Consider the following 72,089-nt stretch of genomic DNA (forward strand, 5'->3'; position numbering starts at 1 on the left):
AAAAATTTGCATGTACTGAAATATAACTCTTCCATTTGACGTCACCTTTTTTCTTAATTATTTATCCAAATTAGAAAAGAATTATATCATCTTGACATAGAATCTTTTCTCTAGTGCATTTATTTTTTTCAAATTTTTTAAATAAATTTTAGTATTTTTCCTTTACAAGATAATCAATGTTATATTTTAATACTGATGACCTACTTTCAATAAAAATAAAATATAAAATATAAAAAATTATTAAAATATTGAAAGATATATATTTTAGAAAATTCACTTAAAGATCTATTAAAGGATATTTTTTACATTTGAAAAAAAATATTATTTATAATAGTAGGAGTTGTTGAAACATTGAGTTTTTTTGTTTTTTTTAAAGATTTTTTTTGGTAATTAGAGCCAAAATGGTATAAAATATACATTTAGTAGAAAATTCCAATTTGAAAAGTTGTGGCCCATATATAAATAGCTATAATGAATCTCTATAGGTCTCATATGTTTGAATAAAATTAAATTTTAGTTAGAATTACTGAAATTCACTTGCACTGATAAGTTGGCCTGAAACGTGACACGGATTTTTGTTTTTACCCTAAATGAGACCTATTCGGTGGTGTAGTATCTTGTGGGTTATCTTGGCATGATTTTTGGTGGTGTTTCATGCTTGTGCATTTGGTTTAGGTTTATGTTATGTCATGTGTATCATAATATTGGTTTGATGGTCGATCTTTGTATCGTGTGATGTAATTTTGTAATTGTGAGTTGAAGTTTTGGCTGACCTTGTTGTCAAGGTTGATGATCAGTATATATAGATGGTATAGTCATGTAAATTTGGTGTCAATGAAGTGTCTGCATTATCAGATAATGGAAAAGGTGCGAACAAGTGAATACATCCCTCAGCATTGTGTTTGAGAAGAGATTGGAGTGTTGTAGAGAAGACAAGTGTGCTTAACTGAAACTGTCACCAAGAATTTGCAGATGCTACTCTTTTAGTTCATCTGATTCTAGATTGTTGTCAGAATATTTTGTAATTCAGTGAGACTTCCCTATGAGGTAGTGAACCTTCCCTGAGGGTTGTAGCCTTCCAAGCTATTGTATTTTGAGCAGTGAGCTCTAGGCAGTGAACCTAAATGCATGTGAATTCCCCATTGTAATTATTTTCGCATACTACTACAGAGTATCATCTTATTGTGGGTAGGTTTCCACCGTGGTTTTTCCCTTAACCAGGTTTTCCACGTCAAAATCTTGGTGTTGTGTGTTGTGCTATCAATCTGCTTATCTTTGTTGTTGCTTCAGTTAATCAGATCTGTGTTTGAGGTTAAGTTTGTTAATCTGGTGAAAACTTATTCACCCCCCCTCTCAATTTTTTTTCATTGTTGTTGCCAATAGATTTTGGGGTAAACAGGGAAGGGTGTTTTCACCTATCCCAAAAGGGTTTAAATTTGGCCAAATAACTTAATTAATAATTCTCCCTACCATAACACATGTAGCTAAGTTCAACAATTTGGTTGTTAGATACTACATGCACACATAGGTTCCATTCCCTCAAGTTGATGCCAGTTCACTAGGAAACTCCATCATGAGGGACATGAACTTGTCGTGAGCACTAGAAAGCATAAGCTTCAATTGATTGGGCGAATAAAACACCTGGGTCATATGTTCATCTTCCAAATTTGCAGATGGAGGCAATTCCATTGGCAAGGAAGAGTCTACATCCGAAGATAGATATTCATGTATTTCATTATAAAATCTTGTGTATTAAAAGAATGTTGTATTATTAAATAATTGTAATAAGACCAAATGTGGTCTCATGATATAAGCTATGTAAGCTATGTACAAGACCTTTGAGGTCTACTGTCAAAGATGCGATAGGAAGTCGCCAAGAGCATGTAACTAACCGAAAAGTAAGGAAAACTACTAACCACTAACCTACTAACATGTGTCCCTCTTGTGCATGATTTATGGATCGTGTGCCTTCATGCTTATTTTTCCTTCATTTCATGAATGCTTGGTTAAAGTTATGCTTACTTTATGTTTTTCTAAGTTTACTTTAACCATACACCTGAACCATTTTGTATGTGTTCTCTTTTGCTTGATGTTGCTCTTGATATTGGTGCTAATTTAAGTTATCTTTAGTTTGTAATAGTCACTAAATTGACATAAGTATCCATAGTTCTTCATACACACTAATTTATGGTTATCTTTAATTAATCTTATTCATATATTCGCTAACTAATTGGTTAGAACCTTTATCCATTTTGTCATTATTTTTCATAACTTATGGATCTTACTTATATATTACTTTATGTTGAATGTAGCATTTTGCACTCATATTAATGTTGATTTGTTCAAATGAATAATAGTTAACTTAAGACTTTATTTATGTAAATATAAATTTACTTAGATTTAATTAGGAATCAATTATGTTAGTTTTTCTAAGGTTAGGACTGGCAGGTCCTTACATTAAGTTAGATAAGGAGCATGGACTTAGATGGAAATTCCTTAATAGAATTCCCTTAGTTTTTCATAAAGATATATACATAAAATATAACATATAAGTATAAGTTATATTTTTTCTTTGTAAATATAACTTATACTTTAAGTTATAGTTTATGTATATATTGTCATGATGTTTGAGAGTGGTTTTAGATCTCTAGCAGTCATAATGTATATTCTAGATTTTAGGAGATCTTATAATTTTTCAAAGTTAGTCAAATTTCAGTAATCACTAAGCCACTATTATCATTCTCTCTATATCTCTATTTCACTCTCTTCGTCTCCCTCAATCTCTAGACCTATCCCTCTTCCTATCACTCTCCCTCTTTCTCTCCTGCCCATCTTTCTATATCATTCTATCTTCTCTCCCCAATATCTAAACCTATGTCTATCACCCTTCTACTTTGTATCTCCTCTCTCTTCTCTACCTACCTCATGCACATTCTCTCCTCTCTATCTCACCTCTCTCTCTCATTCCCCACCTATCTCTCTTTTTCCCTCTATTTATCTCTCTCTCCTGTCTCCCTCTTCCTACATACCTCCCCTCACTCCCTTCATCTTATAATCTTATACTCATTCCAAACCTTGAGACCTTCTCAATATTCATAGCGATTTGAAGAGCCTCGTGCAAACTTTTAGGATCTTCATTCCTCAATCGGTAACTCATCTTTCTGGAAAATGCACCCAAATAAATGATTAAAGCCAATGCATCATTGGTTCTAGTATCCTTCAGCATTTTGTTCAATGTCTTCATAAACCTAAGGTTGAAAGTTGAAACCTGTTCACTTTCATTAATGTGAATATTCATGAAATCCATGACCACTGATGCAACACAAACCCTTTCACCAAATTTCTCAATGAAGGTTGATTGGAATTCCTTCCAAGACTTGATTTAAATTGGAAGAAAATTCAAGAACCACTCTCTTGCTACATTCTTCAAGGATTGGAAAAATAACCTCATGATTATATCCTCATAGTCCATTTCATCATCATCCATCAAATCATTGAATCTCTTCAAGTGTTTCTCAATTGATTCATGCTCCTAGCCACTAAACTTTGGTATCTCATATCTTATTCTGGCTGGTATGACATTTGGGAATCCATGGATTCCGCTAAATTTTATGGCCTTATACCTCTCAACAATAAAACTAATTCTCATACAACATGGCTAAGATTTATTACATGGTGTGACTGCATTTGGAATTACACAAGGGAGCATATGATACATCTTGGACATTTATGCTCTTAAAAAATTTATTTTATAACATGAGACCTTAAAATCAAGTAATACATGATCTAATACAGCCAAGGTCTCAGTCATAAATTGATACAATGTACATGCTTCTCTTTGTATAATGAATACAGTCAAATATATGAGAAACACAAAAAATACGACTTCTTTCCCTATTTTAGTGATATTTTTCACCTATTAGGGCACTTTGCTATTTCATAAAAAATATTAAGGAATACCTAGAAATAAATTGCAGCAACTGTTCATCTTCTTTCTTGACTAAGAATACTGAAAATATTCTTCATAGCTCATGTTTGTTTTTCATGGAGTCACCACCTCCTTGGTAGAGGAAAAATTTCAAACAACTGGAAGTCATTCGAGGCACATATTCATTATGGGTTTCTCTCAATATTAGAGTCACACATTCTCCTTCAAAATAGCTGAAAATAAAACTTTCTCCATGTTAGGAAATATAATGCTTTAAACCCACATTCAAATAATCCATTGAATCCTACATAACCCATGAGAGAAAAGCATGCATACAAGCTTACAGAATCACCATAATACAAAGATTAAAATATACAAGCCACAAGATAACACAAGATTTATCCTACGGAAACCCTCATGAGGAAAAAACCCAGCCTCCAAAAGCATCGATACTCCATTGTATTAATCAGTCATAAAGCAACATAGAGATACAATGAATACCTTTGAATCATCAAGCCATCAAATGCATTCCCATGTATCCAATCCCGAACCCACACATCCCATTTCATGCTTCACAAATACAAACCTCCAAAGGACTCAATACAATGATAGCCCAAAATCACCAGCCGACCTTAATCACTAAACATACATGCTTGCTTTTATAGACCCAAGCTCACACAAAAACAACTAGTGGTAAAGTAAGACCATATGCTTACCTACCCCTTCACCCCAAATTTAATATTGGGTACTAAGTTTTCTCTTTTTAAATATCATTCTCTAATATTAAATAAATACAATATAATAATCTCAATGTTACAATACAACTCATCAGGTGATCCTGAGAATATTCCCAAGGAATCTCTACATGTTACACATCCATGTACAACATCACAAAATAAATATTACATTACATGTCCATGGTAAACCACATAATAAATAAATATTACATTTACAACATTATTATGCAAGATGTGCAACACCTATTTTCCCAACACTCTAGGCTAAAAATTCTTGATCTCGAATAGATTTGAAATTTTAAATATTTATTGACTCTTTACCCACAAGGTTTAACATTGGTTTCCCTAATAGAGTCGTTATTTTGTTGACAATTTTCCTTTATACCTCCAACCTTAAGGACATCAAATTCTCTTGGCAAGGGAAGTACACCCACAACACTCAATTTGAACTACCAATAGGTTAGAGACAAGAAAACACAATGCAATAAGGCTTCATCAAGCCTTATTTGCTTTGAGCTCTACCTAACTCAGCAAGGTATCCCTATTTCAAACTTGTATGCCTAATATGTTTTCAAACTTGTTATAATCATATAGGTGTTGGCATTTTTGATGATTATGTTGTGATTGTCATTGATGGACACACACTTGTATTGAGATCCCCTTTATATGTATGAGCTTGTGCTCAACCGGTATTTGTTGCAACTGGTATGTTGTATACTAGTCTCTAGACTAGTGATTTTGCAGAATGTGTTTCCCGGTCTGAAGCAGCATGTCGACCCCAAGCGGTTCACAGATCACAAGCAGTACGAGCGAGAAAAGCGGCACAACTAATTCTTACCAGTCTTCATTTGTGACAAACCGGCAACTGGTATTTTGTATGAACCGGTAATACTCTGTGATGAGTTACCAACCGGCATTTTGTTATGAGTTACCAATCCACCAATTGTTTGACGGTGATTCTTGTGTCGTGTTACTAAGTATGTCTAGATTCATTGAACCTAGGAAATTGTAATGTAATCCATTTGGACTGACATGAAATCAGATTCCTTTAAAAGGACATCATGTCTAGGGTTTTAAGTTGTTGCTGAAAGGGTTAATGTTGAGCTAGGGTTTGAGGTGGAAGTTGAGTTGTTGTGAGAACGATCTTATTTGAGAAGATCGAGTTGTAACTATGAGAGAGAGAGAGAGGGAGAAGACTTAAGTAATGCTGGAATGCATTAGCTGTGAGCAATACTGGATCTAACCAAGCAGTTTGTGCTATTAGATAGATCAAACACTTGTTGATTACTCACATCTTTGACAAGTCTATAGCCCTTAACCGAGTAGGCCTCAAAGCCTTTGTAAAATCCTCTAACAAGGTGGTTCACACATGTGAATCTAAAATCCTCTAACAAGGTAGTCTTTAATCGAACTTATCTCCTAACAGAGATTGAGAATCCTAACAGGATCTGTTCTGGTGAAGAACATTGTAAGACCTTAACCGGTCTGACCTTAACCGGTCTGGTTTCTATTCTGCAGATAGTGACTTGTGAGTTCCATCTCACCGTGGTTTTTCCCAGTTGGGTTTCCACGTCAAATATCCTATGTTATGGTTGTATTTCTTTTGTGGGTGAATGCTTTCTTCACATTTTGGTTTGCATGTGTGGTAATCGGTTTGACTGTCAGACTACTTTACCGATTTATCTTTAGACTATGTAAGTGTTTTTGGGCAGTAGTTTTTGGCATACTAATTCACCCCCCCTTTTAGTATTCATCAATAGGTTCACAACTGGTAGATATTTCTCATCTTATAAGGGGATTTTTCACAATTACCCTGTAGATGTCCTTAATCCTGTAAGCTCTAAGATTGGACTGAGAAAATAATGCATGCACCTCTCAAAGGTACAATGAAGTACTGAGCATGCATGTTGAAATATTCCCATTACACTTCATAAAGAAAGAGAGTAAAGGGGAAGGAAAGATTATTTTAGAGAATGTTTCTGAAAATAACCCTAGGCAATACTCTGCAGTCCAGTGCATACCTAAGGGGACAAAGTCGCACCCACGAAATAAAAGTACAAACCCATATTGCAAAAGAACTCAAACTAGGGAATCTTCAGAATATTAATGCCTAACATTAATATGACTCCGCTTGTTAATTGCATCAACTATTCTTATTAATCTATTATGCAATTCCAGAATTCATTGTAACATGTAAACAAAATTTAATTCCTTCCTTGAAGGAAATCCATAAACATATTCACACACTGATACTTAAAATACCAAGATGAATCAAAATACCCTTGAAATATTAATTCATGAGTTCATAAAAATACTAATGGAGACAATATCTACAACATTAAAACATGTTTTTAATTACTAATTGAGATTTACAATACAGAAGGATGATCCTTCTTTTTGAAACTACTAGAAACCCTACATTGGCAATGCCCTTCTTCTACCCACCTAGAATAGAGAATTTCATAATCCTTTTCTATATCCTTTGAATTTCTTTTATAATATTAAGGAATGCGACAAGCATCAGGGTGTTTACAAATGACTCTTTTTCATTTGGACACATTTCAAGATATATGAAGAAAAGAAACCCTATTTCAAGCACAGAATAAAGATAAAACTAGATTATGTGTACCAAAAACTGTCTGGATGGAGAATAGAACACCATTGAAGTCCAACTTTTATGAGTTGTGCCACCATCATGTTGCAGATGTCTTAGAGGAGGCAAATTTCACACCTTACTAGCTGGAAGAAGAGTCCCACAAACTAGAAGAGGAGCTACACAACAAAAGAAGTGGAGCATCCACAATACTAGAGGAGGAGCTCACCGAACTAGAAGGAAAGTTGGTAAAGTGGAAAGAGGAGCTCAAAGAGAAATGTTGTAATCAAAGGGGGGTCGCAATCCAACATTCATCTTGAATTAAACAAGTTCTACACCTAAACCATCCACCCCCTGTCATTATTGTTCTCCTCTATTCTCCCCTAACCTCTTAGTCATTTGATAGTGAAAGGGAAATTATGGGTAGCTCTTGAAAGGTTCCTTGCAACTAAAAGGGTCTTTCAATGCCCCTTTGACTACCCATTAGATTTTTAATACCCCTTTGACTATAAAAGTAGTCTATTGAAAACTCTTCCACCCAGTATCACAAACTTTACTTCTTAAGAGCACACAGTCCTATTCTGCATACAACTACTTCATCTTTGAGGTTGTTCTCAAACAAAATAGAGGGTTAGTCTCAGTATTGTGCTTGATCAATGCATCAATTATTAATTTAACAACTCTCAAGCTCTAAAAATAGCCCGACTTTATAATATAATGTATACAAGCTATCTTTTTTTCTATATGCCTTTTAGGAAAACTAAAGCTTTTTGTTATTCTTTCAACTGCCAATTCAATCACTCTCTTGAAAAGCTCCATCACTCATACCCTTGCAATCTCTTTCACTGCCTCTCTAAATCCCTTGATGCTACTGCATATAAGGATTTATGATTGACTATCTAGAGTTGATCCTGTACAAGCGATATGTCGAGATCTTCTTGTCATTTGATCACAAAACTCACACTTTCTAATTCGAAGTACTCTAATTTCCCTCGTGTCAATATTTTTAATTTTATCCGTCGATTTAAGCAAAATCTATGGCTTCCTATAGAAGCCTGATTTAATATTTGATCTAAACACATGTCATTCCTATTGGGATTTCTTAGAATCCCCATATACCTTAATGCTTCTTTCCTTTACTCAAAACTTGGTGAATTCATCCCTAGTGCCTCGTCGCGTGCTGAGCTAACATGTCAAACCACCTTTTCATTTGCTAACATAGCACTCATTTTCTTTTTCTCGAGACTCATTGTGATGAAGATGATACCCCCAATGAGTTTCGAGTGCTTTTAACATATCCTCAACCACTCTCCTTAAACACTTGTTGAGCTGGAGGTAGAGAATTCACCAATATCTGAGCTCGTAATCTTTCGTGGCATTACTCAAGACTTGGTGGAATAAGAAAAGCACCTTCACCGAGCACCGAGTTCCTTTTGGAAACATCACTTGACCACTACATTGGACAATAACTCAATGTGCTAAAAAGGGCCCTTAAAACCCAGGGCCCACTCTTAACAACTCAAAACACGTGCTTTGAGTTAAGTCCCTAGGACATCATGCAAATAAGGGGGGAGATTCATGGCAGATTAGAACCTAATGCTACTAGCTAAAGAAAAAGACAATGAATTAGAGGTCGATTAATAGAAAATAGAAAACCCTTGAGGGATGGACTTAAGTTATAGCTGACCGAAACAGAAGGTCAATTTTTAAAAAGAGCATGCCCACCCAAAGGCATTTGAATTCTGATTGGAATTTTGATTTCCTCATTGGGTTATCGGAATTTCTAAAAATGAAAAATTGAAGGTACTAACAACCTTCTTTTTCATAAATGATGTACCATTGTGAGAAAAAAGGGTAGAAGGAAATCCAAAATGAAAAATTATGTTGTTTAGAAGAAAGCTACAAATTGATTCCATTGTAGTGGATCTTAGCAGAATAGCCTCAACCCACTTCCATTACAAGATTGACCTTCAGAAGAAGAGGGGATATTTTTCCTATAATATCAAGTCCCCAAGTCTAAAATGAACATGGAGAAGCTTGAGTACAAATTTATTATGTAGGAGCTCAAACGAGATTGCTATGCTGTTGGCATTGTGAACATTTCTTAACAAAGGAAAATAAATCTTGTTCCATCATTTGCCAATAATATCCCATATGAATCAACTTATGTACTAATGATTTACCATCAAAGTGTCCACCTAAATGAGCTTCTTGAAGGGCAACTAGTATTTCAACCTTAGTAAGACATCGAAGAAGAAGACTATTGTAAGTTCTGCAAAAAATAATGTTAGATAGAATGATATATCAATCTGAAATATTTCAAATCTAGACACGATTATTCTTACTAGCATCATCAAAAAAACTTCCAAACATCATATAGTTGTAGATATGAGAAAACCATTCCCCTAAGTCTGTGTGTGAACACATGAGACCATCACGTTCAAGTTTGTTAGAAACAATAGGAGAGTAGAGAACTTACACCACAATATGATACACATCTACAATATAGTCAAGGCATACAAGGAAAGTTGCACTTTCCATTGCATCCACATGACGATTCTCTCTCTTGGAAATAATATCTATCATACAAGAAGAAAAAAGATTAAGAAAAGTCAAATACAAACCTCGATACTAAGATAACTTAAACTTATTAGCTTGATATGTTCCCATGATCTAATTTATAACCAGCTCAGAATTATTGTGAATATGAATATGTGAAAACTCAAAAGCAATCACAACATGCAAGCCTATCAATAAGGGCTTCATAGTCAATGATGTTTGTTAAAACAATGAAATTCAAATTGGATGAAAAGAGGGATTGGATTTCCTTCAAGTGGGATTAAGACTACACCTATTCTAGAATACATCAGACATCTTGATCCATCAAAATACATTTCCCACATAGGTTCATAGTCGACTGTAAAAAAAAATGCATCTGAGAACAAATCCAAGGAAGCAAATAATTTAGGTAAGGGATATTTCATTAACTAATCAACAATAACTTGACCGTTGAATGATTTTTATGTTATGAACTTAAAGTCAAACTTAGAGAGCAATATTACCCATTTTGCTAGCCTTCTAGAAAGATCGGCCCTAGAAAAGATATGCTTAAGGAGATCATTCTTAACAATTACTCAAGTCTTTGCATGAAGAAGATACTTCCTTAACTTCTACATTGTGAAGACGAGAGTAAGGCACTCTTTTTCTATCGCAAAGTATTAGATTTTATAGTCAACTAGAATACATGGCTAATATAATATACCACTCTTTCTCTACCATCATCATCATCATACTAAACCAATAAGGCTTTCAAATCATTTAAAGGTGATGCTGAAATATAAAGGAAAAATTTTCTATCTTGCATAACCCAAATCAAAATAGGATTATTAGCCAAATAGCTTTTGGTAGAATTGAAAGCCTCTTGATGTGCTCATCATCCCATTTAAAATTCACATCTTTCTTCAACAAACATACGAATGGAAGGGTTTGATCAATCAATTGGCATACAAATCTATGAATTTACTGAATATTCCCATGTAAACTATGAAGTTGTGATATTTTCTTAGGTAGAGTCGTATTAACAACTGCATCAATCATATTCCTATCAACTTAAATTCCATGCTAAGAGAATAAACCATAGAATTTTTCCAACATCCATGCCAAAGACAAACTCAAGAGGATTTAGTCTCATCTTATAGATTCGAAGCCTTTCAAAGATAGATGAAGATTCGTAATGTGATCTTGATGAATTACAGACTTAGCCAAGATGTCATCGACATACTCTTCTAGTATCTTATGAATGAAGTCATAAAAGATGATAGTCATCACATGGTTATAGTTTTCTCCAACCTTCTTCAACCCAAATGGCAAAGAAAGTAGTTGAAGGAGTTGTAAAGGTTGTCTTATATTGATCTTTTAGGTTAATAATAATTTGATTGTAACCCAAGACTTCATCCATGATGTAAAGTAAGGCATGGCCTATAGTCGAATCAACAATCATATCAATATTAGGAAGTGGAAAATCATCCTTAAGTGAAGCCTTCTTAAGATTGTAGAAATTAATGCAAGCTATCAAATGTGATGATTAGGTTTACTAACAGTTACAATATTAAGATTTTAGAAGCTTTTCTATCTCATCCTTGATTAACAAGGCAACCATACAATTCATCTTTTAGAACTTATGCTTAACATGCTTGGCATCAGGACATAGGATGATGTTATGAACCGCCATGAACTCGTTAAAACCAAGCATATCCTCATATGACCAAGAAAAAATATTAGAATTCAGATGCAAGAGATGATAATTTGATTTAGAATCTTCTAGAGAAAGGAATTTTCCATTCTTAATAACTTTCTCAAAATATTTAGCATACTTGATAACATCAGTAGTATCCCCTTTAAGGAGAGTACTATGGTCTTTAGGATGTGGTGAAAACAGACTTTCATCATCACAATTTAAAGAATCCCACGTATTAGAATTCATAACACATTCTCTAAAGTATGCTTGACTATTCAAACAACAAAGGAATTGATTCTTATGATGATAAGAAGGAAGATCATAATACACACCTAATAATTATTCTAAAACCTCCTCTAAAGAGAAAATATCTATAGAAACTTCATTGGAGTTCATACTACTTTCAATATACTCAAGATGAATAAGCTTAAGAGAGAGAGATTTAGCAGAAATTGCATTAACATTCAACCTTGATTTAGCCTTAGAGGATGTGGTGTAGTATCCATTTCCAATATTAGAGTGATGAGGTTCAGCCTCTAGAGGGATTTGAATGCTTCCTCATCATGTCCACAACCCCTAGCTCCATAGCCATATTTAGAGACAAGATCATACCACAACCCATAAATAAAGTGTAACTCATGAGAGGTCAAGGGATTTGTATAGAAGAGATGATCAACATGGTAATTATCTCCTAGCTTCATAGTTTCATAATCATCCTTTTTAGTCGAGGCGAATGAGATCTTAGGAATGTTTAGATGGACGAAATCTACCTTGTATTTACCAAGATAAGACAATAAAATCCAAAGCTCCCAAGTCATCATCTAAACATACATTCACTTTAGAAGGAGATTATTTAGTAGGAGTGTCTACTTGGAAATTTCAGCTTTTGGAGGAGCTACCATACGAGGGTCCTCTTTGGGAGGATCACGTTTCTTAGGAGACGACTCTTCATGAAAAAATTATTTTGGGCTTTCCTTTTAGGGGATACCATAGAATTAGATGTCGGCATGTCTGAAGACAATGGCAGAATGTAGTTCTGAAAGGTAGGTGTAATGAAGCTTGACCAACTACTACCATTTGACATAAATGCATAGCATTAGGGTGGGTCTTGATCATAACTACATGATTCTTAGTAACACACTTAATAGAATCATGAAGAGTAGATGAAACTTCCCCTAAAGAATGTAGCCAAGGTCTACCCAAAATAAAGTTATACAGTAAAAGTCCTAACATGCCATACACCAAGTGCTAGATTGATCAACATTTTGCTTTTTTTTTTCTCCTTTCTTGATTCTTATTTTTCTTATTCTAATTATTCGCAGCCAACAATCAATAAACCTTAATTTAATTTATTCGCTCATAAAGAAATTTAAAAAATAAAAATTGACAAAGTCTTTTAAAATTTCATTTAAAAATGTTTTCATTAAGAAATATTACAGTCCTAGACTAGTAACATGTGTTTTTCCAAAAACCTAATAAGAGTAATTGAGTATCCTAATTCTATAATAAAATTTTCTAAATAAGTGGAAACCATCTAAAAGATGGGCTCAAAGTGAATGTCTTTCTTTCAATGTGAAGAATGATTTGTATTCAACCATTCACATTAGTAAGACTGCATCCTTCAAATAAGATATATTATCCTTTTACATTACTCAAAGTTGGATTCAATCTAGGAGGACCCAATCTTATTGCATTAATGTAATTTACTGGACTATGTGCTGAAATCCCTGGAACCAAAATTCCAAATATTCTGGAGATAATAGAAAGTTTGGTCTCCTTGAAGCTCTCTCCCTTAATGTAATGTAATACTAAGGATTGTAACAATTCCCATATGGCAGTTATTCTTATGGGTATGAAGTACACCAACGTGAGATCTCTATTGGGGGCTTCCACAAGATTCTGCAATAATAATTTTAACAAAATAATATATTAATTCCATAGAGACAATCTTACTAAAATTTAGTGGATATCACTAATCTTAAAAAATAATAATGAGTATTACAAAATTAAAAAGTAATTTGAATACCTTTTGACAATAACAGCAGTTGTAGTAAAGACATACTCCAAAGTGCTTATACATGAATAGGCCATCATCAAAAGGTAATCTTGGAATAAGGTCATTGGAATATACAACTCTAAAATATTTGGGTTCGGATTGTTTTAGTTTACTATTCATGAAATCTCCAAATTCTTTATCACCAACTCTAGGTTGTCCAAATGTATAAATAGCCAATAGTTTTTCTAACAACTTATCCTCCTTGTTCACAAATAGCATTGCTAAAAATAATAAAGCTAAAGCTCCTCCTAAACTATGACTTGTCACAATGAATTTTGCATTTTTGTGGATTTGTAAAAGGTTCTTTAACTTTTGGCATAGAACAAAATAGGCTAGAGGTTTGTTGATGTCTTGTGTTTCGAGATGATGTGAGGATTTCTTATCAATTGAACGGTTTGCTAGACCCAAAGCCTCTAGAAATCCTAAATGGACTTTTCCTATTTGGGGAAAGTCATACCATGAGAAATCTAAATCTGTTATGTAATCATCTGCCTCAAATAATTGTGTTCCTCTAAAGGCTACCACTATTAATTTGGCATCAATTTCCTTGTCACATACTACAAATGCTTGTGTAGATTTCTTCTGCAAGTGATCTGTAAGATACCCATATCAACATATTAGTATTCATGAATATGCAACTAATATAAAGATATTACCTACTTTTAGAAATATGCATACAAAGAATTGTGCAATTAATAGTGATATTATAATAAAGACAAGAAAGGTTGGCACTAATTCTCTTCCATATTAATTTCAAAAAATAACAATGAATAGATTGTCAACACACACTAAGCCAAAAGAATCTTCAAAACACGTTTGAGAAAAGAGTACAAATGTATTAAATTATAATTATTAAGTCAAATTCTAAACATGAATGGAACTAGTAATTTTTCAATGTTAGAATATTGTCCTCCACTTTTTCATTTTTATTAATTAAATAACCTTAATAAAAGTAGGTAGATCAAATAATGTGTATGTGAACAAGTTTTATTTTTGATAAGATTTAGTTTTAAAAGGATGGTTGATTTTGTCTTTATTCAAACATCATTTCATTGAATGTTCAATTAATCAATTAATCAATTTTCTTTCATTTATATCAAAAATTAATTAATTATTTTATTGATTTAAAATTTATTTTTAAATGATAAAAATATTATTGGATGAAATTTTATAATTTATTTGATATGCTAAATTATCTTAAATTTATATAATATTGATTTATATCAATTGAACTGATCAATCAATCTATATTGAAAACGTGTAATTTACGATTTCATTACACTTGGTTTTTCCAGAAAGATTCCATACCGTCCCAAAAGTCGAAGAACTCCACAAAATGCATCTACAAGATTAGACATTTTTGTTCAGTCAAAGAAAAATTTGAACAAATTTCTGTGGGCTGTTAAAACAAGTGAAATAAAGTACCTTCCAGTGCTGGTTGACTCTTTTCCTGATAACCAGCTTGTTTTCATAAGCTAAGGTTGAAGCCATGGCTGAGATATCTGCAAACACTCGATCCCCACCATCCATGACGGAGAGATCATCTTCAGAGATGCTCTTATACAGATCTCTGCGCCGCTCTAAATGGCCAATCACACTTAAAAATTCTTCTGATCCTCTCTTGGGTATGATGATGCTTCCTGTATAGAACAATCCACACAACCAGTAGTCAAGATTTTACTTAATTCTCTATGATGCTAATTTAGAGTGGGAAGAAGTATTGACAGGGTATGATTTATTTTAATGAGAAGTCCATTCCTTCTAGCATTACTCATATGTCATTAACCCACATCCTAGATATCCAACTAAGAGCATCTCCAAAAACTACAGTTTAGGTTACATTTAGGGAATCGCCCTCAATATTAATACTAAGGAGACACATTCTTAAGCCATCAAGAAGGGTTGCATATTCGACATTATTATTGGAGTCATCAAGAAGCTTAGGTAGGGGTCACATGGGAGGGGCTTAAGCTCTATTTTTAAGGAAGAGGCGGTCCCATGAAGATTTTTTTTGGGGCTACAGGATTATTTGGAATCTGCTCCTAAGAAATAGAAGCTCCTACTTTTAGGATTTCATTTTTAAGCAGGTGAAAATGGGGCGGGGCTAGAAATTGCCCCACCAACTTAGGAATTGTATTTTCCACTTGGCAATCAGAAAATAGTTGAGATGAGTTTCACCAAACATTTTAAAGGGAAAATAGAAAAAACAAATTATTTCATTTTTCATTGCTGCTCATGGGACCACTAGCTTCCTTCAATTAGGGGCTTACATTTTTAAGCAGAACTATGCTACACATTTCATGAGACCACTCGCTTTAAAAAAAATCCTAAAAATTCTCTACAGCACCCGCTCTATTTTTTAGGAAGCCCCCCTCCATGGGACCCCAACCTTAATCAATCCTCCCCATAAGAAATCACTAGTATCACTTCTCACAATGAAACCTAGTCCAAATGGGATACGGTTCCCCTAGAAGCACCATCGAAGTTCAATTTCAGATGGCCCTTTCGTGGGAGTATCCATTTTTCTATGTTCCAATCTTTATCATTGCCATCGACCTCCACCTTTGGGGGTATTAAATGGGGCTAGGACTTAGACATATGATCATCTCAACCTATGAATCATCCCACCTTCCTATTTAACACCTTCATGTTGATATGTTTGCATATTCTAATCTCAATTCTATTGATTAGAGAAAGAAGGGGGAACACTTTATTGTTGAACACCCTATCATTTCTCTCGTGCTAGATATGCCATATCACCATGGCTAGAACTGCATATCAAAACCCACTCCACACCAAACCTCTATTTAAAATTAGTCATCCCTTGAAGAGATCCTTCAAAGAGTATGGTAAAGGATCTAGCAATGAGGCATTGTACAAAAATATGATCAACATCCTCCTCATTCTTTTCACATAATGGGCACCTGAAATCTCCCATAAATCCTATCTTCATCAGTCAATTCCTTGTGAGAATTTTTTTCTAAATAGCAAGCCATGTGAAAGCACCCGCTTTGGGAAGAATATGTGTATTCTAGTATAGATCTTACCATTCACATGATTCAACCTCTTGTACACCCAATTCATAACTCAACTTAGGGGACTAATTACCTGATTTAGTAGCACACCAGATAATCTTATCATCTATTCTCCCCAAAATAATGTCTCTTGTTTAGCTCTGATACTAAAGCTTATCTACAAGCATTGGAAATCATAGCAAAGTCTTTCCACACCACCCGACCATCAACATATGATGCAACGTAGTCAGCAACTAAGACTCTATAATCCCTTACGGTAGCTTCCATGGTCTTTGTCATATCTGGTAGCTCCATTAGTGGTTTACAACTATTTCATGAGTCAAACCAAACCCTACAACCTTCTTCCCATTACCAATTTTCCAAGAGATGTGATCTGTAATTAGATCTTGGTATTTCAGCATGAAGTTCCAAACTGTTGATTCGTTTGGTGGGTTGGCAATAGAGATAATTCTTTCTCTCAAATAATTATTCAAATATTTCTTAGTTAGCACCTAGCTCCAAAGCACCCCTGATTCTAAGTACATCCTTCAAATCAATTTAGCCCCTAGCACCCTGTTTTGAATCAAAATATCCCTCACTCTAGCCTTGCCAGATTCTTTCGGCTACTTCACAACATCCCAAGCAACAAGTGGGATACGATGTTTATTTTTTGCTCCATCCCACATAAATTCCTCTATAGACATGCCATCTCTTGTGAATATTGTTTAGTTATCTCTATTGTTGAGAGAAGATAAATTGGGATTGAAAACAAAATAGATTTTATCATGGTTATTTGTCCCATAAGTGTAACCCACCATCCCTTCCAATTTTTTGTTTTCTTCCCAAGTTTTTCTATGGTGTCCTTCCATAGTTTGTTCCTCACCATACCATTGAAAAAGGGGACCCCCAAATATGTTGAGGTAATTTTACTAGTAGAAAACCTCAGGATATGGCCAATTCTCCTCTATACTCTCTGTCCAGTGTTGAAGAAAAGAATGTTGCATTTATCTTTATTAATTTTCTATCCTATGGTGAAATAATACCCTTCCAAAAGGTCCTTTATTTTTTATGGCTTCCCTAATTGTTTCCTGGCCATACATTAATGTATCATCTACAAACAATTGGTGTGAAAAAGGCCTCATATTTTGGTATATCCTTTATACCAATCCATAGTCCATGTTGCACCATAACTTTGATCCTACGACTTGAAGGATTTTACAATTAAAATGAAAAGGAAGGGGGACAAGGGATCCCCCTTCCTTATCCCTCTGGTCCCACAAAATAATCTACATGTAATTTTGTTGATCACAATTGAGTATCAAGGGGAAGAAATACATCCCCAAACCCAATTTATCCATTTATTAGAAAAACCATACTTTTTCAAAACAAGTAACAAAGATATCCACTATACACAATTGTATTCTTTTTTAACATCAATTTTCAAAATAATACCCTTGTTATTATCCTTTTTTATCGAGTGCAGAATTTCGTGAGAAATCACCACTCCATCAATAATGTTCCTGTCAGGGAGAAATTCGCTTTGCTCTGCCAAGATCAATTTTGGTAAAATTGTTTCAATATATTTGCCATTACCTTCAAAATAATCTTATATATTGTGTTGCATAAAGGAATTGGTTGAAAATTTGCAAAGGAGGAAATGTGTAGTTTCTTGGGGATTAAAATGATGTTCATATTGTTCAACTCCTTTCAAATAATGTCTTTCTTCCTAGCCTCCTCCACCACACCAAGAATATCTATACCCAGGAAATCCCAACATTTATGAAAGAAAAAGTGGTAAAACCATCAAGGCTAGGTGCATTATCTGCTCCAAGTTGTAAAGTAGCCTCCTTGACTTCCTCTAGAGATAATGTCGCACTAAGCATATGGTTATCTTCATCAATCATCAATCGTGGAATGTCTTCCAGGAAATCACAATTGATCTATTCTGCCACACCATCCCCACCAAGGAATTTCTTGAAAAAACATATCCCTTCTTTCTGTATTCTATAAATATCAGATATAACATGATCATCACCATTTTGAATTTGATTAATTATATTCCAATTTCTCCTCATTTTAGTGGAATTGTGAAAAAACTTAGTGTTGTGGTCCCCTTCCTTAAGCCAATCATCCCCAAATTTTGATCACCAATAATACTCTTCTCGAGCCAAAATCTCATCATATTCTATGATCAGCTACTTTTCTTTTACAAATTCTGACTCTAACATCCCATGCCAATAACATATGTACTCAAATTTTCCATTTTTGCTTCAATTCTTATCTTTTCTTCAAATATATTCTTAAAGATATTCTTGTTCTAATCCTTCAATTTCTCTTTTAGAGCCTGTAATGTTTTTTAGAAAATGAACATTTTAGTCCCCCTTACATCCCTTGACTCCTGCCACCAGGATTACTTTAAATCAACCAGTCTTGACCAATGCAGCCACATCTAGAAAGTGATCAGAAATGGGAATGGATCTAATAGAGGTGGTCAATATAATATCTAAATCAGCCTAATTGTCAGATATGAGAAACCTATCTAACCTCTCTACAATGCTAGAGTGCACTATCATTCTATTGGTCTAGGTGTACTTTTTTTTTGATGGAATGACATCTGATAGGCCACACTCTCTGACAAAATCTACAAATTCAACTTAGACCTGACCCGTTCTTCCTAATCCCTCACTTTTATCACTAGGGTATAGTATTACATTAAAATCCTCACCCAAAAATACCTTATCTTCTTGTCCTTGCAAGTCCCCTCCTAAAATTTCCCATAATTATGCCTTCTCCTTTGACTTGATTGGCCCATAAATGTTATATATGATAAAATGCAGGTCTAATGACAAACTTGTGACATTGGCTTTCATCCAGTTATGTTACCCTCTGCTTTCTGAATCTTAACTTTGTTTGGCTTCCAAAGAATGCATAATCCCCCAAATGCACCAATTTCTTTAGTGGCCACACCTTCCCATCCATAGCAGTATTTAACAAATTTGTTGGCCTCGTCCTCTGATAGTTTTGTTTCTTGTAACATTACAATATCGCTTGAAATTGACATTCTATATTTAGCACTTTACCATGCACCTTTTGTTAGGGACATTAAGGCCCCTAACTATCCATGTGAGGATTTTCATTTCCTCCCAAGGGAGGCCTATCCCCCCTTGGATCTTGTCATATAGGTTTTGATGGATTTTTGTTCTAGGAGTAAACAATCCTTCTCTCACTTCTTACCATTAGTTTTACACCATGTTTTTGATCATGCAACTACCTTTCTTGGTGGATTGGCCATTTGACTAATGGTTTTTTTTTCTTTTCTATGATGTCCAAGCCATCACCTTCTTCCTCCTAGGATAGGCCTCTCAAAGGGGTTCATGTTTGGGCTTCCTTCAAATCTAAACTGGCAAGGTCTAGGGAGGGGGCATTATTATATTATAACAAGAGGGGAAACACAACATTCACCGTGTTATTCCACCAACTCAACCTAAGTTTTGGGGGTCTTTCTCTGCATACTCAAATTCGCATTTGTCTTAGAAGGTGATGGCAAGGCTATTTCTATTGTGACCTCTTCATCTTCTTGCTTTTGTTTCCATATCTTTTGGGTCAAAACTCTATAATTTTCCATATTATGGTTCCCTTTACCAAACTAATATAATGATTTATATCACATAACATGGACCTAATTCAAATTCCCAAATACCCAACGCCACCAAAAATCATGCCAAGAGCAACCGCAACATGCTACACCACCAAAAATATCGCATAGTTCACGAAAAATCATCACCGGTTCATGAAAACCACCAAAAAACTGCACAACAATCAATGCGGATCACCAAAACAAATTAGACATGACTAGGAAACACCAGCAAGCATGTTAGAATCATCAGAAACAGCTGCACCAATGCCACTTATCAAATCCTCATCAATCAACATCTGAAACTCAAGAACACAGCCAATCAACAACTATCACGAAGAAAGATGACTTGTGGAGCACCATATCACAATCCATATAAAATGAAGATACACAAGACCATCCCAAACAATATCCCAAAAACTCAACAGAAATTCTGATCACATCAGAATATACCGAAGGAAATACTGAACTCTCCAAAGCACTGATCAGATAAACAAACTGCAAAATGGGATCATATGATATGATCAATCTGCAAACATCAAAGTAAATCAAAAGAATATGTTGACATCAATGACAACAACATATCCTAGTAGTAGAAATGACCAACAATCTCCAACAATCTCCCCCTTTGGCGTTGATGGCAACATATGTATGTAAAAACCAATCAATACAAAGAAAGAAGATATCTCCAACAAACTCCCCCTAAGATCAAGATAGATAGAGATACATAATTTTTTCACATTATCTCTCTCCCCCTTTAACAGTAATGTCAAAGATCTCAAAACACAAAACCAAACTCTCTCTCCCCCTTAGAATATGAAACATGAATCTTAGGAATCTCTCCCTCTAAAACACATACTACTCCACAAGAGGAGCAGCATCAGCTTACCAATCCAGATAGAAAGATAAGGCTTTGAATTCCACCAGATTGATGCAACTCAATGCATCTAGTTCTCATCGGGGGGGTAGATACCCCTAACTTGCCTCTTAAATAGATAAATGTATCTACAGGGAAAGGCTTAGTGAAAATATCAGCTATTTGTTCCTTTGTAGATACATACTCCAGCTTCACCTTCTCTTCACTAGCTTGCTCTCTCAAGTAATGATATTTGATTGGCACATGCTAAGTCTTTGAATGTTGCACCTGTCACGAACCATATTTATCTATAATTATTTATTAGGAAAATGGTGTTTATTTTTCATTTATGAAATTAAAATGAAGTGGAAATGGAATTTTTAGTGAAATAAGATGATAATAAAAAAAAATCAATTCAAATGCAATGAAATGATTTACATTAATTTATCTATGTGTTAGTTAACAGATTTGGGTTTTATACATTGTATTCTTTAAATCTCTGTATGCCCATTAATTAAAAGACAAAGCAACTAACAGTTGGATAATTCTAGAAATAATTATCCTCTGCATACGGGTACAGCTCCCCAACAAAGAATGATTTTCAATCAGCTCTAAATTTACAATAATTTTGTTTGCATACTTTTTACCCGAAAGTACTGAAAGGCAGATCAATATTCATTTGTCAGCACACAATGAATATACTCTTAATTAATAACACAAATTCTATTATGAAGTTCACAGACTTCAATCATTTATTTTTCAGAGAAAAACACATTCTATGTGCAGTCACATATAATGAGAAGAAAAGTAACAAATTCCTGATTCAAACTAAATCCACATAGAGATTATCATCCAAATCTATTAAACTCACAGATTTAATACTACAGAATCTGTAACAATTTTATTCATAAAAAAACTGTTCTTTTCTTTCCCAAAATATCATGAAAAACAGATTTTATCTATTGCATTCCTTTCCCCCAAAAATCTTTCGGACCATTTCAGAGTCATCTTCATCCCTTATATAGGCACAGTAGGGCTTACAATAAAAGTGGGAAACACAGAAAAACTAACTTTTCCGCCCCATCAAGTTCAGCAAAATTATCAAATGAAACTATCTTTTCAAATTACTAGAAAATAGAGCCTATTGTCTAGAAAACATGAAACAGTTTTAAGAAACGGATTCTTTCTTCCAATCAGAATACATCGTAATGAAGTGTTGGATAACAGTATTATGTGGAAGCCCCACGTGTGCTATACACTATTTCAACACCTCCTTTTCCTTGTGAACCTACGCAACCTTATCAGAGTGGCTATCCAGATGTCCAATGCATAGGAAAAGAAGCGACTCAATTTTAGCAATAATAGTTAGGTCATCTGAGACCAAGCCTTTAGCCTCCTTCACATAGTTAATCTTTTTCTCAAAAGATTTCGTTATTGCTTCAACCGTTTCTAGTGTCCTGTCACTTTTTAGGCACTTAATTCCAATGCATAGGAGCTCATTTTGCATGGAGGTGGTTAACTCTACAAGTTGGTCTGCCAATTTCATGAATTCTTCATATGCCTGTTTTATCAGAGAATTCCTCCATTCAATGTTCTTTTGGCAAACATACAAGATGCTATCATCCAGTCCTGGCACTGGTTTCTCAACCAAGAATTTCATAACTCCGTAAGTTTGTACTTCTTGCATCTGTGCAGCCGTTGTTTCCCATTCCACCTCTTCATTTTTCCAATTACTTATTTCTATCCCCAATTCTTTCATTACCTGTATCACCCCATTATGGACTTTACTCAGGTTCACAAAATACTCAGCTCCAGATTTCCACATCTGCTCCAACCACTCCATTACGGTCTCTGTTATCAGTCTACATTTCTGTATTTGTTCCAAGGTTTTCTGATTGGCCGGGCACTTTGGATCAAATGATGTAGGCAGTTGTGACAAGGGTTGAGGATTCGGGCTATTTATTGCCTCAATGTACTCTGCCATTCTGCACAACATCTCCTTCATTTGACATTTGTCTCTTTCATCTTTCCAAGTCCTTGTGATAATCTTCTTAGTTGAAGCTTTGAGATGAAGGACGTCTGTGGCACGAGTAGCAGTCCCTATGTTCACCTTTTCAATGGCAAAATCCTGAACTGTAGGATTTTCTATCTTAGTACCTATCAATGGATGTGCAATTTCTGCCACCCAATTTCCACTGTCAATGTCAAAATCAATTTTTGACACAATCTTTGATTTCTTGGCTTTGGGATTCTTTCCCAAGAATTTACTCTCTTACTTGTTGCACAGTGAATCTTAGGTGGGCTCTTCTCCAGACCTCATACTCATCCTCACAGTCTACCTAGAAGTCTTCTAGATTCGGCATATGCTGAAAATATTTCCTAATTGTAAGATGAGCCATTGCAAAGCCTTTAATATCAAAGTTAGTATGAGGAACATACAGTTTGAAATTGAACTGTTTGAACTCTAGTTCAATGTTCAAGGCATCTGAAACACTATCGCAAGTGTAATATGTTAGTTCAATAGGGAAAGAAACCCCTGTTTGATGCTTTTCTCTGTATTTCTTTTCTATATAGGCAAGCTGCCTACTTACTTCCATTAGCACTTGTCTGTTGAAGACATACCTCGGCAATTTGTAGGGTTCTCCTTCAAAGCCACCAACCCTTAGATAAGTGAATCTAGAAAACTGAATGTAGAAACCGCTATAGGTACTTATAAATTGCATAGCTTCCTCGGTCAATATTTTATGCATGTCTCCTCTCAATTCAAATACTATCCTGCCCAGAAAAATATTTTGAACTTTATAATAATTTTATGCTACCCTGTGTTGCTATAAATGTGGATAGTACTCATAAATTCTCATATCATCCTACCAAATTTCATGGAATAAAGTTGTCCATTGGCATATACAAGCTAAGAAATATATAAGATAGGAAGACATATAAAAATTCTTGTTTCCAAAGCATCTTCAGCCCTCATGCATTCTCTTTGCAATTAACTTGGCCCAGTCTATATATCTTTTCTCACCAAAAATAACCTGAACAAATAAATACATCCAATCCTCCCAGTAATAGGCAATCTGATTTCCCCGCACCCTATGTAAGAGAATGATTATATCCCTTACTTCTTGAATCATGTGATCACGGGTTAATGGGCTTGGCAACCTAGAACCCACTTTTTGGAATTTCAATAGCCAATTCATGGCAATAACACTTTGGTAATAGGCCTTTTTTCCTGAGAAAAGCCCTTGTGACTTGCAAACCGTCCAGTCCTCTTATTGTTCTTTCTCAAGAATTCTCATTACTATGGCAATGGTCTCCCGACTAATTACTAGCAAACTTTTCCCCTTTACATCCCTAATACACCTCCCGACAGGGTTATATCTGCTCATACATTCTAAAACTAATTTTGGACATGATACGGCAAGGGGAAATGCTGCAGCTTCTATTAACCCACTGTCTAGAATTTTTTTCATTAAAGGGGTATTGGTAGAATTACGTGTTCTTTCATGAAATTCTTCTAAATTTATTGATGGTAAGAAGGTGTCTCCTATGTCAGGCAGGGAACAGACTAAGCCAGATTTTGGGTCTGGCTGAGGTGGTTTTGGTCTCATCTCTACTCAATAGCTAGGAAAAGTGTATAGCAAGGAGAATTGACTGAACTAATTGAAATACTGAACAACACTTTTCAATTTATGCAAATTAACAAGGAAGAAAGAAGAACTTTGAGCTCACCTTTCATGTAGAACCGAAAATTCACACAACGTTGAGAAAAGAAACTATCGCCCCCGCTACTCCCCTACTGACTCATTTGAACAAACAACAGAGGCCAATAACTTATTTTCAAAGAAACAGACTTATAACATAACCTGAAATGTCAGCTGCACTACTGTATGATTCCTGCCTTCATGATTATCTGTGCCAATTGTGCCGAAAGGATTTGACCCTGACAACTTATTAATTCCCGCATAGCTTCTCCTTTCATATCTTTTCTCAACATGATTATCGCTAGTACGGATGTCATTATCATTCATTACCTTTGAGGTTCATCATTCAAATCTAGAATATTCCTTTATATGCCGATACTTCATTACTTTGTCTTCAAAATTATCTATCTTCGAGCCTTGAACCCTGAACCATTAAAAAGTAGTTCAGAGGTTCAAGTTCAAGACTACACTGGAGAACAAAACATCTGGTCAAACAAGGACTCACACTTTATGAACGTGACTCACAAAGGACTTAATACAACATGTTTGAACCTTGAACCTTGAACCACCTTTTAAAAGGTTCAAAGGTTCAAGTTCAACAACAACTATTACAAAGTCTATTGACACCCTATTTAACACAAAGCCATTACTTCATAAACTGACTTTGAACTTTGGACTTTGAACCACTTTTTGAAAGGTTCAAAGGTTCAAGTTCAAGAAAGACCACAAAACGAAAACTTTCTTTGGATGCGGAAAATTTAAAGGAGCAGACTAACACTATGTAAATGCAATTGAATGATCAATGAAATTGTGGATCGTCGTTGCTAATGAGCAATTGAGTGCAAGTGAATGTAGGAAAAGGTGAACACGGATGAAGGCGAGAACATGGTTTAGGTAGAGTTTCTTTAACTCATGGAATTCGCTAGAATAGATGGAATATCTCACACACCACTTTAGAATATATGTGTATTTATTGCAAGATTTAATTTTGTGATTAAATCAAATTCAAATTTGCATAAGTGATTGTGAAATGTTATGTCTTATTTCAAAGCAAGACTTATTCTTAAATATTAGGTTATACGTTCTTTGTGTGCAGATGTGTGTAACTGGATGAAATATTGTACTTATGTGTTCACTTTTGTATTTTGATAATAGTATATATATATATATATATATATATATATATATATGAGTTCGAATATCGATTCAATCATATACATGTATATATGTATATATCTAATTATCATGAAAATGAAATTACTTTACTTCATGAATTTTGTTAATCATTTGATATTATGTATATATATACATTTACATAATCAATTGATAATATATATATATATATATTATGGTGGTGGACTTATTTTATAGCATGTTAATAATGACTAAGCATATCGTATAGTGGAAGTCAATGATATAACCAACTATCCCATGTAGCATTTTAACTGGCAAAGGAGTGGGAGTTGATTTAAAACACCGACTACCCCACGTAACCTTATTTATAGCAGAAGGAAGTTGATAGTGTATCGACTCTGCAATGATTCTAGTCAACTTGGCATATTAACATAGAGAATTAGAAACTTTTTACATTTTTAACGGTGTTAATATCGAACTCATGCAAACAAATAGACACTTAGTGGTTGAATAGAAAATGGACTACAGGCTGATCAGGAATTTAGACATGGTGAAAACTATTGGAGTAAACATTGCTAGCCATGCTAACTGTTCCACGTGCCAACAGGGTAGTAATTAGGACATTGTATGGAAGGGAGTCAGTATTACTACCGACTACCCACTCAAATCTCCACCTTCACATTTGCCATATAATGTGGCATGGACAAATAGTAACGTGGGTAACCAGCCCACATGAAATCACCAATAATTATGAACTTGAAACTGTATGTGCAATTCGTATTGCCACGTGCAAGCTTTATAACAGAGTTTGAAATTCATTAGGACTATTATATAACAATAACACTTAGAGGTGTCGAATATAAACTCAGATAACAATCCACCACTCTGAGAGATTGGCCTGAAAATAGGAAGAAATATAAATTGGATTAGTATATATATAGACTGTTGATTTTGGATAGAGGAGAGGAGAAATTTGCAAAGAATAGTAAAGATAGATCAAAGTATAGAGAATAGAATATAGAGTAGTGAGTAGTGAGTAGAAAAGAGAGGTGAGAGAATAGACAGGAGAGAACTCAAAGTGATAGAATAGCATAGAGGAGGAAGAGCATTGGAAATCTAGACATATTACGATCATACTGGGAGAAGATTATCATTGATCATATCAGATTTGGTTCGAATTTCAGAGGTAGGCTCTTAATCGAGCAATAATTTGTTTTTATTATTAGAGAATAAGAATGGAATTATCTTGAGATTTGATTGTTTTAGATCTTTGGTGAAGAAAAGAGTTCTATTTCTTAAAAGTTTATTGCTTTAGAAGTCACAATGATTATATGAAATTTTGTATGAAAAAGTCATATAGGTATGTACAATTAGAATTATCATTTTAGATCATGGAAAACATCTGATAGTATCAAATGCAAGAAAGAAGTAGATAGACAAAAACATGTGGAAAGATAGAGAACTTATGCATTCTAAACTTAGGAATTTTAAACCATGAGATGTATGATTACGCTATTTGGATTTTATGAGAAAAGATAAAAGAATGTGTACTCATAATTTCTAGTTCTAGATTTTACTTTTGTCTATATGCAAAGTATGCATACATGTGTTACGACTTCTTATTTTTTTTTATTCTCATTATGTTTTATTTGAAAAGATAGAAGTGAAAGAATGTTTTCTTATTAAATGTAAATGATTGCAAACAAAAGATTGATTCTTCTTTATCTATTAAGTGAAATATTGTCTTCTTTAAATACCTTACAAATAATAGGAAAGCTATATGTGTTTGTGTTTGTGGGAAAGTTACCTTCTGGGACAGGTGCTGAATGTGGAATTATAGAGGGAATAGTTTTCTTTTCCAAACTATATTTTATTTCTATGCATGGAATTATACTCGATCGAGTAACTTATTGACCATTGAAATAGATGGGTTTATTTATGCTCTCTACCATATCCTTGATTGATCTTGCTTGTTTCTTAATGGAATTAGAAAATAGAAAATGCATGTATAATTCTAGGCATGCACTAGATTCCATCTTGTCCATCGAATTCTTTTGCTAAGTAATTCGTGCTGGGTCGGGTATTCTTGATTGACCAAGAATTCCAAGGAAGTGTAAGCTTCAAGGTTGGCCGGAAAAAGAACCTGAATCTTATTCTCATCTTCATTCTAAAGATTGCATTGAAGATAGCTTGGATTGTAGATCAAAGGACACATCTCATCCTTTACTTTATATTTTTCTTATTATTTGGTACTTAAGGCATTAGAAAGGCCTAAGTATTGTATGTAGAAATGATTGAGATACTAATACATTTTCCTATTGAATAAAGAATCTTTATCTCTTTTTAGAAATCTCATGTATGTTATGATATCAATGGAATGATCATTTTGAGCTAAAAATGGAATAATGGAAGAAAATAGACTTATAAAGGAATTATGAGTTTATATAAGAATAAACAGTATTTCGTTATATTATTGAATTTAGAACGTCTTACATCTTTACAACATCGGATTCTTCGACATATTAATAGCACTAGAATTATCATAGTATATGAAAGTAGGCTCATCATAGATAACTCTGATATCCTTCAACATTTGCCTCATCCAAACTACCTAAGTGGAGTTACTAGCAGCAGCAATGTACTCAGCCTCAGCAGCAGATAAGGACACTGAATCTTGTTTCTTACTAGCCCATAAAACTAGTTTCTTACCCGAAAAGAATGCTCCACCGATAGTTCTCTTCCGGTCATCAACATCACTAGCCCAATCAGCATCAGTGTAAGCACATAGCATGAAATCATCATTCCTTGGATACCACAAACCATAATCCTCAGTTCCCTTCAGGTATCTGAATATTGTTTTAACAACAGTGACATGACTCTCTTTCGGATAATCTTGATATCTAGAAGCCATGCACACAATATGCATAATGTCCAATCTAATCTGAGTAAGATATAGTACTCCACCAACCATAGATCTGTACAAGCTCTAATTAGCTTTCAGAGATTCATCATTCTTAGACAATTTACAACCAGTCACCATAGGAGTTCCAACCAGTTTGGATTCATCTAACCCAAACTTCTTTAGCAATTCCTTCACATACTTAGTTTGTGATACAAATATACCTTTTCTAGTCTGTGAAATCTGCAAACCTAAGAAAAATTTCATCTCACCAGTCATAGACATTTCAAATTCTTTTTGCGTATCACTAGAAAACTGCATGCTCAAGTCATCATCTCCTCCAAAGACAATATCGTCAACAAAGACTTCAACAATTAAGATGTTATCATTCTCAATCTTAAAATATAGATTACTATTAGCAGCAGCTTTACTAAATCCCAATTTCAACAAATACTTATCTAGTCTAGCCTACCAAGCTCTAGGGGCTTGCTTTAATCCATAAAGAGCTTTCTTCAATTTGCATACCATGTATCCATCATTTGATAATGAAAATCCATCAGGTTGCTCAATGTAGACTTCTTCATCAAGATCACCATTCAAAAAGGCAGATTTGACATCCATCTGATATACCTTGAAATCTTTATAAGAAGCATATGCAATCAACAATCTAACAACTTCAAGTCTGGCCACCGAAGAAAAACTCTCCTCATAATCAATTACTTCTTTCTGAGAATATCTTTTGTAAATCAGTCTGGCTTTATTTCTGACAACTTCACCGGCATCATTGAATTTGTTCCTAAATAACCATTTAGTACCAATAACATTCGTATCCTTAGGTCTAGGCACAAGTTCCCAAGTATTATTTTTTCAATCTGATCTAATTCTTTTTCCATAGCTCTCATCCAATTTTCATCTTTACAAACTTCAACAACATCTTTAGGTTCAACTTTAGAGATCAAACATACTTCTTCAGCAACTAACCTTCTTCTAGTCATCACATCTTTATTCTTATCACCAATAATATGATTTTCAAAATGATTCAATCTTACATACCTCGGAGTCTTCTAATTGTTTTGGTTTTCAGGTTCTTGTACCTCTTCACCAGTAATAGCAACATCCGAGTTAACTGTCTCTACTGGATCAGTCTGCTTAAGTTTTTAGTCTAAACAGGGGCTAAAACAACATGCTATCCATCATCACATCCACATGGTCTGATCTATTTTCCAAGGTTCTCATCCACATTCACATTTGCACTTTCTACTATCTTTCTCAATCTTTTGTTTTAGCACTGGTAGAATTTCCTCTTTGTAGAATATCCCAAGAAAATTCCTTCATCACTTCTAGCATCAAACTTTCCTATATCCTCATCTCTCTTGATATATCATTTTCTACCAAATACTCTGAAGTGTCTCACAGTAGGAACATGAACAAACCAAATCTCATAAGGGGTCTTACCAGAACTCTGTTGAATGTGTAAACAACAATGCTAATAGCTTCTCTCCACTAGATCTTCAAAACATTCCCTTCAATCAGCATAATCCTTGCAGCATCCAAGATAGTTTTGTTCTTCCTTTCAACAACTCCATTCTATTGAGGGGTTCTAGGAGCAGATAATTTTCTTCTCATCCCATGCTTCTCACAAAATGAATTGAACTCATTGGAACAAAATTCTCCACCTCTATCAGATCTCAGACATTTCACCTTTAGTTCAGACTTAGTCTCCACCTTTTCTTTGAATATCTTGAACTTATCCAATGCTTTTGATTTCTCCTTCAAAAAGACAACCCACATCATCCTGGAATAATCATAAATTAGCAGCATAAAATATCTATCACCCTGCACACATCTAACATCTGTAGGTCCACATAGGTCAGTATGCACAAGAGCTAGCAATCCATCAAATGTATACTGCTTGCTCTTGAAAGAGATCCTTGTTTGCTTACCCAACTAACATTCCTTACATACCAGATTACCAGGCTTAACAATCTTAGCCAGATCTCTAATAGCTTGTGTAGAATAAATCTTAATCATTGAATCAAAGTTCACATGACACATTCTCCTATGCCACAACCAACTCTCATCAATTTGATAAATCAAACAACTTTTCTCACCGGCATTCAAATGAAAAATGTTACCTTCAGTCTTAGTTTCAAATGCAATCTCTATACCGGAGACATTTAGGATTTTGCACTTTCCATTCTTGAATTGTAGATCATAACATTTATCAACCATCTATTCAACACTCAAAAGATTATGCTTGAAACCTTCAACATCAGTGTTATGCTTACCATCAAAATAAATAGAGCCTCTATCATGGATTACATAGGCTTTGTCAGCTCCAAATCTTACTATTCCACCATCATACCTTTCCATACTCACAAATTTTCTTTTATCACCAATCATATGATGTGAACAACCACTGTCAATCACCCTTTCATCTTTCTCTTCAACTTTAGAAACTAAAGCTTTCTCCTCAATAGTACAGCTTGTGGAATCAACAGATACCAATCTATCTTTTTTAATGGCAATAAACACAACTTCATCTCCTTATGATTCTTCATCAGCTCCTTTAGGAAATCTCCTAGCAATCAATGCTTCGAGCTCATCCAGCTCTCTTCTCTCTCTTGGGTAAAAGCACAATGTTGTGTCACACTTTTATAAAGGCACCGGCCAACAGAACTAAAACTGTTTAACTTCGACAATAGAAAAGTGACATTTCTAAATTGAATTTTGAAATGATGTAAAGTGACCAAATGTAGAAATATTAATGAAATTTATGTCTATTATTTTTTTATTTTTTTAGGAAAAAAATTGGTTTTTTTTTAATAATATCAAAGATTTTTCATTGATGAAAAATGTTGAAAATCGACATCACACAAGAAAATGAAAATGGACTTATTTTTTTGTGATTTTTTTTTTCCAAGTAGAGAACATGTATATGCAGTGTTAAATGTTTTTATTTTTTTTAAATTTGATGTATCTTTTTCTCTTTATAATATTTTGAAGTCCTACATAGCTAAATTTGACAGTTTTTGGTTGGCGCCACTTCTTGACTAGTAAATTTATAATTAACCAAAAAAAATATACAATTTTTGAGAAGATTCTCTCATCTTGTGAATAATTATTTTTTAAAATTTTTTAAATTTTATTTAATATTTATTTTTTATTTTCTAATTAGCCTCTTTTTTTACTTTAAAAAGCTACTTGCAATGTTTAATTAGTAAAAAATATTCAAAATTATCAAAATAGTAAAAAACTTATATGACCTGATTTGTGACTTCGAGATCTACAAAAGGGTATTTTTTATTTTCTTTTTAAAGTTCAAATTGATGAAAAATTAGCTAGAAGTTGAATCTGGCAAAAATGCACAAAAAGTGAGCTTTTTGGTGCCACATGGCAGGCCAACTCGGCCTGTTCGGCCGAACACTTGGGCACCAAACCTTGGCCCCTACCCGACCAGGGGAAAAAATGATTTTTTAATTTTTTTTTATTTGCAAAGTCAACTGCTAGGTTATCAGGCTGAATTTGACGACCATTTGGACGTATTGTTGACGATTTTGACAAGGTATTTTTTATTTAATTCAAAAAAATTTGATGTTAAATTTAATTTATTAATATTTTAATATTTTAATTACATGTATAATTTGAGTTTTACACATTTTTCATTTGAATACTATTTGAAATTTTGTCTATATGGTTGTTTGTTTCTCCTTTCTAGTTTAATTAGGCTCACATATTTATTCCATTTTGGGGTTAATTAGCTTGTTTGAAGTGTTTTGTGCCTTTGGAATTCTTTGTGTTTAGATAGAACCCTTAAGATGATAACAAAAGCATTTGAACTCCCCTCATCTTCCATTGGTCATTGGGTGTAAAAGAAATTGTTATCATCTTCTTTTTAGGTAGAAGGGTCTGCCCTCCTGAGAAGCCCATAAGGTCGGTGAGAGGGGAACGACCCAAGTGGTACTTTCTTCTACCCTCTATATAAATTAATACATTAGGTGAAAGTTGTGACGCCTTGGTGATGTGTATCTACACTGACGGTACTCCCTAGTATCTGAACTATGTGTACGCACTTTTGTGTAGAACGAGGAGTGGGTTCTTGAATGAGCTATCGCCACATGGGTAGACACCAAGTTTCGTAGAAGTTCCCCCACTAAACACCTTAGAGTAGTGGCCCACCCTTTTTTTGTCCAAACATCACAATAGCTTCAGTGCAAGAGGATAGATAGTTTTCCCTCCAAGACACTCACCATAAGGCTCCCATGGGATGAGATAGAAATCCTTAGCTTAGCATAAGCTACTTGTATCTTTCCAAGGAGAGGTTGATAGGGTCATCCTTCTATTCCTAGAGGCCCCTAGTTGTCCACTCATGAAAAAGGCAAAATTAGTGAATACACCCCTCAAGGTGTCCCTACACTTGAGCTGATGGAAATTCCAGGTTGTGGGCTGAAGTTACTGCCATGAGAACATTGACCTTAGGATAAGAAAGTGTTTGATGTGTTTTTGATTGTGTTTAAAGACCTGTAGAAATTGGGCTGAATTTGGCCTATGAACATACACATTGGTCACGTTAGTTTTTATATTATCACTATTTGTAATGATCATTGTGTCTTCTTGTTTGTGATGTTTGAAATGGCTTAGTATGTGTGTGTATATGTATTTGTGCATGTATGGGTATGTGTATGGATGTGTATGTGTATGTGCATGTATGGGTATGTCTATGGATGTGTATGTATATGTGTGTGTATGTGTATGGGTGTGTGTATGTGTATGTGTGTGCATGTGTGAATGTGTGTATGTGTATGTGTGTGCATGTGTGAATGTGTGTATGTGTATGTGTGTGTGTATGTGTGTATGTGTATATTATGTGTGTGTATGTATGTGTGTGTTGGTGTAATTATTTATTCATGTTGGATATAATTACACTATACTTAAGTTTACTTAGGTACATGCATATCATAGTAGTTTGCATATGAGACACTTTATAGGGAGATGTGCTACATTGGGAGTGTGTATGTAGGAGAATTTCCACCTTTTATTGTGTTGATCAGTATTTTCATCTTGATAGAATACAGTTTATTCCTATCATCTATTTTGTCTCTTTATTGTACTGTTCACTGAGCTCTTGATCTTGGCAAAATCTCACATTGTATCAGAGCCTAAAGGGCTTCATTGATCAATCTTTTTTTTGGAGAGCTTTTGGAGGCTTCAATTTCAGATGTGGGGAGCTTCTTTTTTCGGGGGGATCGTATAGCGATTTGGACATCATGGTTGAGTCTGGGAGGTCGTTTCCATGAAAATGGAGTATAAACTTGGCCATATTTGGTGAAAATTGCATTTTGGGATTTGGAGAAAAAAATTTATCCTATACGGCTAGTACGGTACAGATTTATTAAAAAAATTAAATTAATTTTTTTTGTGAAATATATTTTATTTCAATATATCTTTAAAATTTCTCAATTTTTTAATATTGAAAAGGTTTTTATAAAAAATTGAGTGTAAAAGTTTTTTTAAAAAAATTTAAAAAAACAAATATTATTATTTTTGTGGGGGGGGGTTATATCACCCCACCTCCCACCATATTGTCTCATCCACTGTAGGGCCTTTGTCCACTACCACGCTACAGACTTCATACCAACCGTGTCGATCATTGTTGTCTCTTCGTCAACCGCTGCTTCTTTTTCCTTTGTGCCATTGTGACTCCCCACTCCAGCTCTCTGCATTCTCTGGCATAGGCCGCATACTTCATTTTTCGGCACCCACCAACTGGTTGGCCAACCTGCGGCCCCCGCTGATTCTCTTCTCCCTCCACTATCGCAACCATTTCCTAGGCCCCACTCATCTTGTGAAGTACCCTCCACTACTGCCATTTGTCGTTCACTGTTTTCCCGGTAGCCTCCGGTGACCCATGACCACCTTCCCATTATCGGTTCTCCTTCTGGAAACCTCAGATTGTCGAGCCATTCGGCCACGTGGGTAGCTGAGTCACCTGTCCAGACACATCACTCAGATCAATCAGCACATAGTAGCCACCATGCAGCATTATTTGAGTGAACCACGCAGTGTATGTTCTGTCGCCTCAACAGTCCAGCCAGCGTACGGTTTGCTGGTGTCATCCTACCACATTATTGTCCTACAACACATGTGAGTTTCTCACTTGTCCACGTCATCATGTCTGTACAGTACGGATGACACGCGGGATGGAGGTGAATTTTTTTTACGACTGGATGGGTGTCAAACTTAAGCCTGTCATTCATTGACATCAGTATTGCGTCAACAGTATTTTGAAATTTTTTGACCCCCTCTTCAATGGGCTTTTTCAGTTTTGCAGTCAAACTTCGGAGGGCCATAACTTTCTCATTTTTGCTCCTTTTTTGGTGCAATTTTTTTTATTTGGGCTAATTTTTGGTGCTCTTCATAGTGGTAGAGGAATTTTCTTATTTTGGTGGATAGATGTTTCTCAATTTGCAGTTTTTCATGACTATACCTATCTAATCCTCAATTTTGCAACTTCAGAGGCTTCGTTTGGGGTCATACAACCTCCTTTTCAGGTGCCATTTTTTTTCTAAAGTGCATAATTTTTTGTCTAATTTCATAATATGCCATTAGTTTGCACTGATTTTGAGTATAAATTAATACTTTTAGTATTTGGTCATTTTTTCCCTATTTGGTACTTTATGTTGCTTGGATCTTAGTTTAGATCACTTGTAGTATTTTTTGGAGTCTCTTATACCCTACTTAAGGCAATTGTAAAGTTGAAATCAAAAGTCCACCTTGCCTTGTTTAGCAAGTGGCCCATTATACATGCACTAACTATAAAGTGCCAAATAATCTTTTTTTTTGGGGGGGGGGGTTTCTTGATTGAGTAATTTGGAGGGGTGTCTTGTGTGATTGTGCCTCTCTCTATCTTGTGTTTTTTCATTTTGATGCTATGGGTTCTCCTAAATTTCCACTTTTAACTCCTCATAATTATGCATCATGGAAGATTAAGGCGTGGAGTAAAATAAAGGAAAAAGGACTCATTCATTAAGTGTGTGCGCATATGTGATGTAGAGGGGGAATGCTCACTCCTACCGGTTTACATAATTCTTTACCGGTTTTGCTAATTTGTCCCGGTTTTCCCAATTCTTACCGGTTTGTCTAGGCAGTCTCTTGAACCATCCAATGGTTCCACTCTTCCCAACCTTCCAAAGGTTGTAGGGCTCACCCTTATTGACCTTCCCAAGGTCCTTTGACTAGGTGACCTCCCCTTGTTTATTGAGTGTCTAGCACTCTTTGCTAAAGACCTTCCTACTCAACACTTTCCCTAAGAGCCTACCCTCTCTACCATAGGATCTTCATTACACATGACCAACACATTCAGGGATGTTTTGACTTTGTTATCCAACCCTAAATATTCAATTATGGACCTGGGTGCTTACCAGTTACAAGTTTTAGGTCCAATTTGCCTTTTCTAAGTCTATCGATGGACCTAGTCCAATTAGTCGTATCGGCGAGCTATTTTGCACTTGTCTATCGGTAGCTTGATTACCGGTATAAACTCTTTAGCTTCCTGGATACCCTTTTGGAATTTTCATGCAATATCTCAGAATTGGATCTTGGTTTGGTCACTAACCATCCTAACCCTTTTTAGGCCTAATTCCCCCATTTAAGCCTACAAAACAGGGTTCTGCACAAATTCCTTCACCAATCTGATTTCTCAAGGATTCTGATGATTTTTTAGGTCTGAAAAACCATGAGGATTTACAACCCAACTTGGAACCAAATCTATCCAACAGGTTTACCCATCTAGGGCCTACTGTCTATGAATCCCTTTACTTACCAACTCAACGTGCCAAGTCTAGGGTATGGTGGCAAAACTGGAGATCAGCCTCCCTTGAATCAAAAACAAATTGAAAACATAATATACAAGGCTTCCTAGAATTCCACAAGGTTTTAGTCTATGGTTCCACCATGGAATGCTAGGTTTGAGCCATGAAGTCTTCAAACCCTAGTTTCAAGGTCTCTAGGACCCATGGACAAAAATGAACAAAACTTGCAAACAATATCACTTCAAAACCTCAAATCACCATGAAATGAAAGATATGGCTCTGTTTTAACAATTCATGCCTTGGTCTGGACTTGAGATTTCGTACAGTTCGTATGAAGAAAAGGAAAACTCAATGCAAATGCTGAAAACACACAAAAATGAAAGGCTAATTCTTGTTCTCCTTCTTCCAATTCTTCAACTAACTTTCTCATCAGTTGTCCCAAGCGTTATATTGGCCTTGGGTTAGTTACAAAGATATTTTAACTGAAAAGATAACTAACTACCCGTTGGTGTTTGGAAAATGCAAAAGTTGCAAAAGTTGCTCTTGGGTTAGTTACAAAGATATTTTAACTAAAAAGATAACCAACTACCCATTGGTGTTTGGAAAATGCAAAAGTTGCAAAGTTGCTATGAGCAACTTTTGCAACTTTTTTAACAACTTTACATTGTTAAGCATATTTTGCCTAAATCAAACCTAGATCACTTCTAAAGGTTCAAATGACCTTAAAACCATTAATCAACATCAACTAACCTACTCTAACCTTATTACAAACCAAAATTCACTTGATTACAAACTCCTGGAATCTTCACAACAAAATTGTTCAGGTGCTCCTGCACCATGCTCTACGGGGTTAGAAGAAAAACTCAAGTCTCTTGAGTGGATAAAGCTTGAATAGTGGTACCTTGTTGTATAATATATTTTTCTGACATCCATGTAGCCTTGGACTCTAGTAACCATGTCCATTTGATCAGATGGTCTCTATAGACTCGTTTCCTAGTCTTTTTCACCACTTTAGTATCCAAAATGCATTCCAATGTGACTGGTTGGCTTGGAGATAAATCTTGTAACCAGTCTACATCTTCTATAGAAATATGTTCTTCTAGATTCATAGCTATCTGAGACCCCTTGTATGGATACAAATCACATACATTGAAGATTGAGGATATGCCCAAGTGTGGGGGTAACTCCAACTCATAGGCATTATTGGCAAATTTATGCATCACCTTAAGAGGTCCAATCTTCTTCATGCATAGCTTGCTATGTTGTCCCTTGGGTAGCCTCTCCTTCCTCAATTAGGCCAACACTAGATCACCAACCTTATAGTGTACTTCTCTTCTTTTCTTATCTGCTAGTGCCTTGTACTTCTCATTGTGTTTCTACAATGTCTTCTTGACCTATTCATGTACCTCTTTTATATTCTCTGCAAACTTTTCCCCTTGTGCACTTCTATGGTCCATAGGACTGAGGTCTTTAAGTTCCAAGATACCCCTCGGATGATAACCATAAACAATCTCAAAGGGACTCTGGCCTGTGCTTCTATTCACCGAGTCATTGTAGGCATACTCTGCTTGACCCAATACTAGATCCCAAGCTTGTCCATGTTGTTTGGTGAGACATCTCAACAAGTTACTTAAGGATTTGTTAACCACTTCAGTTTGACCATCTGATTGTGGATGGTATGCTAAAGAAAAAGAAAGTTTTGTGCCTAATTTCTTCCATAAGGTTCACCAAAAGTGACTCGCAAATTTAGTGTCTTTATCACTCACAATGCAAACCAGTAGGCCATGAATCCTCACAACTTCCTTGAAGAATAACCCTGCTATATAGGTGGCATCATTACTAAATTTGCAAGGCACAAAGTGTGCCATCTTGCTAAATCTATCCACTATGACAAAAACATTGTCATACCCTCTTGAGGTCCTAGGCAAGCCGAGAACAAAATGCATGCTCAAACATTCCCATGGTTTGGCTCGTATGGCCAATGGATGATATAATCCTACATTGTTGGTAGTTCCCTTATCTCTTTGACATATGGAACATTGCTCCACAAACCTACTAACATTGGACTAAACTTTAGGCCAATGATAAAACCTTCCAACCTGCTCTAAGGTCGTGTCAAGACCAAAATGTCCTCCTAAGCTGCCTTGATGCTTCTCTTTGATGATATTGTCCCTCATAGAGCACTGAGGTATGCAAAGTAAGTGTCCTTTAAACAAAAGGCCTTCCTACAACATAAAACTAGAATATGCAACATGACAAACATTAGTAAACTTGGTGCAAACATCATATGCTTCACCAAAATCCTTGTCACCTCGATATAGGTCTTTGAGTTCATTTAACCCCACACTTTGGAGTTGCACTTCTTGGATGGTAAGAAATCTTCTACTTAAGGAATCTTCTACCTTATTGGTGACTCCTTTCTTGTGTTTGATAGAAAAGGTATAGGCCTGCAAGTGCTCAACCCATTTGATGTGTCTTTGATGCAACTTCTCCTATCCATTCAAGACGCTAAGTGCACGATTATCTGTATAAACTATGAATTCCTTGGGAAGTAGATAATGCTGCCATTTCTTAAGGGCTTGTACCATGGCATACAACTCTAGGTCATAGGTAGAATACTTTTGTTTTGCCTCATTGAGCTTTTCAAAGAAAAATGCTACCGAATGACCTTCTTGGCTCAAAACCGCTCCTATTGCCATCTTGCTAGCATCACACTCCACAGTAAAGAGCTGATTGAAATCAGGGAGTCTAAGATAAGGTAGTTCTGCTACTTTTTGTTTCAATAATTCAAATTCCTTGTCTGCTGCACTAGTCCACTTAAACTGACATTTCATTCCTCTCTTAATGGTATTCAATATAGGTGCACATATATAGCTAAATCCTCTAATAAACTTCCTATAGAAAGAAGCTAATCCATGAAAAATTCTCACATCTCCTATTGACTTAGGAGTAGGCCAATTAACTATTGCATCTATCTTTGTTGGATCCATTTTCAAACAACCTTGACAAACTACAAAACCAAGATATACTAATTTAGTTTTTAAGAACTCACACTTGTCTAAGTTGATCATCAACTTTTCTTGATGTAGCTTCCTCAGGACCTGATCCAAATGTCTGATATGATCCTCCCTTAACCTGCTAAAAATAAGAATGTCATCAAGATAAACAATCAAAAATTTACCAATAAACTCTCCAAGCACTTCATTCATGAGTCTCATGAAGGTGCTAGGTGCATTTGTGAGCCCAAAGGGCATCACGAACCATTCATAGAGCCCCTCATTGGTCTTAAAGGTTGTTTTCCACTCATCTCCAGGTCTGATCCTTATTTGGTGATAGCCTGACTTCAAATCCACCTTTGAAAAGTAACAAGCTCCTCCTAGGTAGTCCATGAGGTCCTCAATTCTTGGCATCGGAAACCATTATCTGATGGTAATCTTATTGATAGCTCTTGATTCGGTGCACATTCTCCATTTTCCATCCTTCTTTGGTACCAAAACACTAGGTACTACACATGGGCTTAGACTCTTCTTTATCAATCCCTTATATAGCAATTGTTTCACTTATCTTGCTACTTCTTCATTTTGAGTTGGTGTCATTTTGTAAGCATCTTTGTTTGGCAAGGTAGCTCCCAGTATTAGGTCTATCTGATGGTTCACATATCTGTATGGGGGTAAAGCATCTGGTATTTCATTCACCACTATGTCTTTGTACCAATTCAACAAGTTTTCCACTTCTTGTGGTACTACTGGTTTAGGTTCAGACTTGGCCTCTTCTTTTGGTTTCACTATGATGGCATATCCTTGGTTCTCCTCATGCTTCAACTCTTTTAGGAACCCCTTCCCACTAAGAAGAATAACACTTGATCCCACATGTCTTTCTTCTCCTGGAACAACCAAAGGATCCATTTGGAACTTCCTTCCTTCCTTGGTGATAACATAAGAATTCTTCTCCCCATCATGTATGGCCTTGACATCATATTGCCAAGGGCGTCCAAGCAACAAATGGCATGCATCCATATGTAGTATATCACATAGTACTCTATCTTTATACTCTCCAATTTTAAAATCTATCCAAGCTTTCTCATCAACTAGCACATGTTGTCCTTTACTAAGCCATGATACCTTATAAGGATTGGTGTGTGGCAACCTTTTCAACTTGAGTTTGTCTACCATCTCAATTGCTACAATGTTCTCAGTAGACCCTGAACCCATTATGACCTTACAAATCTTACCATATGCTCTGCAAGTGGTTTTGAAGAGTGTCTTTCTTTGAGTAGGTTCTTGAGCCTTTCGTACCTTCAACAAGGTCCTCCTTAACATTAGGTTCTCTCCATCTAAAACCCGTCCAGCATTGCTAATTGGTGAGGTAGCACTTTGATTATCTTCCTCCTGCACCAATTGTGCTCTTCTTTCACCTCCATAAAAACTTGAAGTCTTTTCAGGACACTAGTTCATTGTGTGGCCCACTTGATGACAAGAAAAGAATTTACCAGTGAAAACTGTGGGTCCTCTTCCTTGAGTACCAAATCTACCCCTATAGTTGTTTCTTCCTCTAGAGTTGCCTCTAAATGGACCATTCTTGCTGAATTTATCTCCACTCTATTCAAACTGATCGCTTTCTTCATTCTTTCCAGTCTTAGGATATTTAGGCATCTTGCTACCTTCTCCACTTCTTCCTCTTGTTTCTTTGCTCTTAGAGTTAGTTTGTTGAACTCCTCTGTATAAGCACTCACATCCATATCTCGTTCCTTCAAACTCATCAATTTCTTGTGTATCTGCAGCTCGTAATCTAGTGGAAGGAATTGGGTTTTGATTCTAGTCTTCATTCTCTCCCAAGGGTTGATCTTCTTTCTCCCGGTTTGTTCCCTTTTTTCTTGCATCATGTTCCACCACACTAGAGCTGATCCTTTCAACTTGGTCTTAGCCAAATTGACCCTCATTTCTTCTGCAATCTCCTTGTATTCAAAATAATTGTTTAAAGCTTCTATCCAATCCAATAGCTCTTCTCCATTTAGGCTTCCACTGTAGATCGGTAAACCATCTATGCTATCTTTGTTGAGTGATTTAAGGGCATCCAAGAAGATTTGTTGATCTTTCTCCAACTCCTTTTTTTCTGTCACCACTCCTATCACATCTGCATCTTCATCATCAATTTCATCACCCCACTTTGTGATCTTTCCCTTACCTTTCTTGGTGTCTTGCTCCTAGGCTTCAATAAGCATGTCTTGGACCATCTTCCTAATGGCCTCTTGACACATTGCCTTAGGTGGCATGCTGCTGGATTCAAATTCTACCTCTTGGTCTGACATACACCACTTTGTTCAATCAAGTGGCTCTAATACCAATCTAATGTAGAGGGGGAATGCTCACTCCTACGGGTTTAGCTAATTCTTTACTAGTTTTACTAATGCGTTCTGGTTTTCCCAATTCTTACTAGTTTGTCTAGGCAGTCTCTTGAACCATCCAATGGTTCCACTCTTCCCAACCTTCCAATGGTTGTAGGGCTCACCCTTATTGACCTTCCCAAGGTCCTTCGACTAGGTGACCTCCCCTTGTTTATTGAGTGTCTAGCACTCTTTTCTAAAGACCTTCCTACTCAACACTTTCCCTAAGAGCCTACCCTCTCTACCATAGGATCTTCATTACACATGACCAACACATTCAGGGATATTTTACCTTCATTATCCAGCCCTAAATATTCAATTATGGACCAGGGTGCTTACCAGTTACAAGTTTTAGGTCCAATTTGCCTTTTGTAAGTCTATCGGTGGACCTAGTCCAATTAGCCGTATCGGCGAGGTATTTTGCATTTATCTATTGGTATAAACTCTTTAGCTTGGATACTCTTTTGGAAGTTTCATACAACTCATAATTGGATCTGGGTTTGGTTGCTAACCATCCTAACCCTTTTTAGGCCTAATTCCTCCTTTTAAGCCTACAAAATAGGGTTTTGCAAAAATGCCTTCACCAATCCAATTGCTCAAGGTTTCTAATGATTGTTTTAGGTCTGAACACCCATGAGGATTTACAACCCAACTTGGAACCAAATCCATCCAACGGGTTTACCCATCTAGGGCCTGTTGTCTATGAATCCCTTTACTTGCTAGCTCAACATGCCAAGTCTAGGGTATGGTGGGAAAACTAGAAATCAGCCTCCCTTGACTCAAAAAAAAATTGAAAACATAATATACAAGGCTTCCTAGCATTCTACAAGGTTTTAGTCTGTGGTTCCACCATGGATTGCTAGGTTTGAGCCATGAAGTCTTCAAACCCTAGTTTCAAGGTCTTTAGGACCCCCCTGCACAAAAATGAACAAAACTTACAAACAATATCACTTCAAAACCTCAAATCACCGTGAAATGAAAGATATGGCTCTATTTTAACAATTCATGCCTTGTTCTGGACTTGAGATTCCATACAGTTCGTATGAAGCAAAGGAAAACTCAATGCAAATGCTGAAAACACACAAAAATGAAAGGCCAATTCTTGTTCTCCTTCTTCCAATTCTTCAATTCATGCCTTGGTCTGGACTTGAAAGTACTTTGAATCTAGTTTCTAAACTACTAAAGTTTTTTAAAATTGGATAAGATTAAGAGGGTCAAACCTCTCTCACATGAAAAATTGTTCCTGATTTTTTCAAAAAAATATAACATAGTTGTTTTCGTGCACTGCACAAAATATATAGTTAGATTTAGTATTTTGCAAAACCCTTTGGTATGATGATAGGTAAGTTTGAGATCTAGAAGTTGTGTATTTTTTTGTAATTTTTTGTTGAGTATTTTTTTTAAATGATTTTTTGAAGTGACCGCATCCTGAAAATTTGGTACCAGTTCGTGTGCTAGGCATAACTTCCATCAAAATAATCGAAAATGAAAACTTATTTTTCTAAATTGTATAGAATCTAGTTTAGAACAATAATATGTAATTTATTTTGAATTTGGTCAAGTATATCAAAAATTATTAAAAAAATGGTAGATGTATGTCTGTGAGGACTTTCAAGGCACTGGTAAAGAAAATTAAAGTTTACTATGCTAATGTTGTCCGAAAATAGAAAAATTTGTATGGTTAGAAAGCTAAGAAGACGTGTGAGATTTGGTAATTTTAGAGATATTGATAATTTGTAAACTTGATGATGATGAAGTCAAGAAATCATGTTGGAAGATGAAAAAACATGTAAAGGGACAAAAATGGAGGGAAAATGGGCTTGCAAGCCTTAGGGTCATTTTCCAACCCTCTTACCAAGACAAAACCTGCATGGGTTTTGATGTGCAAGATAACCCGCTCGAGTTTTGAAAAACAAAAAGTACCCTTCATAGTTTTACATAACCTGTATAGGTTAAGTAGAACTAAAACCATCATTTTGAGTTTCACAAAACCCGTACAGGGTATGAAAAAACATCATTTTGAGTTTCACAAAACTAGTACGGGTTATGAAAAACATCATTTTGAGTTTCACAAAACTTGTACGGGTTATGAAGACATCAAAATGTATGCTTGTAAACTTAGCATTTACTACACATATGTATAGACAGACATATATAATATGTGTTTATGTATGCATATATGCATATCTATAGGTATATATACATATATTTATATAGATATATGTATATATGTTTGTATACATGCATGTCTCTCTTCTTTTCCTCTCTCTCATCTTCTTTCCCCCATCACTATCTCTATCTATTTTGAGCCCTAACTATCATCCTTGATTTCTATCTCATCTCTCTCCCCCTCACACTTCTCTCTTTGTTGAGTCTCTCATCCTCTTCTCCTTCTCGTTCTCTTCACCTCCTATCTCTCACCCTCTCCTCCTTCTCCTACTCTCTCCCTATCCCATTCTCTCTCTCTCTCTCTCTCTCTCTCTCTCTCTCTCTCTCTCTCTCTCTCTCTCTCTCTCTCTCTTCCTATCCCCTTCTTTCTATGTCTCTAACTCTCTCTTTCCCTATCTCTCTTCCTATCCCCTTCTCTCTTTGTCTCTAACTCTCTCTCCCTCCCCCTCTCATTATCCTATTCTATTGCTCTCTTCCTACCCCCTACTCTCTCTCTCTCTCTCTCTCTCTCTCTCTCTCTCTCTCTCTCTCTCTCTCTCTCTCTCTCTCTCTCTCCCTCCCCCTCTTCCTATCCCCTACTTTCTCCCTCTCTCTCTCTCCTAATCCTATTCTCACCCTCTCTCCCTTCTCTTTCTTTCCCTATCTCTCTATCTATCTCTCTCTCCCCTCATATCCCCTTCTTTCTCTGTCTTCCTACCCCCTACTTTCTCCCTCTCTCTCTCTCTCTCTCTTCTCTCTCTCTCTCTCTCTCTCTCTCTCTCTCTCCACTTCCTCTTTGGTTTCTAATTCTACATAACCCATATGGGTTATGCAAAATTTAGGCCAAAACTTCTAGTTTTACATAACCAGTACGGATTATGAGAAATTATTCCTAAAAAACCATACAGGTTTTGAGGAACTTGTTTTTTCATTATTAAATATAATGCTCCTCAAAACCTGTACGGGCTTTGAGGAACTTTTTGTTTTTTTAATTATTTTTGGCTAGGCTTGGTGTTACCAAGCCTTGAACATTTTTGAATTTCATAGGACACGCACGGGTTATGAGAATTTTCATTTTTTTTTTGCATGTGGTCACTTTTTTGTTCACCATCTTGGTAAACTTACCCATGTGTGTATGTATGTATGTATGTGTCATTTTTGTAAGCAATAGCAGCACTATTTTTTTTATAAATTGTAATATAATGGTTCATATTGCCACCTTATGATGTGTAATATGACTCCTCAGGACACCATATGATGTCGTTAGGGGACTTATTGTGTTCTAAGGGATCATATGTGTGTGTATCAACATGTATGTGTTTGTATGTGTGTGTGTGTCCTTAGGACACAATATGACCCCTCAGGACACCATATGATGTCGTTAGGGGTCTTATTGCATTCTAAGGGGTCATATGTGTGTGTGTCCTTAGGACATAATATGACCCCTTAGGACACCATATGATGTCGTTAGGGGTCATGTGTGTGTGTGTGTCTACATGTATGTGTGTGTATGTATGTGTGTGTCCTTAGGACACAATCTAACCCCTCAGGACACCATATGATGTCATTAGGGGTCTTATTGTGTTCTACGAGGTCATATGTGGGTGTGTGTGTCTACATGTATGTGTGTGTTTGCATGTAAGACTATGTATGTGTATGTTTGTATGTATGTGTGTGTATGTGTGTCTGATAGTTCTTAAACATGTACATGCATATTTAAAGTTGTGTATGCATGTCCAATAGTTATTAAACATGTGCATGCATATTTAAAGTTGAGTCCAATTGACTTGACATATATGTGCATGTGGGCTTGTGTATTAGGGGTTTGCACATTCAGATTGCCTCTCAAAAGCAGTTTTTCCAATGGGCAATAAAAGGACTAGATTATGGAAGTATGATCAAATAAAAGAGACAAAAACAAGACATACTACTCCTGATCAAGAACAATTTCCCATTGACAATGAAGTAGTCCCTATTCAGGAAAGAGAAGTAACTAGTCCCAATCAAACCATAAATTTTTTATTTGGTATGGCCAATTTGATGGAGATGGATGAATACACTCTTTTCAATGAGATTTTAGATGAGGATATGGTACCGGAAAGCACATTAAAATTACACTCCAAAAAAATTTGGGATGAATATTTTTAAGACAAAACTCAAATTGGAAGGGCACAATTGTTTGCAAAGTTTTTTAGGAGAAAAGAAATTATTACCGTTTTGGAGTTGTTGGGTGTTGATAACAAGAAGAAGTCATCGAAGGGATCAGTAAATTAGACAGTGGTTGAAAATTTGCAAGAAGCTCTAAAATGTATTGAGAGCACGAGTCGAGCTGTTGATTCAAGTGATGCTCGGAGAGCATTAATGACTATGATTACTAGTAAGAAATTATCACATAGAAAACAAACTCAAGCAATTGCTCAGTTAATGAATGTTTCTAGAAGAGTTGTCCAGAGATATATTAGGAAAAGACACAAGTTGGATGAGAATATTGAAAAGAATTGGGTCAATATTTGCAGGGTTCCTCGAAAAGATAGAATTGCTAAAGATGTAAGAAGACTTGTTATTGAATACTGGACCAGTCACTCTCGTGTTTCTTCTAATAGAAGAGACACTATATAGATTAGAGATGAAGATGGTACAAAAATTGCACATCCAAAACACTTTATAGACACAACATAGAGTTAACTGTTTGAAGCATTCAAACAAGAACTTTTAGATGTCAAGATATGTCAAAGGATGTTTGAGGGATTATGACCATGTTTTGTGCGAATCAATAAGGTACGTGAAACATGTTGTTGTCGAAATCACATTGAATTTCAGCTGCATCTCCAGTCATATAAAAAGGTAGCCACATAAAATAATCCAAATGTAGTCATCCCTGCAAGTACATCATAGTTTGTGAAGTCTATTTTATGTGACAGATTAGAAGGTTCAAATGAATACAATGTACAATGTATAAAAAATACATGTGTTGACTGTGGAGATTTGAAGAAATTTGTACAAAATGAAAACATTGATCTTTCAGTGCAACTTCTGTGGAAAATATTTGAATATAAAAAATACTAGACACTTGAATATGGAGGAATGAGCTTGCTATGGTTTGAGGTTGTCACCCTCTTTTTTTCATACCGCATTTACAGCGAGATTCTAGAGTTTATTATGGCTTCATCCAACTTTAGCCCAGCAATTGATGTTGGTGTTGGAGTTGTTGTGATGAATCCTCATGGTGCCTCAGAACAAATGCCCTCGCAAATTTGTTCTAAAAGTGTTTCACGAGGTATGTCCTCGCCTAATGTTGTGCTTCCTATTCAAGATTTTGATAATGCTTGTGAGTGGATTGAAAAATGCACTTTGATAGGTTATTTTGTGGGTAGGATCCCTCCTAAAAGCATGCTTCATGATCGGGTCATCAAAGCCTGGTCTCCTCATGGATTCCAGCTTGATGGAGTCCAAAGTCTCACCAAGGGTTTCTCTTTGTTTCACTTCTCAAAACCTTCCCATGTTGAGGCTATCTTCTCTCATGGGCCATGGACCATTTGGTCTTCCCTTCTAGTTTTCCAGCATTAGTCTCGATACTTTTCTATCTCAGATGATAAAAATTTGAGAGTCTCGGTCTGGGTTGAGTTCCCTGGTCTTCCTTTGCCTTGTTGGCCTTTCATGCAAACTATTGCTCACTATGTTGGCAATGTTATTTGTCTTGAACCAAACTGGTTTTTTAATGCTCGTCCTCAAAAGAGGGTTTGCGTTGAGGTCAACCTTTCCTGCAACTGGAAAGAAACTATTGATATTCAAGTGGGTGGCAATACCTTCACCCAGAAGGTGCTTTATTTGAACCTTCCCAACATTTGCTATCGATGCCAGTCGGCAGAGCACAAAATCAAGGATTGTCCTTTGGTTGTACATAAAACAAAACCCCATGTTAAGGAGACCAGCTCTCAACCTGTGAAGGGAGCTAAGAAGGATAAATGGACCACTGTGGTTGGTAAAGGGAAGAACTTTGTAGCTTCTACCCAAAAGCCACCCATCGGATCAAGTTCTCAACCGATAGCAGAGTCTCCTATGCAAGCACCACCTGCCCAGGTGGTCTCTACATTGTCTGCTTTGATTTCAAACCTTGGCTAGTAGGGGAAGGATCCTTCTGAGGGTGTTGCTTGAACCCCTTGGGTTCGCACTCCTCGGGTTTCATCTACAATTTCTACTCCACACTCTCTTCACTGCTCTCATAGCCCTTCTAGGCGTGTTGAGCTAGCAGATGGTGGTTCAGAGAAAAGAAGATTTATTTCTAGTGGGGACTCTCTTCTCGGTCTCAGTTTAGATTTTTTGTGCAATAGCTTATCCTCTCTTGGGGATGAGGATGACATGCAAGATTTTTCATGAATTACATCTCCTAGAATGTTTGAGGTCTAACAGACCTCACCAGAAAGTATTATGTTAGAGATGTTCATCAACGTGTTTTAGGCCTAGATGTTCTCTGCCTCCAGGAAGTTAAAATTGTTGGGCTTACTATGGCATGTCGTGTTATTTGGCTGGATAGCCTAGTTTTTGCTTCCCAGCATGAGGCTGGTTGACGTAGAGTTGCCACTCTCCTTTCACGTCATTGTCTTTTTGCAATTATTTCTCATGGTTTTGATCCCATGCAGTGTGTTGTATGGGTTTTGTTGTCAATTCATAATCATTCCATTGAGATTGTTAATGTGTATACTCCCAATGATGTGGTTGATAGATCACACTTATGGCATTGGATTGTTGATTGTGAGGTGGAATGATGCCATTGCCCACTTTGAGAGGTTTTTGTGCATTTATGGTAGATAGCTTACCATGTACCACATGCGCTCGTATGACATGACCACCAAAGATCTTTGTGTTGCCACAGAATCTCTGGCCTTGAATATTTTTTATTCTAACCTACAGCTTCGGTTAGCCCAGCTTTGTCATCAGAAACAAGTTGTAGATAATTACTCTGTCGGAGGAGCTCAAATCAAAGCCAGGTTACACTGGCTTAAGGTGGGTGACAAGGCCTAAAAAGATTTTTTCTTGGCTTTGCGGGCCCATCATACCTCTGTAGGGATTAAGAAAATCAAAGAGGGGCATGTTGTTCTCACCGAGCTGCTTGATATTCTACAAGCTTTTGTTCATGATTATGAGAAGGTGCTCACAGCGCAAGGATAATCACTGGTTAGAGCCCAAGCTTTGCAAGATTGCTTAGTTGTTGTTCCCAAAAGGCTTTCTGAGTCTCAGCAGACCTTTTGTGATCTTTTATTGAGCATTGATGATCTCAAGGAAGTTTTTTTTTCTATGGTGGATGATTAAGCCCCAGGGTGTGATGGTTTCCCTTGTGAGTTCTACAAATCCCTTTGGCCTTGTGTTGGTCCTGACCTACATAAGGTCCATCTTGAGTCTTTTCATTCCCAGTCCCTAGGAAATATGTTTAACCGAGCTAACATCAATTTTATCCCCAAGGCTTGGGATCTGAAGGACATTTGCGATTGGAGGCCTATTACCTTGCTCAATGTCTCGTATAAGATTATTGCCAAAGCCTTGGCTCTCAAGATTCGTCATCTCCTGCCTTTGATATTTCATCTAGAGTAGACTGGATTTATCAAGTCCAGATTTATTCTTGATAATATTATTGTGGTTTGGGAAGGGATGGAATGGGCCTGATGCTCCAAACAGCGAGAAATCTTCCTTAAGATTGACTTCGCTAAGGCGTATGACCGCATTGAGTGGCCATTTATTTTGGATATGCTCAAAGCTCTTGGCTTTGGCCCTAGATTCATTCAGTTTGTCCAGATGTTATTTGGACATGCCTCAACCTACATATCACCATCAATGGTCATCAGTCTGAGGCTTTTGGTCATTTCAGATCCATTCAGCAGGGCTGTCCTCTGGTTCCTGCCTTATATGTTCTTGCAGCGGAGGGTTTTGGGTACTTTCTTGCTAATGCCATTTTTGTTGGACGTGTCCGTGGAATCTCCCTACCTGAGTCACCTTCTCAACTTGTCAATGGCCATTTTGTGGATGACTCCTTTCTCACTCTCATTTAGGAGGAAGATAATGTCCAAGCTACTCTTCAATGTTTGGACACTTTTTTCTTGGCTTCCAGCTCGACCATTCAATGGCACAAGATGCAATGCTATAGGCAGTATTTTCTTCCTGCCCCGCCTTAGATGCTTCAATATGGCTAGAAATAGCTTCATTGTGGTGAAATTTTTTTGCTTTCTGGCCATTCCTTTTGCCTTTCAAGCTTCGTCTCTAGATCTTTAGAATGTTGTTTTAGCCAAGATTGAGAAAAAATTAGCCTATTGGATAACCAATCCTCTCTCTCTGGCTGGAAAATTTCAAATTTGTTCGAAGGTTTTGGCTACCACTCATGTCTATTACTCTTCATGTTGGGCTCCTTCCAAGGCCTCTTACATGAAGTTGGAAAGACTTTTGCTGGATTTTCTTTGGGCCTTTGGTTCCGACCATCAAGGTTTGCATAGAGTCGCTTGGGAGTATTGTTGCCTTCCCAAGGAGTCCGGAGAGCTCGGCCTTATTTCTACCCAGAAACAAGGGCTTGCTTTATGTGTTAAATAGATTATCAGAGCCTTATTTGGCGATGAGGCTTGGAAAATCCTTCTTCGACATTGCATTTCTTCGGGTTTTCTTGCCCATAAGCTGGCTTGGAAGGGGATTGGTTTTCAAACCCTTCTCTTTATGAAAGACCCAGTTCAGATCCAGGGTGCTTTTGTTGTTAAAAGCATCTGGTGTGCTTGGGAAACTATTAAGCCTTGGCTTTGGTGGGTGGGTGATGGTTTTCATGATGGGATCTCCATGAATCAACACAACCTCTGGTGGTCACCTCTTTTTCAAGTGCAAGGGTTACTGCTGGCCAAAATCCAAGTTGTTAGTGCTCTGCGTTTTCATAAACATGACATTCAAACACCTAAGGACCTATTTTCTAGAGTTTCTATGAGTCTTCAGTCATGGGATGACCTCCAAGTCCAGTTTCATCTGTCTCAACCTGATCGACAGACTTATGACCTTTTGGTTTCTAGCTTACCCTCACATATGTTACATAGGCTTGGCACTCAGTCTGTCAGACCTTGATGGAAGGATTAGAAGTGGTATCCTTGGACTCCTTTCACTAGGTACAAACCCAAAATGGTTTATCTCTGGTTGGTGCCCCATTTGCCAATGGTCAATATTCTTAACCAATGGTGGCATTTGCAGTCTTCTCAGAAATCTTGGAGATAGTTTTCTTTCTGTTTGGTCCGCCACCACTAAACCCAAGATTGCACACTTTGCTTGGTGTGTTCTTTTTCAAGGGTTGTCTTTGGGTTTCAAAATTAAACATTTGGGGGTTCCTGATCCCCAGTGCCCTTTTTGTGGGCATCCATTAACTGTTATGCACATTTTTTGGTTTTGTACAAGAGCTCAACAATATTGGAGTTGGATCCATGATTTCTTTCAGCCTTTTCGGCTTGGGCCCTTTTCTTGGCATATGGCTCTTCTGGGAGATTCACTTAGAATCCCCTTCAAGTTTTCCTAGATATGGCATGCTTTCAGAATGGAGATCCTATTTACTCTTTGGAAAGATAGAAATGTTGTTTTTTTCACTCACAGCTCTTTGAATACTAATGTTTCGCTCTATGCTAAAGCTTGCATTTGTAATAATGTATTAATGCAGATTTAGGTACAAGCTGATAAAGTGGCTCTTGAGGTGGGCCACTTAAAGGAGCTCCTTCAGCATTGGGGCAATGCCCCTTGTGCAATTTCCAGAGTGCCGCCAGATTTTGTTTCTACTGACCACACTCCGCCCCGTGGCTGCCATCATATCCAAACCTCCTCTGCCCAATGCTCTCAAACCCTACGGTCCTAGATTCCTTGTCGCTCCTCTGGTGAGGGAGACAATGTGTGGAGACACCTCTCAACTTCTCCTCTGCATCTTGGGTCTGCCTCGAGTTGGCCTTCTGTTGCTCCTGTTACTTTGGCTCTTGTTGCCGATGATGGTTCTTGGTGGCATGCTGCCTCCACCTCTAAATTTCCTCACCTGGCTCTGGCTATTTCTCCTCCCAAGCGGGAAGAAGGAGAAGAAGAAAAAGACCCAGAAGATGGATGGTCCATGTTGGACCTGACTCCCACCCCTACTGATGTATGGGGCAATAACGATGATCAAGATCTTCCCCCCTCGGTTGCCACTGCTTTGGCTGCTTGAGGAAGTTTTTTTTATGAATAGCTTTTTTTTTTGGCTCCGACTTCTTATTGTTTGACTCTCACGGAGTAATCTTGTATCCCCTGGCCTTTTTTGTGAATATGTACTTTAATATTATTTTCTAATAGAGAAGGCCTATTCATCAAAAAAAAAAAAAATACCAGACAAAGTCAGGAGCTAAATAAAAAAGAATTATGTTAAAAGAGAGTAAATTGCCTTACAAAGAGTTCATGTGTAGATTTTAGAACATGATATATCCACATATCCTACACTATCATGGCGCAAGATGGCAAGCAAAACAATTTTGTATCTCAAAAACTTATTTTCCTCCAGGTTGTATTCTTTCCATTGTAAACTTCTCTGAGAACTATACATTTAGTCCTCACACAGAGATTCAAAGTCAATACTATAATTCTGAGTAGGTTGTAATTTTCGTACTTGTTTTATATAGACATGCAAATTTATATGTGGATGGTATAGAATCTGATGAAGATGAACGCATTATCATTAAGGAAGTTCATTTTTATATCAGTGATGATACTTGCCATGATAAGAGTTATGTAGCACCTTGTTTTGAGAATTTTTTTAAAAATGTCATAGATCGTCGGATAAGTGCTTCACAACATTGAATTTGGTTTGATGGATGCGTTGGTAAGCATAATTAAGTTTTAATTAAATGTCTTTTAATTATCTAGTATAATTAAGTTTTTTAAACTAATAAATATTATATATTTGATTGTAACTTCACGTGACAATTTAAATCTGCAAAAGCATTCAATTGGTTGTCACAACAACATGTTAAACATGGTCTAAAGTTTTTGTGGAACTTTTTTGAGAGTGGACATGGAAAAGGAGAGCATGATGGAGCAAGAGCCTGTGTGAAGCGTGTACTTTGTCAACATGAACTTGGAGGTACATGTTCAACGTTTATAGGAGAGTGTGTATCTTATGGGTCAAATTTAAATTGCTAAAATAAGTTAATGTGCAGGTAACGACATAAGAAATGCAAGTGACATAGTAGAATGGTGCAGAAGGCATTTTGGTTCTTGCGACACGACATACAACAAACGTTATTTTTGGGAATTTAAAGATATTGATCGATCCAATCCTTATGATCATCAAACAATTAGGGGCATTAGAAAATTTCATCAAGTGATGACTACATGACATAGAAAACCTCTTGTCATTTAGGTAAGATAACATAGAACTTGTTTTTGTGTTGACTACATTGAAATTAAGTCATGTCTACAAAACTTAACAAACCTATTGTGATTTAGGTAAGGGAAAATTCATGTTTTTGTGTTGAGTGCATTGAAAACAACACAAATATTCAATAATGTCAGAACATTAGAGATGAATTTGTTTCTTAATGGGAGATGAAACAACTAGTGGCAATGCCTCCTTATGAATATAGTGACATTGTAGATATTCATGATCCTCTATATTCAGCAGATTATGAATGTGTTTTTGATTTAGTTGTGTCAGGTACATTTTAAATTTTAATCTAATTCAAATTCATGTCTATACATTCAGGCATACACTTTATAATTTAATTGTTTTTATTATGGTGTACAGGTGATATTTTTGTCGTGGTTGCAAATCCTGACAATGCAGAAGGGGTTGACTATTACCTACTACGATGCACAAGACCAAAAAGTAAATTGTTAGAATCAGTGGAAGATGGTGATGGGCAACAATACCCCATTGGATCAATCATTGTTGAAGGTATTTATTATCAACAAATGAAGATAGATAACAATGGTGTCACATTTACTAAATACATGCCTGACCAAAAAGTTTTACATTATAGTCACTTAGTTATAGCAACAATACTACAATTTGAAACTTTACAAAAAAGAGGTTGTGGCCCCCAAAAGTGGAGGTTGCTTATCGAAGATCATGAAAGAATATTAGAGATAGTAAAAGATGGAGAGGATCTAGATTTTATGTACCATGAGCTCACTTGATTTATTCTAGAACAAGTGAACGCATGTATTTTTTTATGTACCATGAGCTCACTTGATCATCAAACAAGTATCAGATACATATAAGTATAAAAAAGAGTACATGCATGAGCTACATATAATATTATCAAACAATGATTAGTGGTCCCTAAAATAGCTCAATGGGCCCTCCACTGATCCATGATCTGAATGCTCTCCCTGCACAAGAAATTACATGTACACGTTTAGCACACGTATATATAAATAAATAAAAATATTATCTAACTATTATTTGTATGGAAATTTTACTTCAACATAAGTACATGTGCAAATTTTACTTGATGTGATCCACCTGATGAATGAGTAGAGCATGCATGGGCCACAGGTGTCTGAGATGAAGAACTCAATCGTGCATGTAAATAATATCCTAACGTCTCTAATGGAGCACCACGCTATAAATAATCCCAAATTCAAAATGTGTTAACAATTTTGAAGTTGAAATCCACTATTTAAAATCAAATAAATGATATGACCTTAAAGAAAAAAATAATGTATACCTCACGAGACTCCAATGCTCTCCCTATCTTGTTGATCTTAGATGTATGGAAGGACACCTCATCAACATCTAGATCCAGCGCTCCATCCTCTAAACCATGAACAAGAAAACTAGTAAAGCCACCATGAGCTCCAACAAGAGGTGTGAAAGTCACAGGCTGTAGTAGTGTAGGTTGTATGGGCCTAGGTGTTGGATCAAGTGGTGTAGACTGAGGAGGTGTAGGATCAACATCAGTATGTGGTGGAGGGGTTGTAGGGTGCACTGGAACTCACTCATCTCTCCCCATATCACCATGACACGCTCCACCACTAGTGTCTCTATGTACAAGGCATCTCACCTCTCTCGGTGCATCCTCGAGTGGGATCCTAAGAATTGTCGCAAGAGTTGTATATGCATCCAATAGGTCACTAGACAACAACTCACTCATTCGCTATAAAGGATCAACCTCTTTCAACTGAATGGCATCAACAGGAGATGGTATGTCCAAACAGGCATAAGGATCAGTGCCACTATTGGACGTCGCCTCTATATCCCGCGGAATGGTAGTCTGGGACCATAATAGATATCTCCCAATGCGATCAGATATCATTTGATTGACCTGTGTGGAAATCTTTGTGATGCTAGAGTAAATATCTCATCTGGTATAATCTATTGTTGCATTGACTACCTGTGCTAACTCCAAACATTTTGGTAGAACTAAAAGGTTTGGACCAACTAATGCTCATTTATTAACGAGCATCGTTGCCTCTGGTCATCTGTACGTATAAAAAATCCTCCCCCTAGCCTATCTTGTATTCCTTGGTATACTAGTATAATCCACATCCAAGGCCATATGAAATTTTGCAAACATGTTTTTGTAGAAATAGAGTGGAAACTCATCCTTCTGTGGCCACCTACCATGAGTTGCCAACCATCTAGGATAGATGAAAGGGGCTACCATCGGATCAATGCATCTTGTGACTAAATAACCCCTAATCCTCGTTGTATGTGTTTGACAGTCAGGGAACATGGTATGGACCTATGTAATAGAAACACTCATGTTCGCGGTGTCCCATTTCACCGTGCCAGTCACACTTTTAGAAAGGGATGCATAGAAGGAATCAGTAGAAATCTCATCATAAGGATTGTATGTCCTAATGGTCTCAATCATGGAAAGTAGTTGATCCCTAATAGCCTTTGCCCTTTCCTTATTAGGATGGGAAGGGATGACAAGTATGGTGGTATCAAGGGTGTCTATGGACCTCTGCAAGGAAATAATGGTCTCAGTATAAAGCCGAGACCTACGCTATAAATCAGCAAAGGGCATTGGACCAGACTATCCAGATGTGTGGTCGGCACCCTTGGGGTGAACACTACCATCTGACATATGATCATCCATGTGGAAAAATATATGTACATGTGTAATAAAAGCAAATATTAATTATTCAATTTAACTATTTTAAAATAATTCAAATACATATTAAATTTAAAGCAACATACACACTATTTTCAAATTTTTAATTTAAAGCAACATTATAATTAAATACATACATACATACATGCATAGACATGTACACATACATATACACATACACATACGCATACGCATACACATACACATACATGTACGTATGCATGTATGTGTATGTTTGTATGGGTGTATGGGTGTTTGTGTGCATGTGTGTGTATGGGTGCATGTGTGTGTATGGTCTAGGGTGTAGGGTGTGTGTATGTGTGTGTGTAGGGTTTAGGGTTTATGGGTGCATGCGTATGTGTGTATGGGTGTTTGTATGTGTGTATGGGTGTATGTGCATATGCATACACATACACATACCAATATGCATACATGTACATATGCATGCTTGTGTGTGTATGTGTACATGTACATGTACATGTACGTATGCATGCATGTGTATGTGTGTATGGGTGTGTGTATGCGTGTGTGCATGGGTGCACGTGTGTGTACAATTTAGGGTGTAGGGTGTGCATATATGTGTGTGTGTATGGGCGTATGTGTGTGTAGGGTTTAGGGTTTATGGGTGCATACATATGTGTGTATGGGTGTGTGTATGTGTATATGGGCATATGGGCATATGTGTGTATAGGTGTATGTGTGTATGTCTAGGGTTTATAGGGTATGTGTGTATGTCTAGGGTTTATAGGGTATGTGTGTATGGGTGTATGTTTAATTTTGTTAAGTTTGATTTCAGTGTGTATGTGTGTATGTGTCTATGTTTTTAAATTTTGATAAGTTTAATTTTCCTAATGTTTTAAAACAATAAATAAATAAATTTTTTAATTATAACTACAAAAAAAATAAAAACAATAAATAAATTATTATTTTTAATTATAACTAGGGGAAGAGCACCAGTAGCCGTCATAGCTAACTTCACTCACCCACAGATCCTAAATGGTACATCAGATTTTGAATTTTTTTTTTGGTTGTCTTCTTATGTGACTTAATTGCTTAAACCTATTGATTTGGCTTTTGGGTAGTAACGATCTGATTTCTACAGGTCATTATGCATCAAAAGGTCAAAAAGTGGTCATTTCAAAGTGTCGCCTGATACTTGACCTCTTTTGCGCCAATAACCACACACAAAAAGGCCAATATCCATTTATAAAATACCTAAAAACTAATATGTTTTTCACCTTTTTATAAAAATAAATTAACCTAAATAGTTTATGTTATGCATATTATTAAAAATACATTGCATATTAAAATGTTTAAAATGGGTGGTCAAAAAAATTGACTATTGTTGATAATTATTGAAAACCCTTCATTATTTATCATTTTATTTTATGGGTGCGTTGTTAAATGGTGTCTCTCTGTTTATAATGCCAAAATAATTACAGAGAGTGCAAAAAAAATTGATTATTGTTCATAATTATTCGTAACTCCTTCATTATTTATCATTTTATTTTATGGGTGCGTTGTTAAATGGTGTCTTTGTTTATAATGGAAAAATAATTACAGAGAGTGCAAAAAAAATTGATTATTGTTCATAATTATTCAAAACCCCTTCATTATTTATCATTTTATTTTATGGGTGCATTGTTCAATGGTGTCTCTCTATTTATAATGCCAAAATAATTATAGAGAGTGCAAAAAAAAATTGATTATTGTTCATAATTATTCGAAATCCCTTCATTATTTATCATTTTAATTTATGGGTGGGTTGTTAAATGGTTCTCTCTATTTATAATGCTAAAATAATTACAGAGAATGCAAAAAAAAATTGATTATTGCTCATAATTATTCGAAACCCCTTCATTATTTATCATTTCATTTTATGTGTGCACTATTAAATGGTGTCTCTCTCTTTATAATGACAAAATAATTACAGAGAATGCAAAAAAGATTGATTATTGTTCATAATTATTCGAAACCCCTTCATTATTTATCATTACATAATAATGTGTATGCTTGATACTGGCTATAAGGTTGTTGTCCTCATATATTGTCAACATAAAAGAACCTTTTCAAAAACATGTTATGGGCCACTTGGCATGAATTACCACCAACTACATTGCCCTAAAAACTTTAGGAAATGAAGATTTTTTTAGGCATTTTCAGTGTTTGCTCTGTCTTCAATTTGTTAATATACTCACTATAAATAATATTATCAGGCATACACTATATTACTTCCAATAAATTTCATATGAGAAATACAACAACATCATTCAATCATTAGTCATTTGACAAATGAACCTGCATCTTAATACAATATCAGCAATATCTAATACAATATTGCATCTTAATACAACATCTTATTTTAGTTTATCTCCTCGATATATAATGTCTCAAGTTTTGTACCTATATGGTTATTGTCCACATATATATACATATGTGTGTGGGTGTGTGTGTGTGTGTGTGTGTGTGTGTGTGTGTGTGTGTGTGTGTGTGTGTGTGTGTGTGTGTGTGTGTGTATTTGAAAAAATACAAAACCTTGTCACATTTTTATAAAGGAAATGGCCAATGCTGATTCAAATTTTTAAATTAAATCAATAGAAAGTGAAATATATGTTTTGAATTTTGAAATGATGTAAACTAATAAAAATTATATTCTTTGTCTATTTTATGTTTATAATTTTAACAAAAATTTAAAAAAATATTTGAATGTAGTTTTTTATAAAGTAAACACTATAATTTAGTTGTTGATGAAATGTTGAAATTGAAGTTACACAAGCCACCACACTATGTTTAGTAAATTTTACCATTTTTTCTTTAATTTTTTGTGTATTTTGATAACTTGAAACTTTAGTGCATGGATATATCTTTTACTATTTTTTATAAATATATATTTTTCAATAAATTTGAAAAGTTGTGTGTGATGAAATATAACTCTTTCCAATTCCCACCACCTTTTTCCTTAATTATTTATCCAAAATAGAAAAGAATTATATTAGTTTGACATAGATTTTTTTCTCTAATGCATCATATTTTTTTCAAAAATTTTAAATAAATTTAGTATTTTTCCTTGGCAAGATAATCAACTTTATATTTTAGTGTTGATGACCCACTTTCAACAAAAATAAAATATTAAATATAAAAAGTAACTAAAGTATTAAAAGATATATATTTTGGAAAATTCACTTATAGATCTATAAAAGGGTATTTAAAAAAATATTATTTATAAGAGTAGAAGTTATTGAAACAACGACTTTTTTTAATTTTAATTTTTTTTGGTAATTCGACCCAAAGTGGTATAAAATATACATTTAGTAGACACTTCCAATTGGAAAAGTTGTGGCCCATAAATAAATTAGCTATAATGAATCTATACAAACCATATGTTTGACTAAAATTAGTTTTTAGTTAGAATTACTTCAATTCACTTGTGCTGATAAGTTGGCCTGAAACGTGACACAGATTTGTGCTTTTACCCATATACAACACCATTTTATTTTGTTCAAATATGTTGAATGATGGATTTGTACTCATTGGTACCTACATAAATTGATTTATTTTTTCATCATTTATCTCAATGGCATTGAGGGTTTCATTTCAATGATCTGTCTCTGTATATATATTTATACAAGCACACATAGTAGCATTTTTATTTTTCTAAAAGATGTTCAACAGTAAAATGATACTCTATTGTAGTATGTGAACTATTACAATGGGGGGTGCACATGCATTCAAGCACACTGCCTAGAGCTCACTGCTCAAATATAATGACCCAGAAGGCTACAACCCTCAGGGAAATCTCTTTGACTTACAACAAGATTCGAACTACAATCTGGAAGAAATGAACTGAAAGAATAGCATCTCCAAATGCTCAAATTATAGTTGTGGTTAAGCATAGTTGTCTACTCAGCAACACCAATCTCTCCTTAATCACAACACTAAAAGATGAATCCCTTGATCGCACATACACCTCTCTAATAATGCAGACACAACCTCATTCTCTAAATTACATGACAATATCACTTATGTATACAATTCATCAACCTTGACAATAAGGCCGGCTAAACCCTCAACTCACATATACAAAATTACATCACACGATGGGTATATGCACGAAGTTGTGGTACCAAGAAGGTGCCACACTTCAAAAAAAATAAAAAATTCTCATAAAGTGCATGCCATATAAGGCGCGCGCCTTATGCACATTTAAAACTTAAAAAAACCCATGCTCCGCATTTTGGATGCATTCTGCATTCCCAAACTTGCGTTTTGGCGATTTCGAGTGTCATTTTCTTGCGCTCGCCCTTTGTAAAATTTTGATATTGGGCACTAAGTTGCCCATCTCTCATCAAAATGCCACCACGCCATCGAAGAGCTCGGAGAGGTATGCATTTTTATTTTCTTATTGTCATTTTTTTATTAATTTGAAGATTAAACTAGGTTTATTGATTTAAATTTATTTTCATTATCAGGAAATGAGATTAGACAAGAAAATGTTGAAAACACTCAATCACCTCCTCATGAAGACGATATTGAAGAAGAAGCACATCAATCACCTCCTCATGAAGACTATATTTAAGAAGAAGCACATCAAGAACCTCCTACAATCCCTAGACATCCCATAGGTACACAAGAAAACCTATTAGGTCAAATAGAAAATAGCCAAAAAGAGCTTGAAGGTTTAATCACAAGGCTAAAAGATCCTACTGGAACAAACTCCCATAATAAAAACCTTGCCAGTTCTTTGCAATCTATTGTATCTCACATACAACCTATGAGTGGGCAAATAAATTTTTGGTCTAGTAAGAAGGAAGAACAAAAGCAATTTTATGCTGACAAATTATCATATGCGGAAATGAACAAAAAGAAAATTAATAAATTTGACTTGTGTGCTCTTTTTACGGACCCCCGAACGAATCAATCTTTACACCCTGGATGTAGGAGATTCCCTATTCATTGGTTTCATCATGAAGGGATTAAGAACAATTTTTGGGGTAGGTGGTGGATGGTATTTGATCAGCCCCCATGCAATAATCATGAGGTACCTCAATACTTTTTAAGAAAATTGTACTGTGAGTTTGTCCTTAATGAGATCCCAAACTATTTTGATTTTCTAGATTTCCAAGGTAGAGGTGGGGGTTCCTCGCATGATAGAGAGGGTGCACAGTGTGATCCAAATCTCCCACCAAGACCCTTGGCCAGACCTATGGTGGAGCATGTTATTATTCCTTCCATTGTGAAGGAGAGTATTGAGGTCAAAACTCTAGACTCGATTAGCTCACTCACTCAGACCCTTATACAATATGCTAGGCCTCTAGTAGAGGGTGATGCGAGTGATGATGTTGATTCTTCTAGGCATCGAGTTCTAGCTCATTTTTTTCGATCTTGTGGTTCTCTTTGCACTTATGATCCTTATAGTTCTTAGAATGCACGTGCACGAGTGGAGTTTGCTATAGAGAACATTGTCATGATAGAATCCTTGCTGAACAAAACATTTGGCATTGATACCCAGGTGAATTTCATTACAAGTTCATTTCATTCTTTTTATTAAATCTTATATGTAAATTTGAGAATATATCTAAATAAGTAAATTATTATGATAAAAAATCAGGGTCAAAGTGTTCACAATACTAGCAACATTCCTGCAGCACCCTTTTCCACAACTTCATTGACTCCACAGGTATACAACAAGTGAAGAAATATAATTATTATATGTAGATAGTTGAACCTTATGTAAATGATTTTCTACTTACTCATTTTGGGTGTCAAATAGTTTGATGCTAGAGCTTCAACATCAACACCTCGCAGTGTATTTCATCGACAATCTTTCACCCAGGTAAACAATTTATCTTTAATGTTGTTATTAAATAATATAGATAGTTTTGGCGATTAGTCAATATACTTTGTTTAATTTTCAGATGTTGACATCAAAGACTCCTCATGTTGTCCGTGCATCAATGGAGCGCGGTGTTGCTGCAGCAGCAGCAAGTTCAGCTGCTTTAATAGAAGTATGAGACATTTGTAAATGTAGTAAATTTAGCATTACATTTGTTATCTTAATAATATGTTATTGAAAATTTTAATGATACTTGTATTTAGTTTAATTTATATTGTGATGCTTATAGGAGGGGCTTGTCACTCCAGATCATGAACGTGCACCTGTTGTGGATGAAAATCATGATTATTTGTATGTGGTAAGTGACTATTCTATTATATGTCATTCTAAAATTCAATTTTTGTACATGCTAACATCATTCTTTCCATTGTATCAAGTGGAGTTACAAAAAAGTCTGGAGAGGAGGTCGAGTGGACGTACTTGAAAGACACCTACATCATATACATCTCCATCCCCTCAATAGGAAAATATATCTCGTGATTTGTTTCCTTCCTCTAGAGGGAAATAAATAGAATAGGGTCCTATTTTGTATTATGAATATGTGGCATTCTATCTCCATATGGCTTTTGGAAAGCTCCTATTTGACTTTATTGGATACCATGTTGTATGCCTATATGGAAAATTTGAACATATGTTTTGTATTACGAATATGTGACATTCTATGTCCATATGGCTTTTGGCAAGCCCCTTTTTTACTTTATTGGATATCATGTTGTATGCTTGTATAGCAATTTTGAACATATGTTTTGTTTTATGAATATGTGAAATTCTAATTCCATATGGATTTTGGCAAGCCTATTTGTTTGTATTGGATATATTTGATAGTTTTAACGGTATACAATGTTGCATGGATTTGTAGCTTTTTGGTTAATGCAAATCATTTATCATGGTTATCCATAATTGCAGTACAAATGATTACATGAATATCTACACAAAGTTTATTGTTACTTAAGCTTTGAACCTAAATATGTGTTTGTAATCCAAGACACAAGCTTATGGAGATCAACACAAATTCAATAGTTATAGTCGAAATAAGACTATATAAAGGAAACATGGAAAGAACCAAAATTAGATAATGTAAGACACCATTGTACCAATACCCATTCTAAAAAAATTGCATAGCTCATAAACTTATATTCATCTAATGCATGCACTTAGGCGATTTCATTGCTAGGGTGTGGCCTGCAACGATCGAGCAAGTTGGAGAGCAAAAGGAAGACATTCCTAGCGTAAACTTGACCACCCCGATGGGTACGAACTGATGGTTCGGTGTTGCGACGAGCGGATTGAAAGATGGGGCATTGTACAACTTTTCATTTAACTCATCTAATGCTTTTTGTCTCAATCGAGAAAGTGTCGCCATGAGCAACTGGATTCGAGTCTACCGAAACCGAGAGAGGATTTTTTAGAGTGCCATAACATGACCCCGCGGGATGAAATGACTCATTCTTATGATTAACAAGCACCGAGAAACACGATGCCAAATATTGACAACTTTGATCAACTTGAGCACTTAGGCAATTTCGCTGCTAGGGTGTCGCCCGCAACGATCAGGCAAGTTGCAGAGCAAAAAGAAGGCATTCCTAGCATAAACCCAACCACTCCAATGCGTACGAGCTAACGGTTTGGTGCCACGACGAGCGGATTGAAAGATGGGGCATTGTGCAACTTTTCATTGAACTCATCTGACGCTTTTTGTCGCAACCGAGAAAGTGTTGCCACGAGCAACTGGATCCGAGTCTACCAAAATTGAGAGAGGCTTTTTTAGAGTGTCATAACATGACCCCGCAGGATTAGATGGCATGATCTTATGATTAATAGGCACTGAGAAACGCGATGCCAAATATTGACAACTTTGAGCAACTTGAGCACTTAGGTGATTTCGCTGCTAGGGTGTGGCCCGCAATGATCGGGTGAGATGGACAACAAAAAGAAGGAATTCCTAGCATAAACCCAACCACCCCGATGTGTATGATTTGATGGTTCAATGCCGCAATGAGTGGATTGAAAGATGGGGCATTGTGCAACTTTTCATTGAACTCATCTGACGCTTTTTGTCGCAACCGAGAAAGTGTCACCACGAGCAACTGGATCCAAGTCTACCAAAACCGAGAGAGGCTTTTTTAGAGTGCCATAACATGACCCTATAGGATCAGATGAATCACTCTTATGATTAACGAGCACTGAGAAACATGATGCCGAATATTGACAACTTTGAGCAACTTGAGCACTTAGGCAATTTTGCTGCTAGGATGTGGCTTGCAATGATCGAGCGAGTTGGAGAGCAAAAAGAAGGTATTCCTAGTGTAAACTCGACCACCCTAACATGTATGAGATAATAGTTCAGTGCTGCAACAAGTGGATTGAAACATGGGGCATTGTGCAACTTTTCATTGAACTCATCTGATGCTTTTTGTCGCAACCGAGAAAGTGTCGCCAAGAGCAACTGGATCCAAGTCTGTCGAAACCGAAAGAGTCTTTTTTAGAGTTCCATAACACAACCCCACAGGATCTGACGACTCATTCTTATGATTAATGGGCACCGATAAACATGATGTCGAATATTGACAACTTTGAACAACTTCAGCACTTAGGCGATTTTGCTGCTAGGGTGTGGCCCGCAATGATCAAGCGAGTTGGAGAGAAAAAAGAAGGCATTCCTAGCATAAACCCAGCCACCCCAATGCATACAAGCTGACGGTTCAGTGTCATGATGAGTGGATTGAAAGATGGGGCATTGTGCAACATTTCATTGAACTCATCTGATGCTTTTTGTCGCAACCAAGAAAATGTCACCACGAGCAACTAGATCCGAATCTACCAAAACTGAGAGAGGCTTTTTTAAAGTGTCATAACATGACCCTGTAGGATCAGATGGCTTGTTCTTATGATTAACAGGCGCTGAGAAACACGATGTTGAATATTGACAACTTTGTGCAACTTGAGCACTTAGGTGATTTCGCTGCTAGGGTGTGGCCCGCAACGATCGAGCGAGTTGGAGAGAAAAAAGAAGGAATTCCTAGTGTGAAACTAGCCACCCCAATGTGTATGAGCTGATAGTTTGGTGCCACGATGAATGGATTGAAAGATGGGGCATTGTGCAACTTTTCATTGAACTCAATCTGACGCTTTTTATCGCAACCAAGAAAGTGTCACCACGAGCAACTGAATCCGATTATACCAAAACCGAGAGAGGCTTTTTTAGAGTGCCATAACATGACCCCGTATGATCATACAGCTCATTCTTATGATTAATGGGCATCGAGAAATGCGATGTCAAATATTGATAACTTTGAGCAACTTGAGCACTTAGGCGATTTTGATGCTAGGGTGTTGCCTGCAATGATCAGGTGAGTTGCAGAGCAAACAGAAGGTATTCCTAGCATAAACCTAACCACCCCGATGTGTACGAGCTAATGGTTTAGTGTCGCAACGAGCGGATTGAAAGATGGGGCATTGTGCAACTTTTCATTGAGCTCATCTAATGCTTTTTGTCACAACCAACAAAGTGTTGCCACGAGCAACTGGATCCGAGCCTACCAAAATCGAGAGAGGATTTTTTAGATTACCATAACATGAACTTGCAGGATTAGACGGATCATTCTTATGATTAACGGGCGTCGAGAAACGCGATGCCAAATATTGAACACTTTGAGCAACTTGAGCACTTAGGCGATTTCGCTGCTAGGGTGTGGCCCGCAATGATCTAGTGAGTTGGAGAGAAAAAAGAAGGCATCCTAGTGTAAACCCGGCCACCCCAACGTGTACGAGTGGATGATTCGGTGTCGCGATGAGCGAATTGAAAGATGGCGCATTGTGCAACTTTTCATTGAACTAATCTGACACTTTTTGTCACAACCAAGAAAGTGTCGCCATGAGCAACTGGATCTGAGTCTACCGAAACTGAGAGAGGCTTTTTTAGAGTGCCATAACATGACCTCGCAAGATTAGATGACTCATTCTTATTATTAATTAGCGTCGAGAAACGCGATGCCAAATATTGACAACTTTGAGCAACTTGACAACTTAGGCGATTTCGCTGCTAGGGTGTGGCCCGCAACGATCGGGCACGTTGGAGAGCAAAAAGAAGGCATTCCTAGCATAAACATGGCCACCTTGATGCATACGAGCTAATGGTTCATTGTCGTGACTTGCGAATTGAAAGATGGGGCATTGTGCAACTTTTCATTGAACTCATATGATGCTTTTTGTCGCAACCGAGAAAGTGTCACCACAAGCAACTGGATCTGAGTCTACCGAAACCAAGAGAGGATTTTTTAGAGTGCCATAAGACAACCCCATGGGATTAGATGACTCATTCTTATGATTAACAAGCGCTGAGAAACGTGATGCCGAATATTGACAACTTTGAGCAACTTGAGCACTTAGCTGATTTCGCTGCTAGGGTGTGGCCCGCAACGATCGGTCGAGTTGGAGAGAAAAAAAAGGGAATTTCTAGCGTAAACTTGGCCACCTTGACATGTATGAGCTAACAGTTCGGTGCCGCGATGAGTGGATTGAATGATGGGGCATTGTGCAACTTTTCATTGAATTCATCTGATGTTTTTTCTCACAATCGAGAAAGTGTCGCCACGAGCAACTGGATCCGAGTCTACTAAAACCGAGAGAGGCTTTTTTAGAGTTCCATAACATGACCCTGAAGGATCAGATGACTCATTCTTATGATTAATGGGCGTCGAGAAACGCGATGCCGAATATTGACAACTTTGAGCAACTTGAGCTCTTAGGCGATTTCGCTGCTAGGGTGTGGCCCGCAACAATCGAGTGAGTTGTAGAGAAAAAAGAAGGCATTCCTAGCATAAACCCAGCCACCCCGATGTGTACGAGCTAACAGTTCGATGCCGCGACAAGCGGATTGAAAGATGGGGCATTGTGCAACTTTTCATTGAACTCATCTAATGCTTTTTGTTGCAACTGAGAAAGTGTCGCCATGAGCAATTGGATTTGAGTCTACCAAAACTAAGAGAGGATTTTTTAGAGTGCCACAACATGACCCCGTAAGATTAGATGGATCATTCTTATGATTAACAGGCACCGAGAAACGTGATGCTGAATATTGACAACTTTGAGCAACTTGAGCACTTAGGCGATTTCGCTGCTAGGGTGTGGCCCGCAATGATTGGGAAAGTTGGAGAGAAAAAAGAACGCATTCCTAGCATAAACCCAGCCACCCTGACATGTACGAGCTAAAGGTTCGGTGCCGCGACGAGTGGATTGAAAGATGGGGCATTGTGCAAATTTTCATTGAACTCATTTAATGCTTTTTGTCGCAACCGAGAAAGTGTCACCACGAGCAATGGGATCTGATTCTACAGTAACTGAGAGAGGATTTTTTAGAGTGCCATAACATGACCCCACAAGATCAGACAGCTCATTCTTATGATTAACGGGTACCAAGAAACGCGATGCCGAATATTGACAACTTTGAGCAACTTGAGCACTTAGGCGATTTCACTGCTAGGGTGTGGCCGGTAATGATAGGTCAAGTTAGAGAGAAAAAAGAAGGCATTCCTAGTGTAAACCCGGCCACCCTAATGTGTACGAGCTAATGGTTCAATGCCTCAAAGAGCGGATTGAAAGATGGGGCATTGTGCAACTTTCATTGAACTAATCTGACACTTTTTGTCGCAACCGAGAAAGTGACTCTATGAGCAACTAGATCCGAGTCTACCAAAACTGAGAGAGGCTTTTCTAGAGTACCATCACACGACCCCGTAGAATCAGATGACTCATTCTTATGATTAATGGGTGCCTAGAAACGCGATGCCGAATATTGACAACTTTGAGCAACTTGACAACTTAGGCGATTTTGTTGCTAGGGTGTGGCCCGCAATGATTGGACAAGTTGGAGAGAAAAAAGAAGGCATTCCTAGTGTAAACCTAGCCACCCCAACACGTATGAGCTGACAGTTCGGTACCGCAATGAGCGGATTGAATGATGGGCCATTGTGCAACTTTTCATTGAATTCATCTAATGCTTTTTATCACAACCGAGAAAGTGTTGCCACGAGCAACTGGATTTGAGTCTACTGAAACTGAGAGAGGCTATTTTAGAGTTCCATAACAAGAACCTGAAGGATCAGATGACTCATTCTTATGATTAATGGGTGTCGAGAAACGTGATGCCGAATATTGACAACTTTGAGCAAATTGAGCACTTAGGCAATTTCGCTGCTAGGTTGTGGCCCGCAATGATTAGGCAAGTTGCAAAGAAAAAAGAAGGCATTCCTAGCATAAACCCATCCACCTCGACACGTACGAACTAACAGTTCGGTGCCGCGACGAGCGGATTGAAAGATGGGGCATTGTGCAACTTTTCATTGAACTCATCTGACGCTTTTTGTCACAACCAAGAAAGTGTCGCCACAAGCAACTGGATCCGTCTCTACCAAAATAGAGTCTTGTTTAGAGTGCCATAACATGACCCCATATGATCAGACGACTCATTCTTATGATTAATGGGCGCCGAGAAACGCGATGCTGAATATTGACAACTTTGAGCAACTTGACAACTTAGGCGATTTCGTTGCTAGGGTGTGGTCCGCAATGATCGGGTGAGTTGGAGAGAAAAAAGAAGGCATTCCTAGCATAAACCCAGCCACCCTAATGCGTACGAGCTAATGGTTCGGTGCCATGATGTGCGAATTGAAAGATGGGGCATTGTGCAACTTTTCATTGAACTCATATGATGCTTTTTGTCGCAACCGAGAAAGTGTCACCACGAGCAACTGGATCTGAGTCTACCAAAACTAAGAGAGGATTTTTTAGAGTGTCATAACATGACCCCGCAAGATTAGATGACTCAATCTTATGATTAACGAGCGTCGAGAAATGCGTTGTCGAATATTGACAACTTTGAGCAACTTGAGCACTTAGGCGATTTCGCTGCTAAGGTGTGGCCCGTCGATCGGCCAACTTGGAGAGAAAAAAGAAGGCATTCCTAGCGTAAACCTAGCCACCCTGATGCGTACGAGCTGACGGTTCGGTGCCGCGACGAGCGGATTGAATGATGGGGCATTGTGCAACTTTTCATTGAATTCATCTGACGCTTTTTATCGCAACTGAGAAAGTGTCGCCACGAGCAACTGGATCCGATTCTACCAAAACCGAGAGAGGCTTTTTTAGAGTGCCATAACATGACCCCACAAGATTAGATGGCTCATTCTTATGATTAATGGGTGCTGAGAAACGCGATGCCGAATATTGACAACTTTGAGCAACTTGAGCACTTAGGTGATTTCGATGCTAGGGTGTGGCCCGCAACGATCGAGCGAGTTGGAGAGAAAAAAGAAGGAATTCCTAGCATAAACCCAGCCAACCTAACGCATACGAGCTGGTGGTTCAGTGCCATGACGACCGGATTGAAAGATGGGGCATTGTGCAACTTTTCATTGAACTCATCTGACTCTTTTTGTCGCAGCCGAGAAAGTGTCACCACGAGTAACTGGATCCGAGTCTACCAGAACCGAGAGAGGATTTTTTAGAGTGACATAACATGATCCCGCAGGATCAGATGAATCATTCTTACATGTCGCTAACATCGAGAAAAACCATGCCGAATTTTGACAATTTTTCACACATTGAGTGATTGACAACAAATGAGCAATTTTTACATCTTTTACCATATTAGCAGGGTATACTTCACGAAATGATCCCATGTGATCTCTAATGGTCCAAAATGACATTATTTACATAAAATCACACAAAACAAGACAAAAACACAATTTTTTATATTACAATGCCTCGAATAGTCAAAAATACAAGTCATGTACATATATCCAAATAAGATTGATATTTCAATTTTTTACATTTACATTTAATCCAATGAACCATCTGGATCTTCTCTACTCTTTATCGTGTCTAGTATGGCCTCATGGTCAGACTCACGAACCTTCCATAGGTTCTTGTTTAGTGGTCTACCCCCATATCTGATCAAATGAACATTTGAAGCTACAACAAGGTTAGAATAATGAAGAATCTTCCTATGTGTCTCGAAGTCCTCAAACAACCACAAGTCAGACTTCTTCACTAGGTACCTTCTAAGCCATGTACCAGTAACAACTACTGATCCTGTGGGGTACTCAATATTTTCTCCATCTACCACAAGGCCATCCAATTTATTTTTTGCATCCACACAATGACACAGGTAATAATTTGTTCCTTCTTCATTGTCTTCAGCTGCAATTACTACATAAACATGCCTTGCAATGATAAAGTGAGAAGAATTTAGCAAACAACTAAGGTAAAATATTAAAGTACAAAAAATTGCATGTGGATAATTTACCTGGTTGGACTAAATCTAACACATGGTCAAAGTCAATTGATGTTTCCATCTATGTGAGTTGTAGTGCACTCGAAGGTCGGTATGTCTCAAGTGGGATTAGAGGCCTCATACACCATTCGTCCACCCACTCCTTTGACTCGCAGTCATTATAGGCACCATCTCTACATGAAGAACAATAACATGCCATCCGCCGCATATGGATAGTCCATGAATCTGCATTAGAGCTTTTGAAAGAGTGTAGCTCACTCGATCTTGTCAATGTACAACAATCTTCTAAGTTTGCAATATTAGTATCATCTACCAACCAAAAAAATCTACGAATTGAAGACTTACCTTGATTACCTAGACCAATTGTACCATTGCACCACTAAACAATTGATTTTTCATCTTTCAAGTTTGCATTCCCTTTTTACTTTAACTCTTCTCGTGCTAAAGCTCTTTTAATACATGCTCCTACACCATCATGCTCCCCTTTTCCATGCCCAGCCTCAGCGAAATTCCACATATGTTGAATAGCAGTCAACTTATGCATCCTACTCAACCAATAAAACATTCGAGAGTTCTTAAATTGTGATGCACAATTATTTGACCATATGATATGTTGACGGAATCATATGCCTCGGCTAGCCAAATCATCGTAGAATATCTGAAAACAACCTTGCACAAACTCTGTAGAGTGTGAGTGTTCATCATTGATGTAAAAATTATACTCCCTCAATATCTTCCTATCCTCTTCCATACTATCATGTGCATGAATGAATGCTATATTCACAAATATAGCAACTTGTGTGGAGTTGTAATATTGTGATTGCACCTTGTTCTGCGGTTGTAGTGTGTAGTTCTCTACAAATTCAACAATTGAAATGATTGTATGAAGTGGAAATATGTCCTTGCATAACCTAAATTGTGAGTCCAACCAACGAGCTCGATGGTTATGCCTTGCATACTCATACACTATATTCTCATGAAAGATGCCCATAAACTGATACACTGGAATCTTCTCACTAACCAATTCACACCTTTTTGCTTCTTTTCCATCTTTTAGCATGTAGGCCATTGTCTTATATTTTCCAAATTCTACTAATTCATTACCAATTTCTTGTCCAATATCCATATGTTGACAAATTTGTAAATGTCGCAATTCACCACAATCAACACATGTGCCATCCAAGCAACACTTATTGTAATATACTTGACCATCTACTCTTTCACATAATATGCTAGATATGAATTCCCTTGAAAATGTCGGTGGACCATTTATGTTACATTCCTACAAAACATTGTTAGCATGCAAATCTATATATATGTGTTGATAAATATCATAATGGTTAGAAAATTCAATATGTACTCTACAACAACAAGTTGTGCATGTGTGATTTATTTTGACATAAAAAGGCTTTACCATTTCAAAGAATCTTTGACTAATTTTTATTTGAGGATACATACGTTGAAACTTGGCAAAAAACTGTGTTTGAGTCGTATCCAAAAAATGTTTCTGATGTGGATCACATATTTTACTACCAATCCTCCTTCTTAAAACATCTATTTGATTTGGAGAGACCCTTGTGTTATTCTTCCAAAAATCTTCAATTAGGGATCTCAAGGCTCGAACAATTGCTTTATCTTTCCATGGTAATCTACTGAAAAATGCCCATAACTCATTGTTATATG

The 72,089-nt window shown here is 36.5% G+C and overlaps 1 protein-coding gene across 1 annotated transcript; it reads right to left on the reverse strand.

Annotated features, from left to right (window-relative positions):
- Window positions 1–13,130: 13,130 nt before the first annotated feature.
- On the reverse strand, window positions 13,131–19,626 carry LOC131866970 (triacylglycerol lipase OBL1-like). Its single transcript, XM_059215481.1, has 5 exons — window positions 19,449–19,626; window positions 14,977–15,191; window positions 14,860–14,893; window positions 13,522–14,144; window positions 13,131–13,394 (listed from the first exon to the last, which is right to left on the reverse strand). Exons 1-5 carry the CDS (start codon window positions 19,624–19,626, stop codon window positions 13,131–13,133), a joined length of 1,314 nt encoding a protein of 437 aa, XP_059071464.1.
- Window positions 19,627–72,089: the final 52,463 nt, after the last annotated feature.

This window comes from Cryptomeria japonica, unplaced genomic scaffold, assembly GCF_030272615.1.
Source record: "Cryptomeria japonica unplaced genomic scaffold, Sugi_1.0 HiC_scaffold_158, whole genome shotgun sequence".
In the NCBI taxonomy this organism is placed as follows: Eukaryota; Viridiplantae; Streptophyta; class Pinopsida; order Cupressales; family Cupressaceae; genus Cryptomeria; species Cryptomeria japonica.

Coding starts and splice junctions, on each gene's coding strand:
- LOC131866970 (XM_059215481.1), bottom strand. CDS start 19,626: ATGTCAATTTCAAGCGATATTGTAATGTTACAAGAAACAAAACTATCA. Junction 15,192..19,448: donor TAAGATTCAGAAAGCAGAGG/GTAACATAACTG, acceptor TGTTCTATACAG/GAAGCATCATCATACCCAAG. Junction 14,894..14,976: donor GAGTCAACCAGCACTGGAAG/GTACTTTATTTC, acceptor CTAATCTTGTAG/ATGCATTTTGTGGAGTTCTT.